The sequence below is a fragment of the Peromyscus maniculatus genome, chromosome 1 (assembly GCF_049852395.1).
Source record: "Peromyscus maniculatus bairdii isolate BWxNUB_F1_BW_parent chromosome 1, HU_Pman_BW_mat_3.1, whole genome shotgun sequence".
Classification (NCBI taxonomy): domain Eukaryota; kingdom Metazoa; phylum Chordata; class Mammalia; order Rodentia; family Cricetidae; genus Peromyscus; species Peromyscus maniculatus.
In genome coordinates this window covers 96,959,012-97,031,100 of record NC_134852.1, presented here as the reverse complement: position 1 = coordinate 97,031,100, position 72,089 = coordinate 96,959,012, and the positions used below count along the sequence as shown (strand labels likewise).

Below are 72,089 nucleotides of genomic sequence, written 5' to 3'. Positions count from 1 at the left end.
CCCATGGCTAAGGCAGCTCTGGAAAAGATTCAGAAGGCTATGATGAAGGCTCAATTGCGCAGGTTTGACCCTGCTCAGCCTTTGCTTCTGTGTATATTACAGACAAAAAATTATACTACAAATGTGCTGTGGCAAGATGGCCCTTTATGGTGGTTACATGGTAATTCCTTGGGTGCAAAAACTATCCAGCATTATCCTACCTTGGTTGCTTCTCAGGCATTGACTGGTCTGAAATATAGCTTAACACATTTTTCCAAAATGCCTGATAAATTAGTTATTCCTTATACAAAGGATCAAGTGGAAATTTTGGCTGGTACAGTAGATGATTGGGCAATACTTACTTGTGCCTTCCCTAATGTTATTGATAATCATTTCCCAAAACATGAGTTGATTACTTTTATTAATGACAATGTGGTTTATTTTCCAAAGATCACCTCCAAGGTGCCAATAATTTCTGCATTAACAATATTTACTGATGGATCTAAGACTTGTAAAGGTGCTTTTGTCCTTCAAGGGAGCCACCATTCTAAGATGGTGCTGACTTCCTGGTAGCCTAGCTGTAAACAACTCCATATTTGGCTATGCTCCTAGGACTATGTGTCCTAAGGTCCATGCATGCGCGAGTATGGTAATTGACTTTATGTCCTCAGCCTATCCCGTGGCTCCCCGTGTTCACATTCTGGCGGGATCCAATCATGGACTGACCCGTTTGCTTGAATCCTCATATAAGCAGCTTCAATTTAGTTCTCGGGGCCCCTCACCTTCAGCTCTCCCTTAATCAAGAGGCGTTCCAATAAAGTGTGATCTGAGAAAAATCCTCGAGTAGTGGTCATTCTTCCTCACTGGCCGAGGAGCTTGCCGCATTGCATAACTTCTTTGTTTACTTATAATGGCTGTTCCCATTCGTCTGATCTCCAGGCAAGCTTTATTTATTAAAGCACAAATAAAATATCTCACATTTCAGGATAACTGAAATACCACCACAATATATTACAAAAGCAACAAAGCTGATCTAATCAGAAAACAAGGTCAATGTTGTGAGATCCAGGTAAGTGAATAAGCTGAAATGCATTAGTTTCAATCCAAGTATCATGTGAAGAGACAAATACACATTGTTATAATCAATCACATATTACCTAAGATTATATAGTGTTGTAGGTAGCCATTCCAACCTTGATCTGGAAGTTCCAACCCTCATTGAGGCCTCAGTACAAGACTACAAGGCAGGGCCAAGAGAGGACCTTGAAGACCTGAGATCAGCATGCGCCCTCTCTCTTGATTCATGGACCCTGGATGCTAGAGGTAGACTGAGCAGAGTTCTCCAGACAATATGGCCAGACTGTTCCATGTCTTTCCCAGATCCTGCAACCTACCTATCCCTTCACTTGTAAGTTACGCCACTAAATAAATCTCCCTTTTAACTACGTGGAGTGGCCTTAATAATTTCACCAATATCATAGTGACTTGTGGATAAAGTACCTTATAATTCAGAGTGGAATGAAAGAGAAAAAGTAATATTCATTATGACATGTGCATTTCCTATTAAACCATTTGCTTTTCCAGAACTGCTAACAAAGATAAATGTATATGAATTCCAACTCATCATACATGTAACATAGGCATGGCTTTGGCCCATGATGGCTCTGCAGAAAATATTATCATACCTTCAGTAACAGGGATAGCACATTCATTTTTTTTTTAAATTTTATTACAATAGTATTCAGTTCTACATAACAGCTACAGATCCCTTGTTCTCCCCCTTCCTGCCCCCTCTCCTTCCCCCCAGCCCACCCCCCATTCCCACCACCTCCAGATCAAGGCCACCCCCGAGGACTGAGATCGACCTGATAGAGACAGTCCAGGCAGGTCCAGTCCCCTCCTCCCAGATAGAGCCAAGCATCCCTACATAAGTCCCAGGTTTCAAACAGCTATCTCATGCAGCGAGCCCAGGACCTGGTACCACAGCCTAGATGCCTCCCAAACAGATCAAGCCAATCAACTGTCTCACCTATTCAGAGGGCCTGATCCAGTTGGGGGCCCCTCAGCCTTTGGTTCATAGTTCATGTGTTTCCATTCATTTGGCTATTTGTCCCTGTGCTTTTTACAACCTTGGTTTCAACAATTCTCATTCATATAAATCCTCCTCTTTCTCGCTAATTAGACTCCCAGCACTCCACCCGGGGCCTAGCCGTGGATGTCTGCATCCAGAATCCTCAGTACTTATATGGGGTTTCTGGCACAACTATTAGGGTGTTTGGCCATCCCATCACCAGAGTAGGTCAGTCCCGGCTGTCTCTTGGCCATGGCCAGCAGTCTTTTGTGGGGGTATCTTTGTGGATTTCTGTGGGCCCCTTTAGCACTTTGTTTCTTCCTTTTATCCAACAACCCTTCATGATAAAAGTCTTGGAGCGATCAGGAACACAGGGAGCATACCTAAACATAATAAAGGCATTTTACAGCAAGCCAACAGCCAACATCCAATTAAATGGAGAGAAACTCAAAGCAATTCCACTAAAATCAGGAACGAGGCAAGGCTGTCCACTCTCCCCATACTTATTCAGTATAGTACTTGAAGTTCTAGCCAGAGCAATAAGACAACATAAGGAGATTAAGGGGATACAAATTGGAAAGGAAGAAGTCAAGCTTTCCCTATTTGCAGATGACATGATAGTATACTTGAGTGACCCCAAAGATTCCACCCAGGAACTGATAAAGCTTATAAACACCTTCAGCAACATAGCAGGATACAAGATCAACTCAAAAAAAAAATCAGTAGCCCTCCTATATACAATGGACAAAGAAGCTGAGAAGGAAATCAGAGATATGTCACCCTTTACAATACCCACAAATGACATAAAATACCTTGGGGTAACACTAACCAAGCAAGTGAAGGACCTGTATGACAAGAACTTTATGTCCCTGAAAAAAGAAATTGAAGAAGATGTCAGAAAATGGAAAGATCTCCCATGCTCATGGATAGGCAGGACCAACATAGTAAAAATGGCAATTTTACCAAAAGCAATCTACAGATTCAATGCAATCCCCATCAAAATACCAACACAATTCTTCACAGACCTGGAAAGAATAATACTCAACTTCATATGGAAAAACAAAAAACCCAGGATAGCCAAAAGAAACCTGTACAATAAAACAACCTCTGGAGGCATCACAATCCCGGACTTCAAGCTCTACTATAGAGCTACAGTAATAAAAACAGCTTGGTATTGGCATAAAAAACAACATGTGGACCAATGGAATCGAATTGAAGACACTGACATTAACCCACACACCTATGAACATATAATTTTTGACAAAGAAGCCAAAAGTGTACAATGGAAAAAGAAAGCATCTTCAACAAATGGTGCTGGCATAACTGGATATCAACATGTAGAAGGCTGCAAATAGATCCATATCTGTCACCATGCACAAAACTTAAGTCCAAGTGGATCAAGGACCTCAACATAAATCCAGCTACTCTGAACCTGCTAGAAGAGAAAGTAGGATGTAGTCTTGAATGCATTGGCATAGGAGATCATTTCCTAAATATAACACCAGTAGCACAGGCACTGAGAGAAACAATCAATCAATGGGACCTCTTGAAACTGAGAAGCTATTGTAGAGCAAAGGATGCAGTCAACAAAGCAAAGCGACAGCCTACAGAATGGAAAAAGATCTTCACCAACCCCACATCTGACAGAGGACTGATATCCAGAATATATAACGAACTCAAGAAATTAGACATCAAAATGCCCAACAGTCCAATTAAGAAATGGGCTTTAGAACTAAACAGAGAATTCTCAACAGAGGAAACTCAAATGGCTGAAAGACATTTAAGGAATTGCTCAACATCCCTAGTCATCAGGAAAATGTGAATCAAAACAACTCTGAGATACCACCTTACTCCTATCAGAATGGCTAAGATCAAAAACACTGAGGACACTGTATGTTGGAGAGGATATGGAACTTGGGGAACTCCCCTCCACTGCTGGTGGGAATGCAAGCTTGTACAACCACTTTGGAAATCAATATGGTGCTTTCTTAGAAAATTGGGAATCAATCTCCCCCAAGATCCAGCTATACCACTCTTGGGCATATTCTCAAGAAATGCTCAATCATACCACAAGAGCACTTGCTCAGCTATTTTTATATCAGCATTGTTTGTAATTGCCAAAACCTGGAAACAACCTAGATGCCCTTCAACTGAAGAATGGATAAATAAATTGTGGCACATATACACAATGGAATACCACTCAGCAGAGAAAAACAATGACTTCATGAGGTTTGCAGGCAAATGGATGGATCTAGAAAAAAATCATCCTGAGTGAGGTAACCCAGACTCAGAAAGACAAATATGGTATGTACTCACTCATAGGAGGATACTAGATGTGGAACAAGGATGACTGGACTGCTACTCACATCACCAGTGAGGCTACCTGTAAAACAGGACCCCAAGAAAGACACGGGGATCACCCAATGACGGAGAAATGGATGAGATCTACATGAACAGCCTGGACATGAGTGGGAGCAATGAACGGTGAGGGTCAAGGGAAAGAGAGCGGGAGATCCCACCTGGATCAAGAACAGAGAGGGAGAACAAGGAATAGGAGACCCTGGTAAATGAAGACCACATGATCACATTCATTTTTGACATACTATATTAAGTATGAGAATTCTAGGATTCTGAGATAAGGTCCAGAACATATTACTTTTCATTGATCTATATTCTTGACTATGAACTATAATCAGGATAGTCAAAAGCTCCATATTTACAGAATCCCAATTAGTGAATTCATTCCACAATACTCAAAAAATCCTTATATTCTTCCACAGTTTTCACATTCTTATTCACCACAGAGAAATAATGATAGGTCAAAAAACAAGCATTTAGCCCAAACCCACATTGAGTGTGATTTGGCATTGTCCTGTTTGGACCCTAACATCTAATCAACACTGTTTCTTTTCAGAGTGACACCTAAGAATACCAAATTGATTTTCATTCTGTATTTTTCTATTGACGAAATCAAAAGAAATTCTTCTATTTTGCTCAAACATTCCCAGGCTAGTTTAGGTCAAATGTAAGCTGATTGCTCACTTGATTAAAACAGTTTACCTTCAAAAAAGAGGTGAATATTTTTCTAACTTCACTGTACAATGAGAGAATATATTTAACTATACATGTGCTCAACATCATCCACGTTTAGTTTAATTCTGTACATCTCCAGAACTCCAGAGATGAGGTAGTGTGATTTGGTTGAATGAAATACTTGTCTCCTCATGATGACTTTCTGAGTGACAAATCAGATTGAAAGGCAGAGTCTATTTTGTCTGTTCTGATCTAGAGTCCAAAATACAAACACTTTACAGGGCATTATTTTTTATTTCTTGAAGCTTTCTTATGGTTCACTTTGTCCTCTCGAACGTGATCGTGAATGCTTTCTTAATTTGTACCAGATAGCTCTGAATGAGATATCTATAGCCATTGCCATGGTGCCTTTTTTGGTTCATTTCAAATGCAACAGGGAGGGAGTGACCATGTCAAATGATGACCTGGGATTTCAATTTCTCCCCAAATTTGGAGGAGAATTTCAAACACATGCCATATGTTGAGCTTCTGTGAGTATTATTGTAAATGGCTTATCATTCTTTTAGAGAACTGAAATACATTATGATCAGATAATGATGTCACTGTTACTATTTATAGGAACAAATTTGCTCAAATACAACTGAACATTAGACTATGGCAGTTTGTAAACATTCAGAGAATCTGGGTCACTAGTTCACAATATGATGTAATTACAAATTTAGGATGAATTTCTCAACAACACCTTCCATGGGACTGTTACTTTTCTACACTATAATTCTGAGCTCTCAAGATTCAAACAATTTGGGCAGGCAATGCACTCTTTAATCAGCAGTAACTTTACTTCCCTTGCCAGATTGTGATGCATTTAAATTTTTGTCAACATTTAATTGTACAAAATTTATGACTTCTTCTAGTAAGAATCCACTGGAGTGGTTAGCCATCAGATGAGTCCTGAGTGATGTAAGTTACAATTTATAAAATTCATTGTATGCTGTGACCCACGAACTCCATGAGATGCTTCTGCAACAAGTAGACACAACTCTGGGAAAGGACTAGTATTTTCTGACAGGCACTTAACTTCCATTGAATTCATGCATATCATAAACATGATTTTCTTAAAGGGTACTGCAAGTTTCAAAACAATTGTTTGAGAAACCTTAATACCAATTGCATGGATACGTGTATCCTTTCCTTGTATATGACAAAATCTGTTAAATTTTGTGATTATGTTCAAGGCAACCCTGTCATATAGGTTAGCATTTCAGAGACTAAGCCAATAATATTGCACAGACTTTAGCCCTCATATACATCTTGTGTTTTAATATTGGAAATTAAACTTGTTTTTTCATCATAAATTTCTTTAAATAAATATTTTCATACACTGTATTTTTGTTTTGATTCACACAAAATTCTTGTGACAGCAAGACAAATCTGTTGTTTAATGGCTGGTGATCAATGTTATAAAGAGATCCCAAATAAAAATATTATTCTGCCATTATGGACATGTCAAAGATCTCAAATAACTAGCTGATAATTTGGTAACACCGAAGGAAGAAAGCAAGAAATGGGCAGAAATTTTCTCACTAATCTCCAGACAACACATTCTGGTGTACATGTCTTAGATCATAAACTCCAGTTCTAAAGCATAGTGATATGTTCCCTCCACACGTACTGTCTTTTTTTCAGAAAGACTGAGTGCCTCTAACTAAGCTACACTTGGAGACAGATTAATGTAATCAGAGAAAAACACAATCTTCCTTTTTCTACGTTAATGTGAAGGAATATTTCAAACAAAAATGACAAATATATTTTAGGCGGACCCTATTCTGAATGACACACAACTTATAAACCCTGGTAATGACCAAGTAACAGTAAATCAGAAAGAAACTCTGGATAAAGTATGATATTCAGTACATTATGGTTTTATTTTTTTACTTTTGAATTTCAGATGAAAATAGGAAAGTTTTCTCAGTATTTCCTACATGATCAACAATTGTATATATCTGAAAAAATAATATGAGGGCCACAGACCTTCAACAGGTTTGTTGTACTTAACTCAAACACTCTTTATACAAACATTGTAAGTACACCTTGGGATTGGATTGTCTTTTCTCATGTGAAAGGGCATTTCCACATTTACTCATTTATTAATTTCCTTTTCACCTTTCTAGATTTTATTCATAGAAATACTTATCTTCTCACGGTGTTTCATAATAAATAAGTGTGTGTGTCTATATACACACATATATGTTTTGCAATACATAAATCATAATCCATTCATGCTATATATCAAATGATACAATGAAATGTTAGTTTTTCATTTCATGCATGTGCATAAAAATAGGTTTTGCAGTGTTCTAATTCTCTGTAACTGTTGGCAGATAGGTAAATATTTTGTTACTAATACATGTGTGATAGTCCTCAGACTGCAACTTCAGTATGCAATATACATTACAGATCTGGTTTCAGAAAATCTCCACAGGAGGGAAAAGATGCCTGTTTTTGTTGTTGTTGTTTGTTTGTTTCTTTGTTTTGTCTTTTTTTGCACTCCCTGCACAGTGTATGAAATTTACAATATACCATGTAAGATTATGTTTGCAAAAGTTTTTCTGGTTAACTAATTTCTCCCATTTTAAATGGTTCTCAAAGACATGTTTTGGAGAACTGAAAAGTTAAATCTCATCATGAATTTAATGGAATCAATAATACTGTCCCATGAAGTAAGACACTGATGTATCTTGCACTATGTTTTTGACATGTTTTTCTAGATTCATAGCACATAACAATGTCCTAGAGTACAAATATAACTCTAGTGTATACATTCAGCCTAGAATTCAGCACTTTCTACATTTCAGCTTTCCAAACAGAAGGGAGATTCACATTCTTATTTTCCCAGTGTCCTATGAGCTTTGTGACATTATAAATGCTCAGTGATACTGCATCCAGTTTGAAAATCATGTGTTTTACTTTGTGTTCAGTCATGGATCATGCTGTAACTTGGTAGGTTTACTTTTCAGTTGTACTGCAATTAACATTGAATGTGGAAGCCAACACACAGAGCTCTGAATTACAGTTTTGTTGTATATAATGTTGGAAAAAAAGTATCTGCAGAGACCTTGGAAATTCAATATCTGCTGTTATCTTCATTGTATACCAAGGGTTAAATGAAACCTGTGAATGTGAAGTAGGTGCTATTGAATCAAACTACCAAAAGACAGAAAGATATGTTCTTGGAATAAGGAGAGTGAAAATTAAAAACTCATAGTTGCATGTAATCTCCAGATCAGCAAGTAACTGTGTACTTAAGACTTGAAAGTGAAGAATGTGGAGATGGGATGGATGAGTTCAGATACAGAAAGTTTTCATTGCAATTCCAATTATTTCTGATTAGGAAACATAGTGAATATTGTAAGTGCATATCCCATTTTGAAGGAGTGTTGTATAGCATGTTGTAATAAAAGTTGAGGATCTTTAGATGATGCTATGACAGGATTATTAAATGCAAATTAAGAGTTTGCTTCTATTGTCTTTTGTAGAGTATCAGTTTTATATACTGGAAGATTTTAGGCTATACTGGGTCCCTTCTTTGCTTTCCAAAAAGCTTGAAAATATAACTTGTTCATAATGTCTAACAATTATCAAATGGTTAGAAAAATATTAAATGTCTTTAATTCCAGTTTAGATAATACTTCATCATTTTGCAGTCTCTAATATTAACACACAATTTTAAAAAACTATTTCTATTATGGTGAAAATAACCATTTTTACATGTGAAAAGAAGTTCCTTTCCCCATCAAGTGTTAGGTGTAATATATATATATATATATATATATATATATATATATATATATATATATATATATATATATATATATGCTTGAAAAATGAAAAATTATCATGTGCATGATGTTTTCTCAACAAATCCTACTGCCTAAAAATTAGTGTTCTCCTTGCTCTACATCCTCCCTGGAACACTTATGTTTCTGATCTTAGCCTTTCTGACAAGTTTGAGATAGAATCTTGGTGTTTTGTTAGTATTTCTCTGATGCCTAAAGGTACTGAACATATTTTGAAGGGTTTCTCAACCATTTTAAAAAATTTGAAAAAAAAAGTATCTACAGAGACTTTAGAAATTCTTACCTACAAACTCCTCAGCCTAAAAGCATTCAGCCAATAGGCCTCCAGTCAAATGGGCTTCCTTAGCCAAAAAGACGTCTAGCCAAAAGAAAAACTTCTGCTGAAAAGCCTTTAGTTTCTATCTCCTTATGCCTTATATATATTTCTCTATCTAGCCATCACTTCCTGGAATTAAAGGCCTGTGTGCTTCCCAGTACTGGCATTAAAGGTGTGTGCCATCACTGCCTGGCTCTGTGTTCTCTATAAGACTGAGTCAATCTCATGTAGTGCAAGGAGACTTTGAACTCACAGAGATCCAGATGAATCTCTGCCTCCCAAGTGCAAGGATTGAAGTTGTGTCACCACTGTCTGTCCTCTGTGTTTAATCTAGGGGCATGGTCTGTCCTCTGATCTTAGGCTAAGTTTATTAGGGTACACAATATATCACCACATTTCTCCTATTTTGTCTAACAAAAGAAGGTGATAACTAATATAAGAAACACTTAAACATATACAATATATATAGTCAAGAATTACATTAATAATGTCCACTCCGCTAACATTTGACAGATTAAGAAAAACACTCCATTGTCTATCTTATTTTGTTAAGTCCAAAGTGTTATTGAGAACAAGCAACTTCAAAGAAATGTGAGAAATAACAGAAACAGCTGGCTGCCTGGAAAGTCACATAAGATTCCTCTGCAATGTTAATGTATCTGTCTTTGTCCTACAGGCCTGGCATATAAGACAGACTTATCTGTAAAGCAGGATTTTCTGAAGGACCTTCTTGACTTATGTGGGCAAGGATTAGAAGTTATTTGTGTGTGTGTGTGTGTGTGTGTGTGTATTGCTTGTCTGTTTTGAAGAGCATACCATTAGCAGTTGAGGCAAGGGCATTTTCTTTTTTCTTTTTTTTATTATTATTAAGAAATTTTCTATTTTCCAGGTAGCCTCCCTGGTGATGTGAGTAGCAGTCCAATCATCCTTGTTCCACATCTAGTATCCTCCTATGAGTTAGGGCATACCATGTTTGTCTTTCTGAGTCTGGGTTACCTAACTCAGGATGATTTTTTTCTAGATCCATCCATTGGCCTGCAAACCTCATGATGTCATTGTTTTTCTCTGCTGAGTAGTATTCCATTGTGTATATGTTCCATAATATATTTATCCATTCTTCAGTTGAAGGGCATCTAGGTTGTTTCCGGGTTTTGGCTATTACAAACAATGCTGATATGAACATAACTGAGCAAGTGCTCATGTGGTATGATTGAGCATTACTTGGGTATATGCCCAAGAGTGGTATAGCTGGATCTTGGCAGAGATTGATTCCCAATTTTCTAAGAAAGTGCCATATTGATTTCCAAAGTGGTTGTACAAGCTTGCATTCCCACCAGCAGTGGAGTAGAGTTCCCCTAGTTCCACATCCTCTCCAGCATAAAGTGTCTTCAGTGTTTTTGCTCTTAGCCATTCTGACAGGACCCCAAGAAAGACACGGGGATCACCCAATAATGGAGAAATGGATGAGATCTACATGAACAGCCTGGACATGAGTTGGGGTAATGACGGGTGAGGTTCGAGGGAAAGAGAGCTTGGGGGAGTGGGAGATCCCAACTGGGTCAAGAACAGAGATGGAGAACAAGAAATAGGAGACCATGGTAAATGAAGAGCACATGAGAATAGGAAGAAGCAAGTGCTAGAGAGGCCCACAGAAATCCACATGGATACCTCCACAATAGACAACTGGCATTGGTCGAGAGACAGCCCGAACTGACCTACTCTGGTGATGGGATGGCCAAACACCCTAATTGTCGTGCTAGAAACCTCATCATTTGAATGAGGGATCTGAATGCAGAGATGTATGGCTAGGCCCTGGGTGGAGCTCTGGGAGTCTAATTAGCAAGAAAGAGGAGGGTTTATATGAGTGAGAATTGTTGAAACCAAGGTTGGATAAAGCACAGGGACAAATAGCCAAATGAATGGAAACACATCAACTATGAACCAATGGCTGAGGGGCCCTCAACTGAATCAGGCCCTCTGAATGGGTGAGACAGTTGATTTGCTTGATCTGTTTGGGAGGCATCCAGGCAGTGGGAGTGGGTCCTGTGCTCAGTGCAGGAGTTGGCTGTTTGAAAACTGGGGCTTATGTCGGGTCGCTAGGCTCAGCCTGGGAGGAGGAGACTGGACTTTGCCTGGACTGTGTCTACAAGGTTGATCTCAGTCCTTGGGGGAGGCTTTGCCCTGGAGAAGGTGGGAATGGGGGTGGGGGGGGAATGTGAGGGGGGGTAGGAGGGGGAAAACAAGGGAATCCGTGACTGATATGTAGAAATGAATTGTATTGTAAAATTAAAGAAAAGAATAAAAGAAAAAATATACAAGACAAAAAAAGAAATTTTCTATTCATTTTATATACCAATCCCAGATTCTCTCTCTTCCCTCCTCCCTCCCTTCACCCTTCCCTTCCAACCCATCCTCCATTTCTACCTCCTTCACGGTGAGGCTTCCCATGAGTTGTCAGCAGAGCATGGTACATTCAGTTAGGCAGGTCCAAGCTTCTCTCCCTTAATCAAGGCTGTGTAAGCTATCCCACCATAGATACTGGACTCCACGAATCCCAAAAATGTGCCAGGGACAAATCCTGATCCCACTGCCAGGGGGCCCCTTTAAGCAAGTAAAGCTATACAATTGTCTTGCCTATGCAGAGGCTCTAGTCTAGTCCCATGGAGGCTCCACAGCTATTAGTTCACAGTTCATGGGTTCCCAATAGTTTGGTTTGGTTGTCTCTGTACATTTCCCCATTGTGATCTTAATGCCCCTTGCTCATTGAATCTCTCTTTTATCTCTTCAACTGGACTTCTGGAGCTAGGCCTGTTGCTTGGCTGTGGATCTCTGAATCTGCTTTCATCAGTTAAGATGAAGGCTCTATGATGACAGTTAACTTATTCATCAATCTGATTACCATGGTAAGCCAGTACAGGCACCCTCTCCACTATTGCTAGTAGTCTAAGCTGGGGTCATCCTTGAGAAATCCTAGAATCTTCCCTAGCACCCAGTTTCTCCCTATCTCCATTATGTCTCCTGTAGATGTAAGCAACCGTCTTATTAAATAAGAAACACAGAACCAATGTAAAAGAGAAAGCCAGGAGGTCAGAGTTCAGAGCTAAAATCTCACCCTTCCTCCTGTGGTGGTCCTAGCTCTCCAAAAGAGAGCTACTTCCTGTGTGTATGTCTTTTCATAGTCTTTTTGTTCTGCCTTCTCATTGGTTGTAAACCCAAACAAGTGACTGCCTCGGCACTGTCTGTATGTACAGCCCTCTAGGTCTTAAAGGCGTATGTCTCCAATCCTGGCTGTATCCCTGAACACACAGAGATCTATGGGATTAAAGTCGTGTGGTACCACCACCACGCTCTGTCTATGGCTCTAATAGCTCTGACCCCCGGGCAACTTTATTTATTAACATAGAATTAAAATCACATTTCAGTACAATTAGAATACAACCACATTTCCCCTTTTCTATTTTAATAAAAAGAAAAAAAAGCAAAAGGTTATAACTAACAGAGAAACCCTGTCTCGAAAAACCAAACAAAAAAAAAGAAAAACTATATACAAAATTACAATAACTATATACAATATATACAAGTAACAAATACCTAAACTATGACTAGTCCATTTGTATTTGACAAATCAGAGAAAATAATTCCATTATCTATCCTATTTTGGTAAATCCAAAATGTATCTAATTCACTTCCTATCCTAGTTAATCTTCAACTATAACTAACTAATCTTCAACTCCCTCAGAGACCCAAGAAGGAAATAATATTAGCTAACAAAAATAAAAACAGGAAGTGCATGCAAGCAACTTCCAAAAAAATTGTGAGTTGACAGAAACAGCCAGCTGCCTGGACAGTCACCTGAGGTTTTTCTGCAGTGTTGGGGCATCATCTTCAGCCTATAGGCTTAGTGTATCTGACAGACTCACTTGTGAAGTAGGATGTAGACAAGGTCAACAGTTCAACCTCACATTGGGTGAGAGCAGTCCATGTACCAGAAACACCTGAATTCCACTAGTGTCCTGTCATGATTCAGGATTTTAAATTCTGGAAATTGTTGATGGTTTTTGAATTCAGCTGTCCATTCTTCTTGGCAGTGTATATATTGCTTCATCTCAACATCCCCTTCTTCTCCACATCCCCCTATTAAATGCCAGTCTACTATTGAGAGGCGTGAGCTTTCAGCTGCTGTTCCATTGTACAACAGAAGCCATCAGCCCACTGCCTATTCAGGTGCCTTCAAAGAAAAGGGCACTGTACCTTTTCTGGATTGCGAAGGCCATTTCAGGGATGGGGCCATATTGTCCTGTCCTTAGAAGATGCCTTTTGATAAAGCCATAACCACACTTGTTTGGCAACAATCAGTAGTCCTTTGTTTCATGTCTGTCCATTTTGTCCTGTGGAATCGAGGATATTTTGTTGTCCAGTGGCTACATTTTGCCACCATGAAAGTTGACTCCATATGCAGTTCCTTCAATGTCCATATTTTCTCTGAAGTAGATTGGTACAGCCAGGAGCCGACATGTCTCAAAAAAGAAACATTTCTAAATTATTAAAACATTTTAAATGCCATATTCTGTAGATCTCTGAAGGGTTTGAAGATGACCTGTCTAAAATATATCTGCTCAATTTTTAAAACATATTTAATATGACTACAGGTTCTATTGAAATGTCTAACTATAAACTTTCATTTCTTCATATCCTAATAGTTGGTAATAATAACATTCAAGGATCAGAAAATTGTATTACATTGTTAAATGAATGGTATGAGTACAAATAGAAATATACATATAGCATTTTTAACAATATCAATTTCAAATTTGTATACAATATAAAACAATCTAATCCAATGTAAAGTATTTAAAACTAGTAATTGTCTTTTTCTTTTCTTTCTTTCATTCTTTTTCAGAGCAAGAACCTTAAATCTAATCTCCTTTGCTTAGGCTTTGTCCTAACACTTGACAACAACTTATAACCAACCCCCCTAAACAATGAAAATTATCCCAGACCCCAAACCCATTAAAAAGACCAAAAAACCCACCTGTCCCACACCACCTCTTTGGGAATGTGGGCATCGTATTCTTAAAATTGCTTCCTGCTGGGTATGGGTGAAGTTATCTTTATCCTGAAAGAAAATTTTAGGTTAGTTGTCAAATTCTAGGAAAGGTAACTATATCCTTCATTATCCAGTCTGTGTATAATGCCAAAGTTCAGGGTTTAACTCAAGTCCTTATTCAAGTAGTCTTTGAGACTGGATCATCTCAGTTAGTCATCTCAAAATTGCTCTGAGCACCTTGTAGTTCAAAGTTGATCTGTAGATAATGTTTGTCAGCTTAGTGATATTATTACTGTCCCCATGGAATTGTTGTTGTTGTGGGGCCCCATCTTCTTTCTGGAGACTTCAGTTGAAGTTAGGCCTGGCCATGAGTTCCTGCAGAAAACTGATAAGAGACTCGAACACAAAGACATATATATGCAGCTAATTGAAGCCTTTTTTTCTAGAATTAGTTAGTACTCAATATGACCATTCACATCTTAACAAACTTTAAAATGTATATATATATATATATATATATATATATTAATCTTGTAAATTTTGATATAAAATTTATACTTTAAGAAAAGTTAAAAGAATTAGAATAAAATCAAAGAGTTGAGATTAGTAATAGAATAGTCCCTTAATTAATTGGCTTTTCTCCTGTCCCATAGCAGAAGATGGCTCTTTTATTCTGGCATGATACAGGGAGTTTGCATTTTCCTTTTAACAACATGCTTGAGTTTAAAGAAGGAGAGAGCCATTCTCCAACTCCAAAGTCAGCTTTAAATTTTAATTGAACTGGGACTGTTAGAAGACCAATAGTGTTAAATCGTTAGAGAAAAGCAGAAACAAACATTTAGGAAGACATAAATTTTTTTTAGATAATATATACCCATACACCGTTTCACTATGTTTCTTGGGATAGATGATTTGTCACTTTTCTTCAGTTGTCTCATTTGTCCAGTGTCCTTCAGATTCCTTAACCTTCATTCTCCTAAAAGACAAAAACAAAAACCTTTCCCCAAGACTAATTTTGGGGATGTTCCTTTTTGGCAAGTTATTATCTGATTAAATGAAAAGGCATGTGTTACTGGTACAAGTTAGTTTAAATTGGATGTTCATGCTGGTTGATGAACTATCACCTCCTCTAATTAAGAGGTTTCTCTTGTTCAAATCGAACCTTTATCAATTTTGATGGTACCCAAAGATTATCTTCTCCTGTAGAAACAAAAGCAAAACCTCGTCCCCAATGTAACACATACCCTGGTTTCCATTCTGAGGTCAGCACATGCTTAAAGTATATAGGCTGATATAATTCTCTAGTTTTTTTTTCCAATGTCTCTCTGCAGCTCTTGTTCCTTTCTTATTGGCATTCAGAAAATTCAAAGTTAATAGAGCATTATGCAGTCTATTTCTGGGGATTTTTGTTACCCCTTTCTGTTTATTTAGCATATCCTTTAGAGTTCTGTTTGATCTTTCTATAACTGCTTGACCTGTAGGATTATGTGGTATTCCTGTAATATGCTTTATATTATAATAAGCAAAAAACTGTTTCATTTTAACAGAGACATATGATGGAGCATTGTCAGTTTTGATTTGTGCAGGTATACCCATGATGGCCATAACTTCTAGAAAATGAGTGATTACAGAATCAGCTTTTTCAGAACTCAAAGCAGTTACCCATTGAAATCCTGAATAACTATCGATGGTGTGGTGTACATATTTCAATTTTCCAAATTCTGCAAAGTGAAACACGTCCTTCAGCCAGATTTTATTCCTCTGAGTACCCTTTGAGTTACATCCTGCTGGTAATGGCATTTGATTGTAGAAGGAACAAGTAGGACATTTCTTTACTATTTCTTTGGCTTGTTGCCAGGTTATGGAAAAAATCCTTTTTTAAACCTTTACTATTGACATGATTTTTTTTTATGAAATTCTGAGGCCTCCAGCACATTTCCTATCAATAATTTATCAATCTCATCATTGCCTTGTGCTAGAGGGCCTGGCAGACCAGTATGGGATCAGGTGTGCATTATATATAAAGGATGACTCCTTTTCCTGATTGTATCTTGTAATTGAATAAATATTGAAGTTAATTCTGAAGCATCAGGGATAAATTTGCCAGTCTCAATATGTAATACCACTCTTTCAGCATACTGAGAGTCAATTACTATGTTGAGAGGTTCTGAAAAATCCATTAATACCAACAGAATAGCATGCAATTCTGATTTTTGCACTGAATTATAAGGCCTTTAACCACTTTACTTAAATTTTCTAATTTGTAACCTGCCTTTCCTTGTTTGTTGGCATCTGTATAAAATGTATGAACTCCAGATATCGGTTTTTACCGTACAATTTGAGGCAAGATCCAATCAGCTCTCTTTAGAAGATCAATTCTATCGCTTATATTTGATGTTATGTTCTCCCAAAATATTACTGCAAGCTCTTTGTCAAGTTTCACTTTCTGTCCTTAATTTTTCAATGCCCTCCTTAATTAATGGTATGACAATTTCTCCTGGGTCTATTCCTGCTAATTGACAAAGTCTCAATTTTCCTTTCCAAATCAAGTCAGAGATGTTTTTCCCCATAAGTTTTTAGTTTTTTATTTGGATTATTTCTAAAAATATCCATTCCAATATAATATCTTCCCTCTGCATTAATATTCCAGTAGGAGAATGCCTAGAAGGTAAAATAACCAAAATGCAATCCAGCTTTGGATCAATAGTATCCACGTGCCCTTCATGTACTTTCTTTTCTACCAAGGCCAATTCTTTCTCAGCTTCAGGTGATAATTCTCTTGGACTATTTAAGTCCTTGTCATATTCTAAGGTTTTGAACAAATTAGTCAGTTCATCATTTTTTACCCCAACAATAGTTCATAGATGAGAAATATCTCTAAATAATCTTTGAAAGTCATTAAGAGTCTATAGTCTATCTCTCCTAATTTGCACATTTTGGGGTCTAATTTTTTGTAGACCTATTTCGTATCCTAAATAATTAATATGATCTCCTCTTTTTATCGTTTCAGGAGCAATTTGTAATCCCCAGCAAGGCAAAATTTTCTTTACTTCTTCTAACATTCTTTCTAAAGTATCTGCATTTGAGTCAGCTAATAAAATATCATCCATATAATGATAAATTATAGATTTAGGAAATTTTTTACATATCACTTCCAATGGCTGTTGTACAAAATATTGACACAGAGTTGGGCTATTCAACATTCCCTGTGGGAGGACCCTCCATTGAAATCTTTTAACCAGTTGACAATTATTATAAGTAGGCACCGTGAAAGCAAATCTTTCTCTGTCTTTTTCTTTTAAGGGTATTGAAAAGAAACAATCTTTTAAATCATTAACTATGAGAGGCCACCATTTTGGTAACAGAGTAGGCAAAGGCATCCCAGATTGTAGAGAGCACATTGGCTGAATTACTTTGTTAATTGCTCTAATGTCTGTTACCATTCTCCATTTACCAGATTTCTTTTTAATAACAAATACAGGAGAATTCCAAGGGCTGGTTGATTCTTCAATATGCTGAGCATTTAACTGTTCTTCTACCAGCTCTTCTAAAGCCTGGAGTTTCTCTGTTGTTAAAGACCATTGCTGGACCCACACAGGCTTGTCTGCTAACCACTTTAAAGGTAGAGCTGTTGGTGGCTTTGGAAGATCATCAGTTGTTGTGCCCTTTTCTTGTATAATATGGGTGGCTGGTGACCACTCATTAGAACAATATCTTCTAATATTTCTCTCAGAAACATGTGCTAGCTTATGATTTGTTTCTGAGATTGGAGGGATGTTAATCTGAATATTCCATTGTTGCAACAAGTCTCGACCCCACAGGTTCATAGCTATGTTATCCACATATGGTTTTAATTTTCCTCTCTGTCCTTATGGACCTATACATTCGAGCCATCTTGCACTCTGTTTCACTGAGATAATGTCCCAATTCCTAACAGTTGAACGTTTACCTCCTGAAGAGGCCAAGTTGGATGCCAAAGTTCTGGTGCAATTATGGTAACGTCTGTACCTGTGTCTACCAGACCAGACAACAAAACACCATTTATTTTTATTGTTAATTTTGGTCTCTGTTCATTAATACAAGTTTGCCAAAAAAATTTCTTTATGTTTTCTCCTGAATTTTCTATTCTCTCTGTTTCATCATCCTGACCAGCATGATTTATTCCAATAGGCATTTCGTTATTTAATCACTATGAGCAGGGGTTTCCTCTATGGCTGCAGGAAAGGTTTGAACTGGATTTGCTATGGGGGCCTGCATGAGGCCCCTTTGGGAGTTTCCCAAAGACTGAGGCAAAGGAATACCCTGTCTGTCCTTAATTGATCTACATTCATTTGTATACTCCAGAAAGAAGGGGCATTCTGTTGCCATTGTTCCTTGAAGAAACATTGTTTCTAGGAATGACCTGTTTACAGTCCCTTTTCAGATGTCTTTGCTTTCCACATCCAAAACATCTAACATTCCTCAAACCTTTTGAAATTGCTTCTCCTACCCACATATCATCATGCTCATGAGCCTCAACATTAACTGTGTCTCTAATCCAATCTTTCAAAGGTGCAGATCTTGCCTTTATGGCTTGATTATTCTTTTGCATGCTGCATTCGCATTCTCAAAGGCCAAAGCTTCAATTATTACCTTAGTAGCTTTTGAATCTGAGACCATTCTCTTTACTGATGAAGCCAATCCTTATAAAAAATCTGTGAGGGATTCTTTTGGGTCCTGTATAACCTTTGTAAATGACTCAGATTTTTTTTCTTGGTTCCTCAACTCTGTCCCATGCATTCAAGGCTGCCATTTGACATAAAATTAGGGTTTGGACACCATATAAACATTGTGTTTGTACTGAAGCATATTGGCCTTCTCCAATAAGCTGATCCTGGCAAACTTGTATTCCTTTTTGCCTCCATTGTTTTTCTATGTTTTTAGCTTCATCCTTGAACCAAGTTAGAAATTGAAGCCTCTGGCTGGGTTCAAGAACAGCTTGTGCCAGCTCCCACCAGTCCTGTGGTACTATCCTATTATATGTTGACCAAGAGTTGAACATTTGCTTTACATATGGGGAATGCATGCCATAAGATACGATTGCCTCCTTAAAACTTTTTAAATCCAACATTTCAATTGGAGCCCAAATATTTTGTGTAGTCATTTGATCAGGCAACTGCTGTATGGTTACAGGATAAATTAAGGGTGACTTGTGAAAACAGGCTTTCTTTCTGTAACCTTATGATCCAAACTTGAAACAACTTCACTGTTAATTTCTTCTGTCTGAATTTTTACAGGTTTAACAAGTTTTTCTAAAGCTGTCATCCTGGCACTTAAATCCACTATCTTTTTAAATAGTAAAATGAGGATAAGCATAGTGATAAACTGCATAATTCCAACAATACTAATCTTCTCATATAGTTGTTCCATTGTCAGACTGCCTAAAATTTCAAACAAAATCCAATTTTCTTGCAATGTACACATGAAACCCATTTTCTTTTTAATATGGAAGAAATTCTCTTTTAAATAGTTTCCTTTGAAATATCTGATATGTTGTGACTTATCAAATCTGCATAGAACAGTAGAAATCTGAGGAGATTTTCAAAACAGCCACCAAGTGTCCGAGGTGTGAATCCAGAGAGAGAGAGAGAGAGAGAGAGAGAGAGAGAGAGAGAGAGAGAGAGAGAGAGAGAGAGAGAGAGAGAACATGTAGCTGGCTAAAGCTTAAATGCAGCCATGTGTTCCCTCTTGAGCCAAGTCAAGGCTTGGTTCTGGCTTCGTTCAGGTGGGGCCCTGTTCAGCAGGGCAGGCCTGAGTTGTTTGTAGCATCCACTTTAAGCAAGCAGTTCATGGTTAGTCCGGCCTGAGGCCAGGCAGACCTGGGCCTGGCCTAGGGAGCCAGCTGCTTGGACTAGGGAGCTGCCCAGGCTAGGGAGCCTGCCACCCTTGCAGGAAACAGGACCTGCAGCCAAGCCAAGCAGTTTTTTAAAGGATTCTTGTCACATTGGGTGCCAGATGTAGATGTAACCAACCGTCTTATTGAATAAGAAATACAGAACCAATGTAAAGAGAAAGCCAAGGGGTCAGAGCTCAGAGCTGAAATCTCACCCTTCCTCCTGTGGTGGTCCTAGCTCTCCAAAAGAGAGCTACTTCCTGTGTGTATGTCTTTTCATAGTCTTTTTGTTCTGCCTTCTCATTGGCTGTAAGCCCAAACAAGTGACTGCCTCATCACTGTCTGTATGTACAGCCCTCTAGGTCTTAAAGGCGTATGTCTCCAATCCTGGCTGTATCCCTGAACACACAGAGATCTATGGGATTAAAGGCATGAGCCACCACTGCCACACTCTGTCTATGGCTCTAATAGCTCTGACCCCTGGGCAACTTTATTTATTAACATACAATTAAAATCACATTTCAGTACAATTAGAATACCACCACAGTCTCCCTCTATCATGGTATCTCTTCTCTTGCTCTCCCACTCTGTCCTTGTTCCAGCTAGACCACCTCTTTGTCTTATGTTCTCATCCTCCATCACCTACCCTATGTTTCTCATTCTCCAGTTTTCTTATGGAAATCTCATCCTTTTCCCCTTCCCAGGGTAATCCATGTGACCCTTTTAGGGTTCTCCTTGTTAGCTTCCCTGGAGCTGTTGGTTGTAGTCTGGTTATCCTTTGATTTCCATCTAGGATCCACTTATTAGTAAGTACATACTATTTTTGTCCTTCTGAATCTGGGTTACCTCACTCAGGATGATATTTTCTAGTTCCATCTGTTTGCCTGCAAACTTCATGATGTCATTGTTCTTTACTTTAAAGCAGTACTCCATTGTATATATGTACCCCATTTTCTTAATACATTATTTCTTTGAGAGGCATCTAGGCTGCTTCCAGGTTCTGGCTATTATGAATAATTCTGCTAACATCATAGTTGAGCATGTGTCCTTTTTTATGATTGAGCCTTCCTTAGGCATACACGCAAGAGTGATATAGCTGTGTCTTGAGCTACATTGATTCCTAATTTTCTGAGAGAGACATACTGATTTCCAAAGTGGCTATACAAGTTGTAACTCCCACCAACAGTGGAGGAGTGTTCCAATCAAGGGCATTTTCTTGCTAAGTGGCTAATTTTGGCCACAAGGAAGTAAAATTCATATTCTTGATGAGTGGCTAACTTTTGCCCCAAAGAAAGTAAACTCCATAATGAGTTTTTTCACTGCCAATCATCCTCTCTAAAGTAGCTTGGTGCTGCCAGGAGTAGACATGCCTTATTGTCATAAAAAAAGAATCTATGTCATTAAAACATCTTAAATGCCATATTCTGTAAATCTCTGAAGTGTTTGAAGATGATCTGTCTAATAGAATATATTTCTGTTTGACTTTGAAAACATACCTAATATATGTTTATATTATATTATATCATACAAGTTTGATTGTAATGACAAGTAACTTGTATTTCTTATATCCTAATTAGTTGGTAATAATAACTTTCAAAAACTAGCAATTTGTATAACATTATTAAATTGTACTGTCTAGATATAATACCTTCAACAAGATTAGAAATATATGTACAATATTTTCTAACACAATCAATCTCAAATTTGTATCAATATATATAATTTTATACAATATACAAAAATCCAATGTAAATTACAATGTCCAATGCAAAATATTTAAAAGTAGTAGTTGCTTTTCAAAAGTAGATTAAAAAATCCTCCTTTTGTAGCAGGCATTTTAGAAGTTCTTATTAATAAAATCAAACCTGAGGCCAGTTATTGGGGTCAATGCTGGTAGATCAGAGAGACATAACAAGCCACAGCTATCTCACCTTGCCATTTCCTCAGCTGGTCCTGTTTCCTCAGACTGGAAGCCTCTGAGTCCTTATCCAGAATGAATCTCAGCTGAACTGTGTTGATCCAAAGCCTGAAAGCTTAACCAGCCAAATGCTTAACCAGCCAAAAGCTTCTAGTTTCTGGTCCTCATGCCTTATATATCTTTCTGCTTTCTACCACCACTCCCTGGGATTAAAGACTGGCTTTCTGGGATTAAAGGTGTGTGTCACCATGCTTGGCTATTTCCAATGTGGCCTTGAACTCACAGAGATCCAGAGGGATTTCTATCTCTGGAATGCTAGGATTAAAGGTGTGAGTGCCACCATTTTCTAGCCTTTGTATCTAGTGACTGTCTGTTCTCTGACCCCAAATAAGTTTATTAGAGTACACAATATTTTGGGGAACACAATACCACCACATCCTTTTTATCTTATCATATCCAGAGTCTCTTGTTTTTCTTTTCAGAATGGATTCAATAATCTACCCTTTTATCCTATTAGTTCTATGTTTTTTTCAGAGTAGATTCAATAATCTTCCCTTTTATCCTATCATAACTATATCCCTTTTTTATTCCAAACCAAGAACCCTGAATCTAATCTCCTTTGTTTAACCTTTTTCCTGATCAATAACAATAATCATAACCAACCATCACAACTATGTCAATTATTCATAACCCTTTGAAAGACCAAAAACTACCCAACCCACCTCTTGGGAATGTGGGCATCTGGGGGCTGCTCTCTGGGTGTGAAGGCATCTTTAGGGGATCCTGAAGAGAATAATTTTGGGTTAATTGTCAAGTCCTGGGTGAGGTAGCTATGTTATTAGTTGTCCAGGGTCTGCACAATGCAAATGTACAGGGCTCATTTCCTGGCTAGAGTAGTCTGTGAGTCTAGATTATCTCAGATTGCCATCTTGAAACTGTCCTGAGCAGTTATTAGTTCAAAACCAATCTTTATGTGGTGTTTGTCAGCTTGGTGGTATTATCATCATCCTGATAGATTAGTCATTGTGGGGTCCCCTCATCTTTTTGGAGACAGCAAAGATCTCATTAGATCATATTATTCCTTTTCTTGGTAACTTTTTCTGGGTAGTTCTCTCCTCTTCTTTGGATGCTTATTTGTCCAAAGGTTTTTAAATTCTTCAAGATGGTTGTTTCTATTTTCTTGGAATGACAAAAAGCAAAATCCTTTCCCAACACTAACTTTGGGGACTCTCCAAATCTAATCTTTATCGATTTTGATTTATAGTTTCTCTTTAAATTTTTGTTTTATTTTCTAAACCTGTTCTATCATCCAGTGCAGTCAGTTTTTTTACAACAGGCATTGGGTCCTTTAATTGCTCTGGGAAGGAGTTTCCTCCATCATAACTGGAAAGGTCTAAATGGAATTTGACCTGGGGGCCTTCGAGAGGCACCCTCAGGGAGTTTTCCAATGGCAAAAGCAAAGAATTACCTAGTCTGTCCCTTGTTGACATACATTCGTTAGTTCAATATCTGTCTTTGCCACACCTTCTGCATAATCCAAAAGGGAGGGCTGTTCTGATGGGATTATACCTTGAAAAAACATTTCTGGGAATGCCTAGTTTATAGTCCCTTTTTAGGTGACTTTGAAACATTTAACATTTTGATTTTTCCTTAAACCTCTACAAATCAACTCTCCTATCCAAGCATTATCATGAACATGAGATTCAATATTAACTATGTCTGGAATCCATTCTTCCAGGGGTGCTGATCTTACTTTTAAAGGCCTAATCACACTTTTGAATTGTGCATTAGCACTTTCAAAAGCCAGAGATTCAATTATTATCCATCTAGCTTCTGAATTTGGTATCATTCTATTTACTGCTGAAGTCAGTCTTTGTAGGAAAACAGTGAAAGTTTATTTTGGGTTCTGTATATCTTTTGTAAATGATTCAATTTTCTTTCCTACTTCTTTAATTCTGTCCCAAGTATTCAAGGCTGCCATACACCAAAAATCTAAATGGTGGTTGCTGTGGAAATCTATATGCTGTGAATGTGTTCCTCTGATTGGTTAATAAATAAAGTGCTGATTGACCAGTAGTCAGACAAGAAGAATAGGCAGGACGAAGAGGGACAAGAATTCTGGGAATTGGAAGGCTGAGTGAGGAGACACCACCAGCTGCTGCCATGAGAAGCAACAGTAAAAGATACCAGTAAGCCACAAACCACATTGCAAGGTATAGATCTATAGAAATGGGTTAATTTAAGATGTAAGAACTAGATAGCAAGAAGCCTGCCACAGCCATACAGTTTATAAGTAATATGAGTCTCTTTGTGTTTAATTGGGTCTGAGTGGCTATAGGCTGAAGGGGATTGGAGATAACTTCAGCTACATGTGGTCATCATATGAAGATTCTCTTTGTATATCAGCATAATCACCTTCTCCAACAAGTTGATCTTGGGAGATTTCAAGACCTCTATCCCTACTCTATTGTTTAAAGTTTTTAGCCTCATCCTTCCAGAAAGTCCTCCATTATAATTGGGTACTAGCTTCTAAGATTGCTTTATTCAAATCTCTTCAGTCTTGAGGGGTAATTCTATTACAAGTTGATTCAGAGATTAACATTTGCTTCATGAAAGATGAGCGGATACCATATGATACTATTGCTTCTTTGAATCTCCTCAAATCTAATATTTGCCGAGGAGTCTAGTCAGCTCTTACATAGCCTTGAGGATATCTATCACTGGGTAGTTCCCATAAGTTTACTCAGTAGATTAAGGTTGGCTGTTTGAAAGCTTTAGGCTGTTTCTCTGAAACGGTATAATGCAATGTTGAGACTGGTTCCTCTTTAAATTCTTCTGTCTGGGTCTGAATATCTCTATGATCTATTTTAACAATTTTTTTCTAGAACTTTTATCTTCTCACTCAAATTTAAAAGCTTTTTAATGACAAAACAAAAATGATCAAACAAATAATATTTATGAATGACAATACAACTATTCCATCAACATTAATTATCCTCTCATTTAATTTTTCCTTTTTTGACTAATGTATTATCAAACAGAGACCAAAGACCTCCATTTTTAAAAAGGTTTACATTTTTTAATGTGGAGAAACTAATTTCTCCTATTAAGAAACCTTAATTGACTGACCAAGTCTGACAATTCAGATGATGGTGTGGCAGCAGCCTGAGGAGGGGTTCAGAGAAAACCAAAACCCACAGGAAAAGGAAAGGAGTGAAAGATCCAGCTGTCTGCATGGGGAAGTGTGTGAAAAAGTGGCCAACTCCAGCTCCCAAAAACCTATGGAGTCTGCTGTAGTGGAGCTGCAACAAAAACTTATCCAGCAGGCTAGGGACACCCTCCCAAATGGGTTAGAGATTCCAGCCTTGTGCAGCTCAGGCCTGAGCTGGAGACTGCAAGGCCATAGGCAAGTGGCTTTTTCATGAATTTGTGTACCACCACAAATTGGATGCCAGATGTTGTTAGAATTTTAAACAATCTTATTAATAAAAAAAAATCCTGACAGATATTGGGGTGACAGCTGAATGATCACAGAAGCAAAGCAAACCACAGCCACCACCTCTCACCTTAACTCAGCCTGAAAGATCTCATGCAATGGGCCTGTAGTCAAATGATCCTCTTCAGCCAAAAAGGCTTCTAGCCGAAAGGGACACTTGCAGAAAATACTTTAGTTCATATTTCCTTACACCTTATAGACCTTCTCTGCCCAGCCATCACTTCCTGGGATTAAAGGCATGTGTGCTTATCAGTACTGCAATTAAAGAAAGGTGTGTGCCATCACTGCCTGGCTCTGTTATCTCTCCTAGACTGAGTCATCTCGTGTAGTTCAGGGTGGTTTCAAACTCACAGAGATCCAGACAGATCTCTGCCTCCCCAGTGCTAGGATTGAAGGTGTGTGGCACCACTGTCTGGTCTCTATGTTTAATCTAATGGCTTGTTCTGTCCTCAGAACTTCAGGCTAAGTTTATTAGAGTTCACAATAAATCACCAAAGAATGAGGTAACACAGGCACAGAGAAATGTGGTATGTACTCACTTATAAGTGGATATGAACTAAAAAGTAAAGGATAAAATGGTATGATCCGATCCTGCCCTGAACCTCCCATCTGGAAAAGAGGTGAGTGCCTGGGCTCATACCCAGAGAGGCTTGCCTCTAGGTCCCATCCCTGGGCACTAACCATTCCAGGGAAGACCTGCGAACTTGGGCCCAGGTTCTGGCCATTGGACAGAACCACCCTAGATGCCCTTCAACTGAAGAATGGATAAATAAAATGTGGTACATATATACAATGGAATACTACTCAGCAGAGAAAAACAATGACTTCATGAGGTTTGCAGGCAAATGGATGGATCTAGAAAAAATCATCCTGAGTGAGGTAACCCAGACTCAGAAAGACAAATATGGTATGTACTCACTCATAGGAGGATACTAGATGTGGAACAAGGATGACTGGACTGCTACTCACAACTCCAGGGAGGCTACCTAGAAAACAGGACCCCAAGAAAGACACAGGAATCACCCAATGGCAGAGAAATGGATGAGATCTACGTGAACAACCTGGACGTGAGTAGGGGCATTGAAGAACAAGGGTCGAGGTAAAGAGAGCTTCGGGGAGCAGGAGATCCCAGCTGGAATTAGAACAGAGAGGGAGAACAAGGAATAAAAGACCATGATAAATGAAGACCACATGAGAATAAGAAGAAGCAAAATTCTAGAGAGGCCCACAGAAACGCACAAAGATACCCCCACAATAGACTACTGGCAATGGTTGAGAGACAGCCCTAACTGACCTACTCTGGTGATAGGATGGCCAAACACCCTAATTGTCATGCTAGAAACCCCATCCAATGACTGAGGGAACCGGATGCAGAGATCCATGGCCAGGCCACAGGTGGAGCTCCAGGATTCCAATTGGCAAGAAAGAGGAGGGTTTGCATGAGCAAGAATTGTTGAGACCAATATTGGATAAAGCACAGGGACAAATAGCCAAATGAATGGAAACCCATGAACTATGAACCAATAGCTGAGGAGCCCCCAACTGAATCAGGCCCTCTGTATAAGTGAGACAGTTGATTGGCTTGATCTGTTTGGGAGGCATCCAGGCAGTGGGAATGGGTCCTGTACTCAGTGCATGGGAGTTGGCTGTTTGAAACCTGGGGCTAATACAGGAACACTTGGCTCAGCCTGGTAGGAGGGCACTGGAGCTCCCTGGACAGAATCTACCAGGTTGAACTCAATCTTCAGGGCAGTCTTTTCCTGGAGGACATGGGAATAGGGGATGGGCTGCAGGGGAAAAGGGGGGGGGGGAGGGAGAACAAGGGAATCCGTGGCTGATATGTAAAATTAAATTAAATTATAAAATAAAAAATTGAGGATATTCAGATGACACTATGATAAATATATTAAATGCAAATTAAGAGTTTGCTTCTATTGTCTATTGTTGAATTTGATTTTTATACCCTGGAATGTTTTAGGTTATGCTGGCTTCTTTCTGTGTTTTCAAAAATGTTTGAAAATGTAAATTATTCATAGTGCCTAATCATTAGCAAGTGGTTAGAGAAGATGTTAAATATTTTTAATACCACTAACCAAGAGTTTAGGTAATACTTATTTCATCACTTGCAGTTTCTTCTACTGACACAATAACATTTAGAAAACTGTGTATTATAGTAAAAATAACCATTTCACAGGTAGAAGAAAATTTTTCCCCATCAAGTGTTAGGTGTGATATATGTAGCCTTGAGAAATGAAAATCTGTCATGTGCATGCTGTTTTCTCAACAAATCCTACTGCCTAAAAATTAGTGTTCTCCTTGCTACACATCCTCTCCAGTGTTATGTGTCACTTGTGTTTTTGATCCTAGCCATTCTAACAGGTATAAGGTGGAATCTCAGTGTTGTTTTGATTTGCATTTCTATGATGAATAAAGATGTTGAACATATCTTTCAGATTTTCTCAATCATTTGAGATTCTTCTGTTGGGAATTCCCTGTTTAGATCCATACCACATTTTTATTTTTATTTTTTTTATTTTTATTTATTTTTTTATTTTTTATTATTTTGGTTTTCCAAGACAGGGTTTCTCTGTGTAGCTTTGCACCTTTCCTGGAACTCACTTGGCAGTCCAGGCTGGCCTCGAACTCACAGAAATCCACCTGGCTCTGCCTCCCAAGTGCTGGGATTAAAGGCGTGCTCCGCTGCCGCTGCCGCCGCCGCCGCCGCCGCCGCCACCACCACCACCCGGCTTATACCCCATTTTTAATTGGATCATTTTGTTTTATGATATCTAGCTTCTTGTGTATTTTGGAAATCAACTCTCTGTCAGATGTGGGGTTGGTAAAGATCTTTTCCCACTCTGTAGAATGTCATTTTGTCCTGTTGATGGTGTTCTTTGACTTAACAGAAACTTATCAGTTCCCTGAGGTCCCATTTTTTTTTTAAATTTCTGCACTCTTAGTTCTATTCAAAAAGTTGTTTCCTATTCCAATGTATTCAAGGCTATTCCACATTTTCTCTCCTATCATGTCTAGTGTATCTGGATTTATATTGAGGTCTTTAATCCACTTTGAATTGAGTTTTGTGCAGAGTGAAGAATATGGATCTATTTGCATTCTCCTACATGCCAATATCCAGTTATACTAGCACCATCTGTTGAAGATGCTTTCTTTTCTCAATTGCATAATTCAGTCTTTTATGTAGAAAATCAGGTGTCCATGGTGTGTGCATTTACATCTGGGGCTTTGATTCACTTTCACTCACCGACCCTGTCTATTTTTACATCAATACTCTGATGGTTTCATTACTAGCTTTATAGTAAACCTTGCAATCAGGGGTTGTGACACTTTTAAATACACCTTTATTGATTTTAGGAGTGTAAATTTGTACAGCCACTTCAGAAATCAAAATGGCAGTTTCTCAGAAAATTGGAAAAAAAATCTACCTCAAGACTCAGGTACCACTGTTGGGCATGTATCAAAAGGATAATCAATCACACCAAAAGGCCATTTGCTGTTCAACTATATTCATAGCAGTTTTGTTCTTAATAGCCAGAACCTGGAAATAACCTAGATGTCCCTCAACTAAAGAATGGATAAAGATAGTGGCACATTTACAAATTAGAGTGTTACTCAGCTGTTAAAAAATGACATCATGAAATTTATGGGCTAATAGCTGGAAGTAGACACAATCATCCTAAGTGAGGTAACTAAAACACTTTCTGACAAATATGGTATGTACTCACTCATAAGTGGATATTAACTTCAAAGGAAATAATAGCAATGCTATAATCCACAGATCCAGAAAGACTAGGTAACAAAGAGGGCTCAAAGGGGGGATGCTACGATCACCCTGGGAAGGGGAATTAGAAGAGATTTTGTGGGTAGATGAGTCAGGTGGGGATGAAAATGTGAGGCATCAGGTGAGGTGGGTGGAGGGGAGTGTACTGAAAGATGACTGGAAGGGGGACATTTAATGGTCAGGTATAAACCTGGTACAAGGGAAACTCCCAGGGATCTACATGCATGACCCAAACTAACATGCCTATCAGGTGATCATACATAGCCTGAATTGAACATCTCTTGTGACCAGGCAAAGTTTCCAGTGGAAGGAATGTGACATCAACACAGCCTCATAATTTTAGACTTACAGTCTGTCCTCGCTACAGGATTTGCTAGGGTATGGAAGGTAGAGATACTGTGGGAGTGGCCAACCATTTACTGTTCCAGTTTGAGACCTTTGAGACCCATGTCACATGAGTGAGCCCATCCCTGACACTACCTAGAACACATAGACCCAGAGGCTGGATTGCTCAGAGACCCAGAATAGAACCAAACATAATTGGGGAAAAAAGTCAATTTAATGATGCCTATTGATATTTTGCTACACTCATACATTGTTGCTTATGCCAATTGTCATCAGAGAGGATTCATCCAGCAACTGATGGAACCAGATGAAGAGACCCACAGCCAAATATTAGGCCATGTTTGGGGAATCCTGCTTAAGAGAGGGAAGAAGAATTATAGGAGCAGAAGATTCAAGGACATCACAAGAAAACCCATGGGATCCACTAAGCTGAGCTTACAGGAGTTCACAGAGACTGAACTGACAACCAAGGAGCCTGCATGGAACTGACTTAGGCCCTTGGCATATATGTGACAGCTGTTTAGTTTGATTTTGTGGGAGTCCTAATAGTGGAAACAGATGTTATTTATAACTATTTTTCTGGCTTTTATGACCTATTCCTCATGCAAGGTAATCTTGCTAAACCTTAATAAAAGATGAGATGCTTAGTCTTACAATAACTTAATATGCTATATTTTGTTGATATCCATGGGAAGCCTCTATTTTCTGCATAGAAATGAAGGAGGAGTGAATGGAGGGGAGGTTTGGGGGAAAGACTAAGATGAGGGGAAGGAGGGGAAACTGAATTCTGTGGTAATATTGTGTTCCCCAAAATATTGTACACTCTAATAAACTTATCTGAGGTCAGAGAACAGAACAGCCACTAGAGATAGAGGCCTGAAAATGGTGGCACACACGCCTTTAATCCTAGAATTCCAGAGGCAGAGATCCATCTGGATCTCTGTGAGTTCAAAACCACACTGGAAACAGCCAGGCATGGAGACTCATGCCTTTAATCCCAAGGCAGTGATGGCAGGAAGCAGAAAGGTATATAAGGCATGAAGCTGATATCCATTTGGATGAGGACTCGTCTGAGGAAACAGGATCAGCTGAGGAATTGGTGAGGTGAGTAAGCGGTGGCTTGTTCTGCTTCTCTGATCTTCCAGCATTCACCCCAATACCCAGCCCGGATTTGTTTTTATTAATAAGACCTGTTAAGATTCATGCTACAGAATTCCATACCAAAAATAAAAACATTTTTTTTTAAAAAAATTAGTGTCCTCCAATGGAATGTCAATGGGTATAGCAACCACATTTCAAGGTAGGCCCTATGCCCGTGAGTCATTTGTCAACACAAAATCAAAGTCATGCTTTATTTTGTAGATTTCTTGTTTCATTTTGGCACTTGTTTTTATCTTGTTCTTTTGTTTCTTTGATAAAGCAGCTCAGAAGGCCTGGTTCCAGAACTGTTCCAGGGTTGTGAATAGAAGACCTGAGAAGAGTGGGACTTTAGAAAACTTTTTTATTTGAGGGTCTTTAGAAATAAGTTTCTATCTATCTGAGGGGTAAACAAAGAAACACAGTTTCTGACGGTAACATTTTTTTAACTTCAACTTAGAAAAGCTTTTCTCTATAAATCACAGTCTGCATACATACATCTCTCTCCTACCTGTTCATTCATCTCTACACAAAATTACATCTATTTTCACATGGCTACACATCTTTCTTTTACATACATTTCTCTTCTACATCTCCCTTCTATACAGCTTCTCCTTCTTTGTCACCACACAGTTACAAATCTCCACATAGCCATTTTCATAACTCTCTCACCATACAGCAATTTACAAAGTTCCTTCATAGTCTCTCAATCAATTCTTTAAACAGTTCTTTCATATAGCTCCTCTACATATCAGCTGCTCTTTCACATTGCTCTCTCACATACATCCACACAGATTTCTACATCATTCCCTCACTCTCTACTCATTCATTCTCTCACTTATTCTTTCACATTTCTCTCAAACTTCTTCTTCATCATCTCTCACACTCCTTTCTCTGTCCATTCAGCTGCATCACTCATTCAGCACACACAAACACACTTCAACAGTCAATGCTGGGCAATTATATGTTACATTTTCAGAGTCTGGCCCATTCTTATTACATATGATAAGTTATACAGTTTTTCTCATGCTGGGGAGGTCACAGTTTTTATTATTTAAAACAATGGTTTAAATTTCCATATATTTCATCATATTCTGCTCTACCCTCAAGTCTTTCCTGAATCTTTTCCTATCCATACTGTCTAACTTGCAGATCTTTCTAAAAACAAACACACAATATAGCCACAAGCTACCTCAAAACCTAAAGAACAAAATAAAAACCAAAATACCAAAACAAACAAAAAAATCAAATCAAGACAAACAAAAAACATCAAATTATAATCAAATAAAAGCCATATTTATCTTTCTGTTTCTACATTATTGCACTTAGTATGATTTTTTTCTCCTTCAATCCATTTGCCTGTAAATTTCATGATATCACTATTTTATTAGCTGAACAATACTCCATTGCACAAATGTACCACATTTACTTTATGCATTCTTCTGTTGAGGGGAATCTATGTTGTTTGTTAAATTTGACTATTATGAATGGAGTAACAAGGAACATAAATAAGCAAGTGTCTAAGTGGTAGGATAAACCATTCTTTGGATATATTCAGAAGCATGATTTAGCTAGGTCCTGATGTAGATTGATTGCCATCTTCCAGACAAACTGCCACACTGATTTTCATAGTGGCTCTATGATTTTTCACTCCTATCTGCAATGTACGAGTGTTCTTACTTCACATTCTCACCATCTTTGCTTTCAATTGTGTTGTGGATCTTTGCCATTTTGACAGGTGAAAGATGAAATATCAATGTAGACTGGTTTGTATTTACATGGTTGCTAATTATGTTGAATGTTTCTTTAAGTGATTCTCAGCTATTTGAATTTCCTCTGTTGGAATTTTTGTATCTGTAGCCCATTTTTTTACTTACTTGTTTTATTGAGATGTATTGCCTTGAGATCTTTATAACTTTTGGATATTATTCTTCTATCTGATATGTAATTGATGAAAATATTTTCTCATTCTGAAGGCTACTGCATTGTCTGAATGACATTGTCCTTTGACATGCAGAAGCTTGGTAGACTGGCAGATTGATAAAACCAGCATTCAAGCAGGCACAGAACATACACATACAACAGACAGTAAAGATACTACTTCCTATAATGAACATTATAGGTCATATTTTCTGTGGGTCTATATTAAGCTCTGTCTATGAAGAACTGTTTTTGACACAAAACTCATTTGGAATGTCTGATGTAATCCAAGTCAACTACTACAAATGGTGATCAGAGAACTGATTTGGTAAACTAGGCTTGTTAGAAAATTTGCCCAAGAGGAATTGTGTCTGCTAACTTCATGTCCAATAACATGGATCTAATCATAAGGGATATGGAGCAGAAGAATTATCATAAATGAAATTATTATCCCTTAATTGTCCCCTGGACTTAGGAACTCATATGCAGAGCCCCAGGCCAGAGAGTGACTATACAACCCACAGAGACAAACAGTATACTCAAAAGAAATGTACTGAGATTACTGAAAATTACTGTATTCCTTCATAGTAACTATAATAATAAAAAGAGACACATGGATGGGTTCATGCATAATTGATACACGGGCTGCTCCATGACTCTTCATGCTGCACTTTGCTCAGGCTCTCTTCTCAGCTACATTACAAAGATGTTGTCTTTGATCTTTGTCTTCCTTCTCCTGAAGCCTGTCTTACTTCTCTGCAGTTTGACTGACCCTGTGTGCTTTTTCAGAGTGAAAGACAAGGAAAACCCAGAAGGAGATAAAGACATTGATTGCTCCTTTTTCATTTATACAGAGCATGGAAACATGAAGAATGATTATTTCAGTGGAAATCTAGATAAACTGTAAGTGCCTCTTTCACTTAATAATTTTTGTTTATCATGGTAGATGATATATTCTAGGCCTGTGGGGAGGTGTGTCTTCTTTATGTCTTTTCCTCCCCCCATTAGGACATTACCCAAATTTATTTCATGTTTACTGATGTTTATTGTCCTGTTTCTGATGGTTTAGAGGTTAGCTTGTTTGTATTTTTTAAGTCACAGATTCCAGGCTGAAAGCTGAATGAATGATCCATGCTGTCAACTTTGCTTTTAGAGACAATCTTTTAATATGACAGTTCCCAAGTGGTGTTATGTGATGCCCCTCACAAACAAAGTATTAAACACTGCTTTTAGTTTATTTCATAGAGGCTACAATAAAGTGATCTTTCTTTCATCTGCTACTGTTTTTTATTGTTTTTTCATCAGCACACGATGACCAATTCCTACAAAGTGGACCTTGGTGTGTTTGCCCTGAATATGTTTGGTGCAGAGTTTTTTTCAAATAATCTATTTCAAATAATCTATTTGTCATAATTTTACAACTATTGTGTTCTTAGATTCCTGCAGCTGAAATCAGGTGTGGAAAATCAATATCTGTTCCCTATGATAGTTTTATGCTGTCCTTTCCTTTACATTCCATTACGTATGCATAGCCACATTTTTGATGAATAAGCAATATCAGATCTTTTTTCAAAGTTCTAAGTTAGAAACACATGAAGCATCCATTAAGTGTGCTCCAGTAGTCAATTTGTTCACTTGCTAGAATAGAGGATGCCCCTGCAAGCAATGAAAGTGCTAGAATAAAAGGTGTTGTCTGTGGTAATTGCTAATATTTGACAGAGAAGTACTAAAGTAGCAATTTCATCCAAATTTCTCCAGGCTGAATCCAATTTATTGATTACAAATTGTCATGTTTCATTTTGCTGCATATGCATTCATTTATTAAATTTATTCCACATTTAAATCTTTCTCTTCTTTCCCTAATTACATATTTTATTACATATTATATATTTATTATACATATTATGAGGATAAGTACACTATACAATGTTTGATTTATATTTTTGACCAGAATTTTCCTTCATCAATGAAGTTACTGGTTGAGATTTCAGCTGAGGAAATTGTTACAATGTCACTTGGAGTTTGATAGGAAAATTGTCAAAAACAACATTCTAAATTTGAGTAAAAACATATTTCTAGGTATAGCATTGTATATGTTTGAGAATCATCACAGTTTTCAGTTGTAGATAAAGGTTATGTTCAGTTTTTGATAGCTTATTTTAGTAGGACATTCAAAAGAGAGGAGAAAGTGTCTGACTGTATTACAAAATAGAAAAATATCAGAACAAATTAAAAATCACAGTAAAAGTGAAACAATATCCTATGTGTTGATCATACATCTGTTTATCAAAAAATATCATTAGGTTTGAAGGAGAATGTAGAGCAATGAGCAAGGGATCATATAATAGTTATAAAAGTAATATTCATGGTAATATGGAACATGAAGAAGATGACACAGACATGCAAATGAGGAAGAGTGAAGGGCATTTTGAGTAGAATTTGAACAAAAATGTTCATCATTACCTATATCATGTCTTCCATAAGCCTATGATTATCTCCACATTGCAGGCAGGCTGTGCCTTGAAAGTAATAGAGAGAATGTTTTTAATTCATATCATTCACTTTCAAATTTCATCAGCTAATGAATTAATATGCCTCAGTGATGTGACCTCCTATTTTAAGATGGTGAGGAATTTTACATCTAAAATTCTGGCACTTGAAATCGCAGGGTCATTCTACATCTATTCTTATATATTTATATGACACAAGATGAGAGAAGTCCAGAGAAATATTCTGATTTCTGCTAACTGATGAGTAAGAAAGAAAATGGCAAAGCAAATGTTTTCTTCCTAGACTCATTTGTTTGGATTTTTACTATTAAAAAATAATCAATTAGTATAGAAACTTTCTCATGGAGGCATAAATGCCTCACATATAAAACAATGGCCCTGATCATATCCTGAATTTTCTTCATATACTTCTATGCTCATTACAGACTGGATATTTTGTATCTAAATTCCTATTCAGTATTTTTTATTATGTAGCAAACATGTGTCCAGATTACTGTATGTTTCTCTTCCTGTATTGTGAATAAACAGCAGTTTTTATTTTATAGCTATTTAATATTATTTTCTAAGCAATATTTGGATAGTTCTACCTTGACTAGAAACAAGATATCACATTTGATGGAAAAAATAAATTTAGAGAAGAAAATATGAGAGTATTAATGCACTTACATGGTGTGTTATCTAAATAAATAAATATATAATATAGATCATTATGAATAAAATATGATGTTCTGAAACATTCCCAGGCTGAATGAGATTAAGCAAAATTAAACACATATTCATCATCTCAAATAAGACTCTTCTGTGGAAATATAAGTTGGTATTATAAAGAAACATTCTGCCTATGTATGTATTAGTAAAATCTTTAAGGTATTGTCTAGCTATATGTGAATAGCATGGTTAAGGAAACCACAACATGAATTTTAAGGGAAAATATAATAGCATACATATTTTGTCAGACTATTTCTACTAGTGTCCAATGTCATCACAGTGAAAATAGAAGAGAAGCGACGGTCCAGCCATTATATTCATATGCTTTGTAGAACATCAGAAATTTACTTTGTGGCAAGTTAGAGAATTTAATATAAATTTATTTTAAGGATAGAATGTTCTGTAGATATCAATTAAGCCCATTTGAGTCATAACATTAGTTAATCCCCTTATTTCTCTGTTAAGTTTCAATTTTGTAGATCTGTCCAGTAGTGAGAATGGGATTTTGAAGTCTCCAACTGTTAATGTGTAGGGTTTGATATGTGATTTAAGCTTTAGTAATGCTTCTTTTACATATGTGGGTGCCCTTGTATTTGGGGCATAAAAGTTCATAATTGAAACTTCCACTTGGTAGATCTTTCTGGTGATGAGTATGTAATGTCCTTCTTGATCTCTTTCTATTGATTTTAGTTTGAAGTCTATTTTGCTGAATATTAGCATGGCTATAACAGCTTCCTTCTTAAGACCATTTGATTGGAAATTCTTTTCCTAGCCTTTTATTGTGAGGCAGTGTGTATATTTGAAATTGAGGTGTGTTTCTTGTATACAGCAGAAAGATGGGTCCTGTTTTCATATCCATTCTATTAGCTGTGATTTTTATAGGCGAAATAAGTCTATTGATATTAAGAGATATTAGTGACCAGTGTTAGTTAGTTCCTGTTATCTTTTGATGGTAGTGTGTGTGTACTTCCCTTCTTTGGGGTTTACTGCTATGGGGTTATCTATTGCCTGTGTTTTCATGGGTGTATCTGATTTCCTTAGGTTGAAATTTTCCTTCTAGTTCCTTCTGAAGTGCTGGATTTGTGGCTAAGTATTGTTTAAACCTTGCTTTGTCTTGGAATGTCTTGTTCACTCCATCTATGATGATTGGAAGTTTTGCTGGGTATATTAGTCTAGGTGTCTAAGACATCCATGGTGTCTTAGTTTCTGCACTACATCTGTCCAGGTCCTCTGCCTTTCAAAATATCCATTTTGATTGTTATTGTTTTGGGTGTTATTCAGATGGGTTTGCCTTTGTAAGTCACTTGGCCTTTTTCCTTTGCTGCTCTTAATATTCTTTCTTTATTCTGTATGTTTCGTTGTTTAATTATTATGTGGTGAGGGGATTTTGGCAGGGGGTCTACTCTGTTTGGTGTTCTATAAGCTTCTTTTATCTTCATAGGTATTTCCTTCTTTAAGTTGGAAAAGTTTTCTTCTGTGTTCTTGTTGAATATGTTTTCTGTGTCTTTGAGTTGATGTTCTTCTCCTTCTTCTATTCCTACTATTCTTAGGTTTGGTCTTTTCATGGTGTCCCAGAATTCTAGGACATTTTGTGTTATGACTTTTTGGCTTTAGTATTTTCTTTGACTGATGAATCCATTTCCTCTATTGTATCCTCTACACCAGAGACCCTCTCTCCTATCTCTTGTATTCTGTTAGTTATGCTTACATCTGTGTTTCCTGTTCGTTTACTCAGATTTTCTATTTCCAGCATTTCCTCTGTTTGTGTTTTCTTCATTGTTTCTATTTCCTTTTTCTGGTCTTGAACTGTTTCCCTCACCTGTTTTGTTGCTTTTCATGGTTTTCTTTAAGGGATTTATTTCTTTCTTCCAATTTATTTGTATTTTCCTCTATTTCTTCCAATTTTTTGTTTGTCTTTTTTTCAATTTCTTTATTGATTTGTTCCACTTTTTTGTTTATCTTTCCTCCATTTCATTTTTCATTTTTTCTTGAAAGGCCTCCAGCATGTTCATGATGCTATTATTAAGGTCACTTTCTTCTGCTTCTACTACCTTGAGATATTATGTCTTGCTGTTGGAGGAGTGCTAGGTTTTTGATGATGTGGTATTGCTCTTTAGGTTGCTGTATGTACTTCTGCCTTAATGTCTGCCCATCTCCTCCTTTAATGGGTATAAGAGGTGCCTGTGTCTGAGAGAGTTGCTGTTGGTCCATTCTGTGCTTGTTGTGTCTGTGTCTCAGGGGGCCCTTCTGGGTCTAATCTTAGCTCTTGGTCTAATTGGAGCAGGTAGATTCTGTGTCTCAGGGAGCTTCTCTAGGGTCAACACAATCTAGTTGATTTTGTGAGTCACAGATGCTTTCTAGGTCTTCTCATGACTCTTGGTCCAGTTAGAGCTGACTTATTCTGTGTTTCTGGAAGCTACTCTTGGTCCTATGAGAGGTAGAAGATTCTACTTCTCAGAAAGCCACTCTTGGTCTAATGAGGGTTGATAAACTCCCTGTCTCCTGAGGTTACTCTTGGTCCAATGACAGCCCTTTCTCCAATGACAAATCTCTCACTAGGCCCAATGAGAGCTCTTTAGATCCGAATAGCTCTGGGGGCTGGTTTCCAAGCCTTAGGAAGTAGCTGGGGTCTCAGGCAGATGGGAATCAGGGCAGGGAATGTAGATTGCAGGGTCTGCTGCTGAGCAGAAGTGGTGAACTGGTACAGTCACTTTGGAAATCAGTATGACATTTTCTTAGAAAACTGAGAATCAACCTCCCTCAAGACCCAGCTATACCGCTCTTGGGCATATACCCAAAGAATGCTCAATCAAACCACAAGAACACATGCTCAACTGTGTTCATGGCAGCATTATTTGCAATAGCCAGAACCTGGAAATAACCTAGATGCCCTTCAAATGAAGAATGGATAAAGAAAACAATGTACGTATACACAATGGAGTACTATTCAGCAGAGAAAAACAATGACATTCAGTTTGCAGGCAAATGGATGGAACTAGAAAAAAATCATCCTGAGTGAGGTAACCCAGACTCAGAAAGACAAACATGGTATATACTCACTCATAAATGGATATTAGATGTAAAGCAAAGGATAACCAGATTGCAACTCAGAACTCCAGAGAGGCTACCTAGTAAAGAGAACCTGAAAAAGACACAGGGATTGGCCATCGACAGAGAAATGGATGAGATCTACATGAGCAAACTGGGGGTAGGGGAGTAATGGAGGGCAAGGATCAGGGGAAAGAGAGCTTAGGGGAGTCATAGGTCCCGCTCGATCAGGTGCAGAGTGGGAGAATGGGGAGGGAGATACCATGATGAATGAAGACCCTATGGGAAGAGAAAGAAACAGAGTGTTAGAGAGGTCCCCAGAAATCCACAAAGATACCTCCACTATAGACTACTGGCAATGGTCGAGAGAGTGCCTGAGCTGACATGTTCTAGTGATCTAATGGCTGAACACCCTGGCTGTCATAATAGAACTTTCATCTAGTGTCTGATGAAAGCAGATACAGAGAATCATGGCTGAGCCAGAGAGGAGGGATAGTATGAATGAAAGATATTGAGACCATGATTGGAAAAAGCACAGGGACAAAATAGCCGAACTAGTGGAAACGCATGAACTGTGAACTGTGAGCCCCCATGGAACTGGACCAGGCCCTCTGGATAAATGGGACAGTTGATTAGCTTGAACTATTTGCAAGGTCCCCAGGCAATGGAGCCAGGCCCTGTACTTGGTGCATGGTCTGGTTTTTAGAGCCTGCGACCTATGCTGGGACACTTTGCTCAGACTTGGTGTAGGGAGGAGGGAACTGGAACAGCCTGAGCTTCCTCTACCAGGCTGGCCTGACTCCCAGGGGAGACCTTGCCTTAGAGGAGGTGGGAATGGGGGGGTGGGTTGGGGCGGAGGGGCTGGGTGGTGAGAGGAAGAAGGACGGGGAATCTGTAACTAATATGTGAAATTAAGTTCATTATAAAATAAAAATATGTTTAAAAATTTATTGTATATGTATTCATTTTAACTTAAAAAGTGAATAATATGTTCCATTAATTTGGTAAATTCTTTGGATCTTCATAGCTATCATCAGATGCAATTTATCAGAAGGATTGTTTGTTTATACATTTCCTGGCCCTTTTTACAACATTTCTGATTTGAATGAGCACTTAGGTGTGTCATTTAACAAATAAAATTTCAATTATTCCAATTCCTTTGTTGACATTCATAATCAGAATTTCTCTGTGACTAAGAAAAGGATTCTTCTTGAGGCATCCATTATTCTTTATAAATTAGAATTTTATTGACATAAGAAATAAAAGTAAGGATAATATTAAATATATATTATTCTCTATATTTCCAATGCTGTTGGAGATTAGATATGAGGGATACATAAATGTTTGTACTGCATATCATGGATCTTCTGGTCAGCAGCATTGTTTGTATACAACAGGCAATTAAGTTATTGGTATGTGTACTCTCCACTGGAATTAGGATCACAATTTGGCCTATAATTTTCTTCTGTTTGTCCAAACCATGTTGAAAATATTCTAGTCATACATATTTCCCATATGGATGTATCATGACGAGAGGGAACCAATGCAATCAATCAATCTCCATAGAGATTGAGTCAAATCACCAAACTGTGAGCCTACCTGAACAATGCAGGAAACATTCACTTATTTTCTCACATAACTATACCAGCTTGTATTGTCTATTTAAAATTTTATTGCTCATTTGAAGATTTCACGGAATGCATTATGATCATATTCATGCCCTTCCAATAACTTCTTCCCATCCATGCCTCTTTCCAAACCATCACACTTTGTCTCATTTTTCAATGCATCACAAGTCTAATTTGTACTGTCCAATTTCTCTTGAAAAAAAAATGGCTTTCCATTTGAAAATGTTTAACCATCAAAGTGCTATATTCTTTTTTAAAAAACTAAAAACTGGCCTTCATATTTCAGTTATCTATCAATTGGCAATATTGTTCTAGTTTCTAGTCATATTCTATGTGGAGAAAACGGAGTAAATTTCTTTCTCCTTTCTAAATATAGTGATTTTTTTAACAGAAAGATAAATGACATGTGACTAAATAGAACATCCAAGTTAAAAAGTTCACAATGGTAATTCACTTCCATAGATAATGTGCTGCATCCCAGAGAAAAATCTCATCTGATAAACTCCAGATTTTCCACAGATTAAAAAGAAAAACAACAACTGATGAATAGAGGCTTCCCAAGCAGATAAGAAAATGTAGTATCATTGATGATGGCACAAGGTAGCAGTGGATACTTTTTGAAATGTAAAGCAGTAAACCTTTGAAGATTTTATGTAGAAAACTCTCAATATAAAATTGTTGAATAATATAATTGTTAATTTAAATTGAACTATGATTCCAAAGGGGGAAAAGCACAATTCTCAAATAGCTAATTTGTTTTGGGCTTTTGTTTTTGTGTCTGTTAAGATATATTTTATGGTCTACTTGTTTAAAATAATGAATGAAACATACAAAGAAGTGTGCATCTATCACGATAGTAAAGTTCAAAATATAGAACATTTTGCTAGGAATCATGAATAATGTATGGTTCAGATGCCATCAGTTTATCCCCTCATTCCTACCTATTGCTGAGTCTACATTCTATCCCATAGAGTTCCATTTGGTCTTATATTTTGAATGAGATAATCTGCTTTTTGCTCTTTTATGCTTTTTTAACCTAATATAATATTTTCACAGGGCTATCTGCATTACAGCACAGATCAAACTTAAATCACTGCATTTGTATTTCATACATTATATTCTGATTATACTTTTCACTCCCCCAACTCCTCTGAGAGCCTCTGCACTGCCCCTCCTATCTGAACCCATACCCTTTCTTTCTCTTGATGGAAAACAAAAAGTCTTCTAATTAATTGTTAGAAAAAAAGATAAAACAAAAACAAATAACTCAGAATATGTAACACAATCAGACAAACAGAAGAAATAAAATGAATGAGACACACATATAGATAATAAGAGAAACACATTCTTACGCACAGGAATCCCATAAAACACAAAACTGGAAGACATAACACAAATCCAAAGGACTTTAAAGTTAAAATAACTTTTAAAGCCCTGAAAAATAAATCACTATACAATGAACTTTCACAGATACCATTGAGTTTAGACTTTTTTTGCCATATAATACTGAATCTTGGGTCAGCCCCAAATGGAAGTTTCTGTCCCCAGGGAGACAGTGTTGGAGAGAACTAAATTTTTGTTTTTAAGCACATATTGATAGGACATATCTCCTGAGCTTAGGATAGGAGCTTTTGTCCAATTTTCCACTGAGCAAATGGACTCCATTTGGCACTTATGTGTGCAGATTTTGTTCATACTGCCTCAGCTTCTGTGAGGTCATGTGCATCAGTCCTATGATTAGTATGCCATATTTATTTTGTGATCTCAATCCACTCTAGCTCTTACAAATCTTTCTACCTCTTCTTCCATGGAGTTCCTTGAGCCCTGTGGGGTATGGTGGTACATTTGATGGAGACACCACATGTAAAAGTGGTGTAAGGTCTCTCACTCTCTGTACATTGACCAGCTGTGGGTCTCAGTATTTATCTATATATGCTGGAAGAAAAAAACTTTTCTGACAATGTCTGAGTAAAGAACAGATCAATAACTATAGGAGAATGAAATTAGGAGTCATTTTTATGGCTCTGTTCCTGTTTCAGAGCAGTAGTCTTTGGTTTTCCCCTAGGTTCCAGTCTTATCTGTTGTCAGGTTCTTGGCCAACATTGCAGTGTCATACATGTATTTCATCACTTGGAATGGACCTAAACCATATCATTGATTATTTGGTTACTCCCACCAGCTTTGTGCCACTGTTTCATTAGCACATCTTGCAGGCACTCAACATTAGGTTTAGGTTTGTGTTTACTTTGCTTGTTTTTTCAGAGAACTTTGAGTACTATTGGCAGTAGTTAGAAGGCATAAATGCTCTTGTTAGGCACCAGCTTGATTTCTTATTCTTCACTCAGCTGTATAGGTATCATCTTCAGCCATAGGGCCTTATCCTCAGTTTATAGACAGGAGCCAAGAGCCTTGGTAATAAATACCCTGTGCTTTTGGAGGGTCCCTTTGGGGCAGATTTGGCTACCTAGTCAATAAAATATAACCCATTCTTGGTGCTGTAAGCTTCCTTTGTTTACAAGACCTGTCTGTACAGTTGGGGCTTGATCTCAACTGTTATATCTCAATTTCATTTAGGTTGCCTTTATGGATTCATTTATTTTAGGAATATTGTACTATTTTAGATTTCTATCCTATAAACATGGGGCAAAAAATGTCTTTATAGTATGATGTAGAGTCCTTTGCGTGCATGAACAAGAGTAGTATGCAAAACATTTATGTCAACTAGACATAAGCTAAAGTCATCTGAGATGAGGTACACTCAGTTAACATAGTATCTCCATGATATTGGTTGTGGGCATGTCTGTGGAACATTTTCTTAATTAGGGATTGATGGGAGAGGGCCCAGCCCATTGCGGGTTGTGCCATCTCTTGGCTTGTGATCCTAGAGTCTATAAGAAAGCAAGCTGAATAAACCATGAGAAGAAAGTCAATAAGTAGCACCCCTCTATGGCTTCTTTAACAGCTCCTTTCTCTAGTTTCTTACTCTGTTGGAGTTCCTGTCCTGACTTTCTTCTTTCATGAACATGGATATGAAAGTATATAGTAAATATATTCTTTCCCTATTAGCTTCCTTTTTGGTCATGGTGTTTCACTGCAGCATTAGAAATCCTGACTAAGACAGGTCAGATATCTGGATCTTGAAGTAGATCTATACCAAGCATCCCAAGGAACTATTGCACTGATCTTCATAATGCTCTACAAGTTTGCAATCCCACAACCAATGGATGAGTCTTCTTATTACTATTCATTCTTACAGCACAAACTAGCATTTGTTTGATTGATGTTGGCCATATTAAATATAATTTGATAAAATTTCAAACTACATTTGACTTAGGGTACCCTGATGAGTAAGGATCTCTTCTCACTTTCCAGTCTGCAACTCTGCCCTCATGCAGGTGGAGCATTTTTGCCATACAAAAGCTTTTCAGTTTTATGAGGTCTCATTTACATATTGCTATTTCAGAACCTTTGCTATCAGTGTTCTGTTCAGAAAAAAAATTTACTGTAACCATGAGTTCAAGACTATTCCCCAATTTTCTCTTTTAAGAGATCTAGCATATCTGGTCTTATACTGAGGTCTTTGATCCACTTGGAGTTGAGTTTTTGCTAGGTGATAAGTATGGATAAATTTATGTTCTTCTCCATGTATCCATTCATTTTGGCCAGCACTATATGTTAAAGATGTTTAGATTTTTCACAGTGTATTTCTGGCCTCTTTATCATAAAATAGATGTTCATAGGTGTGTAGACTTAGTCTGAGACTTCATTTCCATTCTATTCATCAACATGGCTGTTTCTTTATGAAAGTTTAATTTTGTTTTTATTATTACAGCTATGTAGTACATCGTCAGGCCATAATGATATTCCCAGGAGTTATTTCATTATTTAGTCTTATTTTAGCTGTCCTAGGTATTACATATGAAAATAAAAACTGGCCTTTCAATTTCTAAAATACATTATTTTTAAATTATTGTCTAGTTTATATTATTTGGCATAATAGTGTTTCATAGATAAGTAACTGTAGTGAATGAGTGGGAGAATTCAATATTAAAAAGGCATATTCATCTCCAATATAGCACAGCAAGGACCTAGACAATGTGATATAACTTCATTTCTTTATGATAGAGATAATTGTAAGATATACAATAATAAGACACTGCCAAAAAACTGATTCAAACATGAGCATTAAAATATTATGGTAAAATAATCATTCGATCAGTTCCATACTAGCTTCACAGCCACATGTTTGTCTAGTTATTTGAATATGTATTTAGTCACAAAGCAATGCAGAAAATATGGATGAGGTTAACACAATCTGGGTGTCCAGCTCCTTGAATTGCTCCAGAGATGTAAATAGAATGCCTTGAGAATAGCAGGATCTTAAGAAACTTTTTTTTATCTGAGAGTCTATAGATAGAATAAGTTTCTGTCTATCTGAGGGAATCAGACTCACTTACAGGATATGAGTGTCATGCTCTTTATTTCTCTACAGCTTCAATTCTCTCTCAGGTTCCAATTCTCTCTCAGGTTCCAATTCTCTTCCTCCCTTTGTCCTACACAGGTATATACACATTTAACAAGAGGCTCTTTGCAATAAAAATAAAAAATACAAAAGCATATCTGATGGTTACAGCACATGAGTTAATGAGTAGAAGCAGAACCATTTACCATGGCAATGCATAGGTCACAAATGTAAAAATATATGTTCTTATCCTATTTGTAACCCCTGATCATTAGGAAGTGACTTGTAAATATATATTCAAGGCTTTGAAGCCAGACAATCTTCTGTAGCCCTGGCTCATTGTGAAAAATTTCCCATGTAAAGCTGTTTCTCTCTTGACTTGGTTAATTGATTACTTATTATTTAGGACCTAAACAATAAACAGGTAGTTAGCTGAACCTTAAATTTTATTCATAAATTGAGGTTAGAAGTTAGTACAAAGTGTTAATTACCAATGAATTTAGTAGGGAGTGAATGCTGGACTCTGTTGTCAATGAGGTGTGGCTAGAGAAAGTAGCATAGTATTTTAGTATGCTTTGTGATTAATATTCAAGGTTAGACATCTGCAGCTCTATCTTTGTGCATATCTGTAATGCTTAACATATGGTCCATTTCCAGAAACATTCAGTCTAGTATGAATTTGCTCTGAGGCCCAAAATCAGCCAATAACAGTATGTAGCTCCTCTTCGAACTGAGAAGAAATTGCTGCTTTCTTTATGCCAGTCTGCGCTAGTGATTAAGAAAAAAAGAAAAAAACAGGGCCTAAGTGTCTTATAATTGCTGTGGGATGGTCTGTATGTCAAATGTGTTGCTCTTATTGGTCAATAAATAAAACACTGTTTGGTCAGTAGCCAGGCAGGAAGTATAGGCATGACTAACAGAGAGGAGAACTGAGAGAACAGGAAGGCAGGGGGAGACACTGCCAGCTGCCACCATGACAAGCAGCATGTGAAGATGCCAGTAAGCCATGAGCCACGTTGCAAGGTATAGATTTATAGAAGTGAATTAATTTAATATGTAAGAACTAGATAGCTAGAAGCCTGAGCCATTAGGCCAAACAGTTTAAATAATATAAGGGTCTGTGTGTTTATTTTATAAGTGGGCTGTCGGACTTCCAGGGGTTGGCGGGACTAGGAAAGAAAATTCTCCATCTACATATAATCCTGGTAGAATAATGAGAATTATACAACTTAATGAGAAGCCAATTTCCTGACCATCCATAGATATATGTGCCCATAATATTGAGATGTAATCAGGATATTACATATACACATCAGATGAGATTATCCATTATGTAGCATGAATCTTAGTAATAAAAACAAACCTGGGCATTTGGCTGGTTAAGCATTTGGCTGGTTAAGCTTCAGGCTTTTGAGCAGCAATTCAGCTGAGACCCATTCTGGATGAGGACTCAGAGGCCTCCAGTCTGAGGAAGCAATACCAGTTAAGGTCCGGTGAGTCAAAGAAGTTTGGCAGAGATCATAGAACTTACACACACTGATCTCCTCATGCATCGTGGGATAGTAAATTTGAGTGAATTACAATCTTCAATGGACCACTGAAAGACATGAAGTTTGGAAACAAAATAGCTATCCTGAGTGGAGACTTTCTAGCAAATTCCTGTAATGGACTAGCTCTTCTCCAGAATACCAAGTGTCTACTTGAGATATAGGCCCGGTGGCGGCCCACAGAGGTAGACAGGCACAGCGGTGGCTACAGGCAGAGGCAGGCAGGCCCAGCAGGCAGCGGCAGAAACACAGTCACAATAAAGACCAGAAACAGAGCTATTACCCAATGAAGAGCTAGTGAAAACATGCTCTTAATCAAGATCTTGAAACAGAGATGCCTTTAACTCCAACACCCGGGGAAGAAGCTATCTCCATGGGATGGAACCAGAATGAATCTGAACACTCTGTCTGAGGCCAACCCAGGGCCCAGATGCTGATCCTGCAAAACCCAACAACTTGGAGGTGTTGGCAAGACTACCTCGCTCAGCTGAAATCCATCTGGGAGAGGATTCAGATCCCTACAGTTTGAAGTCTGAAGAAACAAGATCAGCTGAGGAGTTGATGAATGAATAAAACGTGACCTGGGAACACAGAAGAAGGAGCTGCCCAGCCACCAAACCAGATCACCAAAATCATAAGTACATACTTCACCGACTGAGATTAGCTGCTCCTGAAGAAACAGCCCAATAGTACCAAATTAAACAAGAATTCCTAGTGAACCAAGACTAAAAATTAGAACAAGAGAAGCACTCTCAGACACAGACACCACCTGCACCGAGCAGAGGAAGAGATGAGTAGACTCCAGTGCAAAAATACAGGCAACAACATAAGGACCTATATGGCAACATCAGAACCTAGTGATTCTACACCTGAAAGACCTGAACATACCAGGACAGAAGAAACAGAAGAAATCAAACCTAAAAATGGCTTTAAGAAGATGATAGAGGCCCTTAAAGAAGAAATAAAAATTTCCCTTAAAGAGGAAATAAAAAATTCCCTTAAAGAGTAAATGAAAAGCTCCATTAAAGAGGAAATAAAAAACTCCCTTAAAGAAATGGAAGAAAAAAAGGAACAAAAAATGGGAAGAAATCAAAGAAAGCCAAGAAAAAGCAATTAAACAGATGAAAGAAACATTCCAAGATCTGAAAAATGAATTTGAGACAATAAAGAAAACACATGCTGAGGGAATGCTGGAAGTAGAAATCCTGACTAAACGAACAGGAACTACAGAAACAAGCATAACCATCCGATTGCAAGAGATGGAACAGAGAATCTCTGACACTGAAGACACAATAGAGAAAATAGATTCGTCAGTCAAAGAAAACACTAAAGACAAAAAAGTCATAACACAAAACATCCAGGAAATTTGGGACACCATGAAAAGACCAAACCTAAGAATAATAGGGATAGAAGAAGGAGAAGAATACCAACTCAAAGGCACAGAAAATATATTCAACAAAATCATAGGAGAAAACTTTCCTAACCTAAAGAAAGAAATACCTATGAAGATACAAGAAGCTTACAGAAAACCAAATAGCCTGAATCAAAAAAAATAGTCCTCTCACCACATAATAAACAAAACACTAAACACACACAACAAAGAAATAATATTAAGAGCCACAAAGTAAAAAGACCAAGTAACATATAAAGGCAAACCCATCAGAATAACACCAGACTTCTCAATAAAGACTATGAAAGCTAGAAGATCATGGACAAATCTTATGCAGACACTAAGAGACCACAGATGCCAATCCAGACTATTTTACCCAGCAAAACTCTCAATCACTATAGGCAGAGTAAACAAAATATTTCAGGATAAAACCAGATTTAATCAATACCTGTCCATAAACCCAGCCCTACAGAAAGCACTAGAAGGGAAAATCCAACCCAAAGAAGCTAAACACATCCATGAAAAATCAAGGAATAGATAATCCCACACCAACATACACCAAAGAAGGACAACACAACACAACACAACCACAAAAAATAATAGGAATTAACAATCACTGGTCATTAAGATCCATCAATATCAATGGTCTCAACTCACCTATAAAAAGACACAGGCTAACAGAATGGATAAGAAAACAGGACCCATCCATCTGCTGCATACAAGAAACATACCTTAACTTCAAAGACAGACATTACCTCCGAGTAAAGGGCTGGGAAAAGGCTTTCCAAGCAAATGGACCTAAGAAACAAGCTGGTGTAGCTATCCTAATATCTAATAAAATAGACTTCAAAATAAAATCAATCAAAAGAGATCAGGATGGACATTACATATTTATCACAGGAAAAATCCACCAAGATGAAGTCTCGATTCTAAACATTTATGCTCCAAATACAAAAGCACCCACATTCATAAAAGAAACGCTACTAAAGTTTAAAATGCACATCAAAACCCACACATTAGTAATGGGAGATTTTAACACACCACTCTCACGAAAAGACAGATCTACCAGACTGATACTTAACAAAGATATAAAGGCATTAACAGATGTTATGACTCAAATGGACTTAAGATATCTACAGAAAATTCCATCCTAACACAAAAGAATATACCTTCTTTTCAGCACCCCATGGAACCTTCCCAAAAATTGACCACATGCTTGGCCACAAAACAAATCTCAACAGATACAAAAAAATTGGAATAACTTCCTGTATCTTATCAGACCACCATGCCTTAAAGTTAGACCTCAACAACAAAAATTATAGAAAACCCACAAACTCATGGAAACTGAATAATGCCCACCTGAAACATCAATGGGTCAAGGAAGAAATAAAGAAAGAAATCAAAGATTTCCTAGAATTCAATGAAAATGAAAGTACAACATACCCAAACTTATGGGACACTATGAAAGCAGTGCTAGGAGGAAAATTCATAGCTCGAAATGCACACATAAAGAAGATGGAGCAATCCCATACCAAGGAATTAACAGCACAACTGAAAACTCTAGAACAAAAAGAAACAAACTCACCCAGGAGAAATAGACACCAGGAAATAATCAAATTGAGGGCTGAAATCAACGAAATAGAAAACAAGAGAACAATACAAAAAGTCAATGAAACAAAGAGTTGGTTCTTTGAAAAAATCAACAAGATAGACAAACCCCTAGCCAAATTAACCAACAGGCAAAGAGAGAGCACCCAAATTAACAAAACCAGAAATGAAAAGGGAGACATAACAACAGACAATGAGGAAATCCAGAGAATCATCAGATCATACTTCAAAAACCTGTACTCCACAAAAATGGAAAACCAGGAATAAATGGACAATTTTCTGGATAAATACCACATACCAAAATTAAATCAAGACCAGATAAACCATTTAAATAGACCAATAACCCCTAAAGAAATAGAAACAGTCATCAAAAGTCTCCCAACCAAAAAAAGCTCAGGACCAGATGGTTTCAGTGCAGAATTCTACCAGACTTTCAAATAAGAACTAATACCAATACTCTTCAAAGTGTTCCACACAATAGAAACAGAAGGAACACTACCAAACTCTTTTTTGAGGCTACAATTACCCTAATGCCCAAACCACACAAAGATGCAACAATGAAAGAGAACTACAGACCAATCTCCCTCATGAACGTTGATGCAAAAATACTCAACAAAATATTGGCAAACCGAATCCAAGAATACATCAAAACAATTATCCATCATGACCAAGTAGGATTCATCCCAGGGCTGCAAGGATGGTTCATCATATGAAAATCACTCAATGTAATACACCATATAAACAAACTGAAAGAAAAAAAACACATGATCATTTCATTAGATGCTAAAAAAGCCTTTGACAAAATCCAATACTCCTTCATGATAAAGGTCTTAGAAAGATCAGGAATACATGGAACATTTCTAAACATAATAAAGACAATTTATAGCAAGCCAACAGCAAACATCAAATTAAACGGAGAAAAACTCAAAGCGATACCACTAAATTCAGGAACAAGACAAGGCTGTCCACTCTCCCCATATTTATTCAATATAGTACTAGAAGTTCTAACTAGAGCAATAAGACAAAAAAAGAGATCAAAGGGATACAAATTGGCAAGGAAGAAGTCAAACTTTCACTATATGCAGATGATATGATAGTATACATGAGTGATCCCAAAAACTCTACCAGAGAACTCCTACAACTGATAAACTCCTTCAGTAAAGTGGCAGGATACAAGATAAACTAATAATAATAATAATAAATAAAAACTAATAATAAAAGGGCTTAAAAAGAAGTCAGAGAAACATCACCCTTTACAATAGCCACAAATAATATAAAATACTCTTGCTGGAGGGCTTCTCTCCAGGTTCCACCAAGCCCCTTAGTCCCACAATCCACATATAAAATAATCACTCAGATACTTATATTACTTATAAACTCTATGGCCATGGCAGGCTTCTTGCTAACTGTACTAATATCTTAAATTAACCCATTTCTATAAATCTATATCTTGCCACGTGGCTGGTGGCTTACTGGCGTCTTTACATGCTGCTTATCCTGGTGGTGGCTGCAGTGTCTCCCTCTCCTTCTTCCTGTTCCCCCAATTCTCCTCTCTCCTTGTCCTGCCTATACTTCCTGTCTGGTCACTGGCCATCAGTGTTTTATTTATATAGAGATATATACACAGCACATCCCCTTTTCTTCTTTTTTTAAAAATGAAGGTTTTAACTTTAACATGGTAAAATTACATATAACAAAACAATTATCGAGCAAGAATTACAGTTACAATATTAAAGATGTCCTATCTATCTTATATTTGTGAGTTGAATGTTTTATATCTAACTTATCTTTTATCATAACTGAGGAAATTACAACTATCTAGTCTTTAACCACATCAAAGACCTGAGAAGGAACATAATGGTACCTGAGAAATGGTAGATGGATGCAAGCAACTTTCGGGAATCTTGCAAGAGTAGACCAAGACAGGTGGCAGCCTGCACAGTCACCTAATGTTTCTCAGCATTGTTGGTGAATTCAAATTGGCTATAGGCCTAGAGTATCTGACAGACCATTTTCAGAAGCAGGAATTCTGAAAGACTATCTTTCCCTGTCTTGGCAGAATACCGTGGTCACTTTACTTGTGTCCCACTTGTCCAGAAAGAACAGCTTTTGCATTTGTACTGTCAGCTGTCAAGGCAAGGGCATTTCTTTGCCCAGTAGGGCATTTTTTGCCAAAAAGTCAAACTTCCAAATGGAAATGTCTTAGAAGCCCAACATTCTCTTGGGATCAAATTGGTGCATCCAGGAGCAATTGTGTCTCATGTCAGCAGAATTCTAAGTTATTTAAATGCCATATTCTCTAGGTCTATGAAGTGTTTGAAGATTACCTGTCCATCTGACCTATGTATCTGTAAATCTGGATAACCTAACTAATGTAACTATAGAGATGACAGGCATAGGTGACTATAAATCTATGTCTTATCTGCTGAAATAACCTAAGGACGAAGGCTTCACGTAAACAGTCTATTAGCAAATGTATGGTGAAGAACGATGACTTCAAAATTGTGACAAATACACAAGATATTTATAACAGAGGAAGGAATATATAGTGCGATATGCAATATGACAATAATCTTAAATATATATCAATATACCGAATATCCTAAACAGAAGTAGAACATAAGTATGACAGATATAAATTTACATTTGTATCAATATAAAAATATTTCAAATAAGAGTAGAGATATATGTACATTATAACAAATATTGCTTTGTATTTGTATCAATATACAAATTATCTTAAACAGGAATATAAAAATAGTTTACATTTGTATCAACATATAAGAATCCATAACAGTTATAGTTACAACTTAGTATATATAATATCTTAGATAGAACATATTAAGTATTAGATTCAGGTTCTTTAGGATAGGACACCTTTTGGAATGATCTTTATAACATGCCATTTACCTATGCTCTATACTTCTCTGGATTTTAGTATGTGTTTCTTGCATTGGTTGTAGTTCCATCTTATCTAGGTCATTATCCCTCATTATTCCTGGACAATATTTGATAACCATTCCTTTGTATATAGTCTTGTACTAGTTTAGAACCTTCTTATTTAGACAAAAAGGGGGAGATGTAGTGGGTAGCCATTCCAGCTTGGATCTGGAAGTTCCAACCCCCATTGAGACTCTGGCAACTGTCATGCCTATGAGGCAAGGCCAGGGGAGGCATCTGGAGACCTGAGACTTGGATGGGCTAGTGCTCTCTCTGTTCCTGGACCCTAGATGGTGGAGGTTGACTGAGCAGAGCTCCAAAGAACACTGCTGGACTGTGATACACCTTCCCCACACCCCAAGACCTACCTATCCCTTCATTTGTAAGTTACCCACTAAATAAATCTTCCTTTTAACTACATGGAGTGGCCTTAATAATTTCACCAATAAAATAACTTGGGATAACACTAACTAAACAAGTGAAGGACCTTTTTGATAAGAACTTTAAATCTCTAAAGAAAGAAATTGAAGAAGATATCAGAAAATGGAAGGATCTCTCATGCTCATGGATAGGTAGGATTAACATAGTAAAAATGGCAAACATACCAAAAGCAATCTACAGATTCAATGCGATCCCCATCAAAATCCCAACACAATTCTTCACAGACTTGGAAATAAAAATGCTCAACTTCATATGGAAAAACAAAAGACCCAGGGTAGCTAAAAGAATCCTATATGATAAAGCAACCTTTGGAGGCATCACCATCCCTGACCTCAAACTCTACTATAGAGCTATTGTAATAAAAACAGCTTGGTGCTGCTATAAAAACCAACATGTGGACCAATGGAATCGAATTGAAGACCCTGACATTAATCCATGCACATATGAACACCAGGTTTTTGACAAAGGAGCCAAAACTATACAATGGAAAAAAGAAAGCATCTTCAACAAATGGTGCTGGCATAACTGGATGTCAATATGTAAAAGATTACAAATAGATCCATATCTGTCACCATGCACAAAACTCATGTCCAAGTGGATCAAAGACCTGAACATAAATCCAGTTACACTAAACTTAATAGAAAAGAAAGTAGGAAGCAATCTTGAATGCATTGGCACCGGAGACCATTTCCTAAATAAAACACCAACAGCTTAGACCCTGAGCACAACAATTAATAAATGGGACCTCTTGAAATTGAGAAGCTTTTGCAGGGCAAAAGACACAGTCAATAAGACAAAAATACAGCCAACAGAATAGGAAAAGATCTTCACCAACCCCACATCTGACAGAGAATTGATCTCCACAGTATATAAAGAACTCAAGAAACTAGACATCAAAATACTAAACATTCCAATTAAAAAATGGGCTAAAAAGCTAAACAAAGAATTCACAAGAATCACAAATGGCTGAAAGACATTTAAAGAAATGCTCAACATCCTTAATCATCAGAGAAATGCAAATCAAAACGACTCTGAGATACCACCTTACACCTGTCAGAATGACTACAATCCAACACACCAATGACAGTCAATGTTGGAGAGGATGTGGAGCAAAGGGAACACTCCTCTACTGTTGGTGGGAATGTAAGCTTTTACAACCACTGTGGAAATCAGTATGGCAGTTTCTCAGAAAATAAGGAATCGAACTACCTCAAGACCCAGCCATCCCACTCTTGGGCATATACTCAAGGAATGCTGATTCATACCATAACGATGCATGCTCAGCTATGTTCATAGCAGCACTATTTGTAGTAGCCAGAACCTGGAAACAACCTAGATGCCCATCAACAGAAGAATGGATGGAAAAAAATGTGGTACATATACACAATGGAGTACTACGCAGCAGAGAAAAACAATGAAAGCATGAAATTTGTAGGGAAATGGATGGAACTAGAAAAATCATCCTGAGTGAGGTAACCCAAACCCAGAAAGACAGTCATGGTATGTACTCACTCATAAGTGGATTCTAGATATAAAATAAAGAACAATCAGACCACAACCCATAGAACCATGGAGGATATATATATATATCATGGAGGTCCCTAGGATGAGGGGCTTATAATAAATTTCGGTTTTACTCAATTACTGAAAGAAAAATAGCCAAATGAATGTAAACACATGAACTATGAACCAAAGGCTGAGGGGCCCCCAGCTGGATCAGGCCCTCTGAATAGGTGAGAGAGTTGATTGGCTTGATCTGTTTGGGGGCATTTAGGCAGTGAGACTGGGTCCTGTGCTCATTGCATGAGTTGGCTGTTTGAAACCTGGGGCTTATGCAGGGATGCTTGTCTCAGTCTGGGAGGAGGGGACTGGACCTGCCTGGACTGAGTCTACCAGGTTGATCTCAGTCCTCCGGGGAGGCTTTGCCCTGGAGGAGGTGGGAATAGGGGGAGGGCTGGGGGGGAAGGGGAGGGGGGTTGAAGGGGGGAACAGGGGAATCTATGGCTGATATGTAGAAATGAATGGTATTGTAAAATAAAATAAAACAAAAACAAAAAAAAACAAAAAAACAAAAAACATGGAGCCAGGTACTGGAATGAACACTGAAATATCAGAGAGACAGAACAGGGCACAGCTAACCTCACCCCTCCAATTTCTCATCTGAATTTGTTTCCTCAAACTACTAGCCTCTTTGTCTTCATCCAAATGGATCTCATCTGAACAACCTGAAAGCTTCACAGGACTCTAGTTCCTGGTCCTCATGCCTTAAATAACTTTCTGCTTCCTGCCATCACTTCCTGGAATTAAAGGCATGTGTCACCAAGCCTGGCTGTTTCCAGTGTGGCTTTGAACTCATGGGGACACAATATCACCAAACATTTAAGTTCAGGTATTGGTGAAATATAGTGATATTTTGTTCCCCAATATACTGTACACCCAATTAAACTTATCTGGGTTCAGAAAACAGAACTGCCACTAAATATAGAGGCCAGAAAATAGTGGCACACATACACACACTTTTAATCCTAGCATTCCACAGACAGAGATCTATCTGGATCTCTGAGTTCAAAGCCACACTGTAAACAACCAGGCATGGTAGCACACGCCTTTAATCCCAGGAAGTGATAGAGAAGCAGAAAGTTATATAAGGTGTGAAAAGCCAGGAACTAGAGCCTGGTTTATCTTTTAGGCTTTGGCAGCAGTTCAGTCTAGAATCATTCAGGTAAGGACTCAGAGGCTTCCAGTTCGAGGATATAGCATCAGCTGAGAAGTTGGCAAGGTGAGGTCAGCTGTGGTTTGTGTTCTGCCCCTCTGATCATCCAGTATTCACCCCAATACCTGGCCTTGGGTTTGTTTATATTAATAAACCTTTTAAGATTCATGTTACAGGGAGATACCATAACTGTTTATGCATATGTGAAATTACAGACACAAGCAACAGTGTCCAGGGGCTGTGGTTCTTTAAGCTGTTTATGAAGAGGTTCTGCATTAGAGAATTATTTACTTGGTGAGATGACACATGAACTATCAATTGCCTACTGCTGTATACTCTTGGGCCTCTAGTAAAACCATTGCTACCAGCAGCTCTCAGCATGAGGCAATATCTAAAATACTCATAAACACACTGAAATGAGATGTTATTGTTAAATAAGATCAAACTCTATATGAAATATATCAAAACATTTACATTCAATCAAAATATCTTAAGTGATAGAGAGAAGCTAAAGTAAGTCTATTACAAGGACATATCAGGACAAGTCTAAAACAACTCAACACAGGACCTGCTCTGTAATACCAAGCTGAGTATATAGGTTGAAAGGCAGGATAAGGGTACATGTAAAGAGAAGGTAATTCATTCCGCACTGGAAGCAGGTATACTTATATCCAGTCTCGTATCACTGAACATTGCACATCCTCAAATACAAAATGAAAATAAGAAAGTATGAAAAAGGGAAGAGGGGGTATAAGAATTATTATGCTATTTTGCATTACCTATAAATCACTCAGCCTTTTCAGAGCTCTTGACTCAGGCAGGTTTGGCTGCTTAGTCTTCAAATCCCTACCAAAGAAATATCTTTGTCCAGTGCTGACTGTGTATAAAAGTATAGCATTCCAGATAGCAGATAATATCCATTTATTTCCACATGTGTTAAATGTTAGAAGTATAAGATGATGGCATGAGCAGATTCAATGGTAGCCAGTACAATCTTTTCTAGTCCCTGAATGGCATGCATACATTTTATGAAGTTTACAGAAAATAGAATGGAACATTAAGAAAATTCAAAAAGAACCAATCTCATTGGTATGAAATCCACTTCCCACGCCCCCCAAAAAAGCCTTTAAGAATTCTAATTTTCACCCATAGGTCTCTGAACACCAAAGAAATAGTACTTGTGTCACTTACTAATGAGACAAAAAAAAACCACAAGAATTTATTCTCACATTGAGTGTGATTTAAAATTGTCATGTTTGGAACCTAATCTCTCATGAATAATATGCTCTGTTTTCAGGTTGACACCGAAGAATGTCCACTTGATTTTCTCTCTTTATTTTGCCATGGAAGAAATCAATAGGAACCCTCATATTTTACCAAACATTTCTCTGCTAGTTAACATCAAATGTAACCTGCTGCAGGATAGGACGAATCATGGTCTATCTCCAAAAAGAAGTGAAAACTTTCCTAACTACTACTGCAAAAATCAGAGAAAATATTTAATTGTACTTACAGGACCCACATGGGGAGTTTCTGCAAATTTTGGACCATTCCAGTACATGTCTAGAACTCCAGAGGTGAGTTGAGGTGGGATAATTTTAATGAAATACTTTCTCCTTCAAGTTGACTTTCTGAGTACCAAAATGGTTAAAAGGCAGAGACTGGGTTTGTATCTATTCAGTTCTATCAAAAATAAAAGCTCAGATACTTTCAGCAGAAAACATAACAACTTTATCACAAAAAGACAGCAGAAGTCTGAAATATTTAACCAGAAAATTTAGTGTATTTGTAGTTTTTAGACAATCACAAGAAATGAGATTTTAATAATGAGGATAAGAATTCACATTTTCTAATACCCCTAGCATTTGCTTAGTACATGTAGGTCTTAGACCAAACATTTTTCATTACATCTTCCTCATTTATGCTTATGTTCTATGTCCTTCAGCTCTACTATGGTTATTTTCAATCTCTTCTGAATGTCCATGAAGAATTTCCTCATCTCTACCAGATGTCTCCCAAGGACACATCTCTGCCACTAGCCATGGTGTCCCTATTGGTTCACTTCAGATGGAACTGGGTGGGAGTGATCATTTCAGATGATGACCATGGAATTCAATTTCTTTCTGAACTGAGAGAGAAGATGCAAAGAAACATTGTCTGTTTAGCATTTGTGAGTATTATTGCTCACGGGAATTTACCATTCGTTAAAATGGCTGAGAAGTACTTTACCCAGATCATGATGTCTTCAGCAAGAGTTGTGATTGTTTATGGAGACAAAGACTCTACTATACAATTGAACTTTATACTATGGAAATCTGTAACATTTAACAGAATCTGGGTCAGTATGTCACAATTTGATAGAATCACAATTAAAGGAGATTTCTTGCTTAACTCTCCCTATGGGACTCTCATTTATTCACATCAGAATTCTGAGATATCTGGTTTTAAACAATTTATGCAGAGAGTACACCCTTCAAATTACAGTAATAAAATTTCATTTGTTAGACTATGGTGGATTTATTTTAATTGTTCTTTGTCATCATGTAATTGTAAGAAACTGAAAAATTGTTCAACCACAAATATATTCAAGTGGTTGTCTAGGCACCAGTTTGGAATGTCCATGAGTGACTCAAGTTATAACTTATACAATGCTGTATATGCTGTGGCCCACTCACTCCATGAAATGCTTCTGAAACAAGTAGACATATGGTCAGCAAATGCTGGAAAAGGACTGGAATTGGACTCCTGGAAGGTATTATTTTTGCATTGAACAGCCTGTATGTCATAGAGAAGATTTCTTGAAGGGAACCACAGTTTTCTAAATCTAGGCAAACTACAAACTTTTCTTCCAGATTCATATATATCTAGACTCTTTCACTGCATGTGATGAAAATCCTGTTAGTATCTTAAATTATGTTACACATGATACTGGCACAAGACTGCACTTTACAATCTTTTTGTTTTGTTTTGTTTTGTTTTGTTTTATTTTTTGAGGCAGGGTTTTTCTGTGTAGTTTTGCACCTTTCCTGGGACTCACTTTGTAGCCCACGCTGGCCTTGAACTCACAAAGATCCGCCTGGCTCTGCCTCCTGAGTGCTGGGATTAAAAGCATGTGCCACAATCACCTGGCTGCATTTTATATTATAAGTGAAGAAAATTTTCCAGAATATTTCAAACACAAACATTAATCTTATGTTTTTAAAATTTGGAAGAAAATTTTTTTTCATGAATTTCTTAAATGGCAACAAGAAAATGAATGTTTACATGATTAAAAAAAGTTGTCCATCATTGTAATACATAGATTCCTGATAATCCAATAGCACTGCCAGTTTTGAACTGTTATGGAACACAGTTCTCTAGGTTATGACCAAATAACAATATTTCCAGCAAGAAATAAAGAATGCATCTCTAATCTATAAGCATATAACTTAGGGTGTGTGTGTGTGTCTGTGTGTGTGTGTGTGTGTGTGTCTGTGTGTGTGTTAGAGTATCAACCCCAGTGAGAAATTTTTAACTTAAAAATGCAGGGAAATGGAAACTTTATGATTGCATGTAATTTCTTTTATTTATTACTGAGTACTTCTAATAAAGTTACATTTTAGGGAAGACAAATGAAAATTACTGGCATAATATACTTCACATTTTCTGTCCTACTATAAAGACATAGTTAAAAGTAAAATAACAAATGTGTTTTAGATGTTCTCTTTTCTGAAGAACATACAATTTATAAATCCTTCTGGAGATCTGGTGAATATGAACCAAAGGACAAAACAGGATACAGAGTATGACATTTTCTATATCACAGATTTTGAGCACTTTGGACTTAAAGTGAAAATAGGAAAGTTTTCTGCACAGTTTCCAAATGATCCACAATTGTACATATCTGATGAAATGATAGAGTGGGCCACAGATTTTAGACAGGTAATTTGGTCTTAATTCAAATGATTTACGTGTAGCATAAATACTCTAGGACAGCGTGCTTCATCTTTGAGATGAGTTTTGATTTTATTCATTTATTGACTCACTTCCACTCCTCTAATTTCTTTCTGTCTCTGTCTCTGTCTCTGTCTCTGTCTCTCCCTCCCTTCCTCCCTCTGTGTGAATATCTCCCTCTCTTGTGTGTGTTTCACAGTACATAAATCTCCATACATTTGTAATGATTGTCATAAAATGGATTTTTACTTTATATCATATGTGTTTAAAAAGAGAATTTTTAGTGGCTCCTTGTTGTGAATCACTGCAGCTTTTGCAAGTTACATTAAACTCTTTGTGTCTGATTTTCCTCAGATTCGACCTTCTGTATGCAGTAGGCCTTGCAATCCAGGACACAGAAAATCCCCTCAAGAAGGGAAGGCTGTCTGTTGTTTTGATTGTGATCCATGTCCAGAAAATAAAATTTCCAACATGACAAGTAAGAAAATTATTTATCAAAATGATCAACAGATTTATTTTCTCTCATATATTCATAGGTCTCACAAAGTCCTTTGGGAAAATGGAATAGATGAATCTTACTATGAAGTTGAAAGCATCAGTAACACTGCTATTTGAAATAATATACTCTGTCTTTTAAACTGCATTTTTGTGTCATTATTCTAGACATATATTCTATATTGTTGAACATAATATATCCTGTTGGACGTTACTTTAGAGCACTAACAGTTACTATTTAAACTAACCTCTAACCTAATAGTCAGCATTTTGTAATAAGTTGTATCTATATTTCATTTTTTAAGTTTATTTAAGACATATGTACTGTGCATACATATGTTCCTAGTTCCCAATGTACCCAGTGTTTCTAATAATGAGTATATGTTCAATGACATTGCACCATGTTTTAGAAATACTCTTTTGTACTGTGTGCAAATATAGATCATGCTATGTATAAATATAAGATGTAGAAATAGAAACATTATCATTGGTAGTTTTTTTTTCAGTTTTACTGTACTTCATAGATGAGTTTGGATGCCATTATATTGACCTCTGAAATAAAGTTTATTATAATATTCATATCTAATAAATCAAAAAGACTTTTTTAATTAAAGAGGTGGTTTAATCTAATTTAAGGTACGGAAACTGAAAACATCGTTTTGATAGTGTATCAGGTAACAGAAAGGTAGAATTAATAAGTGTAGTAGTGATAAGAAGTAGCTAAATACTTAACTGACAGTTTCACTTAGAGCCAGAACACCATGTAAATGATTCTATATGAGTTAAACCTGAGGATTATAAAATTATAGTGCAGGTTTTAAAAAAATTACACTAAAATAATAAACATATTTGAATACAAAACCCAGTGTATAATGTGAGAAAGCAAACTACTTGAATAGAATAATACATAAAAAGAAAATAAAAATTGTTTAATTCAAATTATATATACACACACACATATATATATATATATATATATATATATATATATATATATATATTCCAAATTAACTGATCAAATATTGACTTTTGTGTTGGTTAAAGACAAGATACTATACTCAAATTTTTTAACTCCCCTTCACCTACTTAGAAAAGCACAAGATGAGTGGAGGAAGGGGAAACTATGGTAAAGGTGTATTATATACAAGTATAATATATTTTCCATACAAAGAAATAAATGTAACATATTATAATTAATTTTAAAAGATTATTAAAAATTAATGTATTATAATGCTCCTAATCAACAGTTTTGATGACATTATTTAGCAATATCAGCGAGGATTGAAAAACTGAAGCCAAATAGAAACTTTTGAAGAATAGACTCAGTGCTAAAATGGAATCATCACTTTTCAGTTTGGTCTGTTATATCAATGCAATTGGAAGGAAAAGAAATATGTTGTGTTATAAATCAAAACTTATCAACATCATCTAGTTCCATCTTTCAAAATTATGCCCTTGAGTTATAGAATATTATCTAGATTTTGTTGTTTTCTCAATAAATACTGTAACCTTGGGAGCATTGCCTGTCAAATCTTATAGAAATTTATAAAATTTTCAGATAATGTGCCCAACTAAATTTCAAACACTGAAGCCCAAAACTAAATGGGATGTTTTTGACATGTACAGAATTCAGATGGTAATTTGTTCATGTTGGTTTCTGCATTCCTTGATAGTGCTGGATATTTTTTCTCTTTCTTTTCCTTTTTATTTTTGATATTATAATACAATTATATCACTCTCCATTCCCTATCCTTCTTCAAACAACTCCAATAAAGTGCTTCAGAATCTCTTTCAAATCTATGGCCTCTTTTCTCATTAATTGAAGGTATGTGTATTTGTCTTGTGTGTAGGACAATGTAGATACATTTCTAAATACAAACTCTTCAGTCTTTACAATACTACTTGTATGTTTCCATGACTGACCTTTTTGATTTCCAAAAATAATCAGTAGGTGTGCTTTACTCTGGGAAAGACAATTTCTTCCACTCTCAATATCCATTAGATGCCTGTAGCTCTCTTTCTAGTGTTGTGGCCTGATAGTCTTTCCACAATCCACTTTGCCATGTCTATTGTTTTTGTACTTGTTAACTCTAATTTAAGCAATCATGTTGGTGAGAATTTATGGTTGTAGCTTGTGACATTTCTAGGAGACACTGACTGACATCCAATTCCCTGATCCCCTAGCTCTTACAATCTTTCCATCCCACGCTTCAGCAAATTTCCTGAACAATTAAGTGACAGAGTATTATAATAGAGGTAAATATTGTACTTGGTGGCACAAGTCTACATTTTAAGGGGCTATTATTTTTCCCTTGTAGCCTCTGCCTCAATGATAAGAGTCCTTGATGAGGGGAGAAGAATTTACTAATATGTGTGTAAGCACAAATATTTTGAACATTGTTAGGTATAATATTGTAATCATAATGTAGTACATGTGGGTTCTAATATATGGATTGGGTAGAGTTTGATTTCCAAAGTGCCCCATAAGGTCATTTATGTGTGGGATCTAATTTGTTGCTGATCGATGAATTATAAGATACAGTGAACTAGCTCATTAACAGTTCTTGTTTTGTATAGTACACAAAACTGAATAACAAATGTGTTTTTTCATGAATGATTCAATCCAAGGTAGGTTACTGTGGCTACCTGAACATTATTTAAAACTATATTATTGTTTTTTAATATTCATGCGTAAGTAAGCTAAATATAAAAAAACCCTTTGCATTAAGATGAAAGGCAACAGAAAATAGAATTAAATCCTATGAATAAAAATATTTAGTTTTCATATAACACAAGATGTAAATAAAATTTAGCTATGACTTCCTAATGTATTAATGTGTCATGTTTAATGAGTACTAGGGAAAACCTAAAACTGAAAATACTTCCTTCCTATACTAGACATGGACGACTGTGTGAAGTGTCAAGATGATCAGTACAGCAATGCAAAACGAACTCACTGCCTCAAAAAAGTTGTGACCTTTCTGGCTTATGAAGACCCCTTGGGAATGTGTCTGGCTGGTTTGGCTCTGTGTTTCTCTTTTCTTACAGCTATTGTACTAGCTATCTTTTTGAAACATCAAAATACACCTATAGTTAAGGCCAATAACCAAGTTCTCAGCTATGTCCTACTCATCTCCCTCATATTTTGTTTTCTCTGTCCCTTGCTCTATATTGGCCATCCCCATATGGCCACCTGTATCTTGCAGCAGACCTCATTTGCAATTGTCTTCACTGTGGCTACCTCCTCTATCTTGGCTAAGACAATTACTGTGGTATTAGCATTCAAGGTCACTGTTCCAGATAGAAGAATGAGGTGGCTGCTGGCATCAGGTGCACCTAACTTCATTATTCCCATCTGCCTTGTGATCCAACTGATTATCTGTGGAATCTGGATGGGAACTTCTCCTCCATTTGTTGATGAGGATGTACATGCTGAACATGGCCATATTTTGATTGTCTGCAACAAAGGTTCAGTAATTGCCTTCCACTGTGTCCTGGGATATTTGGGCTCCCTTGCCCTGGCAAGCTTCACTGTAGCTTTTATGGTCAGAAATTTGCCTGACACATTCAATGAAGCCAAGTTCCTGACATTCAGCATGCTGGTGTTCTGTAGTGTCTGGATCACCTTCCTCCCTGTCTACCAAAGCACCAAGGGTAAAGCTACAATATCTGTGGAGATTTTCTGTATCTTGGCCTCAAGTGCAGGGCTACTTTCTTGCATCTTTGCCCCAAAGTGCTACATTATTTTGTTCAAACCACAGATAAATTCTTTTCATAAGTTCAGGAAAAAAACATTCTAAAACTAAAAATATCCATTAAATATAAGGAACTTATTTCCTACACCAGACATTCTTATAATATCACAAACATACTTTCTGCAAACCAAATATTATGTCAAAGTAAGAGGATGGATCTTATGAAAAATGTAGAAAATAAACTGGATAATAAAGTTTGAACACCAAATCTGGATTTTACTTCTCTTGGATGAAACATTATAATAAGTCATTTCTTCATATGTAATTCTGCTTTTTGTTATTTTTGTTATTGAATTGTGTAGTATATGGGTATTGGCATGTAAACTTCACATTATTTCATTTGACTATATTTTTTCAGAACAAATTATGTGTTATTTTTACATTCCAAAAATATTGGCATGTAGAGTGTATATACAAGTAAGATTTAATTATGAAACCCTTCATATTGATCTAGGAATATAAAGAAAGCTACAAAAAAAGCAATTAAATTACATTCTGTATAAGGGTAAAGACCAGAACATGAGATAATACAAGAAATGATGCTAGAAGATGTATAATGCTAAATGCTTTCTGATTTAATTTGAAGCTTGAACAATAGAAAGGTATTTCATGTCTTAATTTGTAAGGCTGTTGAATATCTCATGGCTGGAAATGGAAAAGAGCTCACAGTATAACACTCTATTGTTAGTTTGCTAAGTGATCACAGTATCAAATGCCTTTTTTAATATTTATGCATATATCTAGAGACATAGGCTTCTCTCAACCTTGGTCATAAAAGCTTGTTTATGTAATAGAAGTCAAGGGAGAAGTGCATAATAGTTTAAAGTCCTGAGAAGAACAGACTAAGTGCCCTGACCTAAGTAGGACATCTAACCAAATCCTCTCATCATCATGGTTTAGGGGACATCTAGAAATAGGTGGCAGAAGGATTTAAGAGACAACAGGTAAGTACTTCTGGAAATGCCTTCTTTTTAGCAAGATGTTTCTGTTGTATTTCTGGTACTTGACAAAATCTCCACAAGAACAAACAAGTGAAAATACTGGCAAAGACTCAGTAGATCTTCTTTAGGACCCCACCCCAGCACACTGATGAGCTATAGGCAGTTGATAGTGCCTATCAGAGGAAAACATTTCTGAGGTTGTGTTTTCTGTTTGGATTCTAATAAATGACCCTAAACTCATGCACATGTTACCATCACTAATTGAACTTACTGTGTTATGAAGATCAACATCCAAACATTTGAAAGAAGGGTCTCTTTTGATGAGTGGAATGTTGTTTGGAGAAGCAAGGAGTAGATATGATTATGTTACATTGATTAATGGCATTCTCAAAATGAAATAAATTTCAAAAATTTCTCTATAAGTAGGTGCCTGGACTGCTCTACTCTGGTGGCTGCTCTAGGAAATAACCTAACTGTCATCATAGAGCCTTTGTCCAGAGACTGATGGAGGCAGATGCAGAGATCCATGGCCAGGCACCAGGCTGACCTCCAGGAATCCAATTGATGAGAGAGAGGAAGGATTCCTCAGGTGGGGGCCATTGAGATCATGATGGAAGAATGTGCAGAGATGACAGGCCTCACTAGTAGAAGCCCATGAACTGTGGACTGGTGTCTGTGGAGCCCCTGTGAGACTGGACAAGGCTCTCTAGATATGGAAGAGCTTCATTTGGCTCGAACTATTTGGGAAGGGGGCACCCAGGCATGGGGATTGGGATCTATCTTTGGTGCTGGGCAGGCTTCTGGGAATCTGGTGCCTGTGGTGTGATGCCTTCCATAGCCTTGGTGCAGTGCAAAGGGGGTTGGACCTGCCTAGGCACAGTGTGCCAGGCTTTGCTGACTCCCCATGGGAAACCTGGATTTGGCAGATGTGGAGATGTGGGGTGGCTTGAGAGAGAGGGCTGGGTTGGGAGGAGGGAGAAGGTTGGATCTGAGGGTGGTATGTGGAGTGAGTAGAAAATTTCTTAGTAAAGAAAAATGAAAATCAAAATTGTTCATCATTCATCTATGAATTGAAGGTGACTGTTCCCAGTAATAAACTTAAGGGCCCATGGGACTGAAATTCACCTGTGCCCTAAAATGTTCTTAGGCTTTATAGGAATTCCTAAGGTCAGATATCCTATGGCCTAGATGATCTAGTAAATGAACTAAATAGAGAGTTTCTACTACTTGAATATTAACAGAACCTGGAAATAGACATAGAGAACAGGCAAAGGAATGCTGATTACAACTTGAAAATCGGTAGTGCTTTTTGTCATCTTTAAAAACCTAACGTTCCTAGAACTACAGTATAGACTGGGACCACATATCATTTATAACTCTCTAGCTCTGGATTGTTCTGTAAGATTTTTGTGACATTTTCATGGGCTAGAAATGTCTTGGTTATAACGTGGTCTATGTGTGTAGTGGCTATTAGCCAATAATTTAGAAACTTGTTGCTAATCTTTCTTTAATTCATGATTTTAAAGTTATTGCCACTTTCAGGAAAGTCATTGGTTTCTTTAAAGGACATTGAGGCAGGAATATATCCTAGGGAAATTCAGATCTGTGACATCCCTTTGAAAATAACACTTTGAGATTACATGTTGTACAAGGTATGTCTATATTAGAAGTTATAAGAAATACTCATGTGTCTCTTCTGTGCTCTCGCCCAGTAGAAGGTATAATGATAAGAATTTGAATGGGAATTGAAGTCTCAAAAAATTTCACATATCCTGAGTTTTGTTCTGTGACATGGATCTGGTCTGGTCTCAGAGTCTTCTTTCCAGCTTTGATCCTCTGAGAGACTTCTTTACAGCTTGGCTTAATTTTATCTGAGAAAGACTCTCATCTTTCATGGCTCACAGTGTCCTTCTTAGGAGCTCTGAGTGTGTTGGAAATTTTAATTGCAGATGAACCTGTTACACAGCACTCCACTCCCTGCTATGTCTCTTATACTCTTTCTGTACTCTCTTCTGCAGTGATCCATGAGCTTTGAATCAGTGCCTACAGATGTCCACAAATAATTCATAGCCTACCATGTCCCAATAACAGGCGATTGCTCTCAGGAGATTCCTCCATAGTTATGAGTTGAGACTGACAATAACAGTTATCTATGGGTAAAAGCACACCTTTTCAGAAGGCAGTTTGACAGGCCCATAATGTCTATCAAATACAACTATAAAAATTGCTTCTTCAACCACAGACTTTTGCTCTAACTTACAACAATGGACTTGAACTCTCTCTTGTCTAGTGGGCATTGCATCTTATTGGAAGACTTGTTTTTACCCCTGATAACTGAGCACCTATGCAGAAGAATTCATATTTTTCCTGGAATGTTGTTGGTGTCGCTTGCAGGGTCCATAGACAAACAGGAATGTTGGTGACAATTCTCCACTGGCAGCTTCACATCGCCCCTCTGACACCCATAAGGCAGCTAACATAGTGATAGGTTCCATTCTAGCCCCAGGTTAATTTCTCGGTGTCCTGCCTTCAAAGTGTGTACATTCAGTGTCTTTAGCCATAGATAATACCATCCAGTCCTGCCAAAAATTCAAGAGCATAAGCAATTACTTTTATAATTTGTGGGCCTTGGAGTCTTTCCAAGACTAAAACACATACACACTAATACTATTACTAATAAAGTTTTCATTTAATAATTTTATGGCTTCTTGCAGTTTCCCTTTACATTTTATAATATCAAAAACTTGTTCATGATTGAAACAAATAGATTCTAGATAATACTAGTAATATTGCCACTTTTTGAAGTATTAATAAACCAAAATTGCTGAGGTTATGATCAAAACATAATGTTGCCAAGAAGAAATACAGCATGTGTCTCTACTCTATATGCATATAATTTAGGTGTGTGTTTTTTAGAGTATCAACTCCAGTGATACAATTTTAAATTTAAGCGTGGTGACATATTATGCCTGTATATAATTTCTTTTTTACTATTGAGCACTTCTAATAAAGTTACATTTTAGGCCAGGCTAGCGAAAATTATATGCACTACATAATTTATATTTTCTGTCCTACTGTGTAGTAATTTTTAAACTTAAAATGACAACTGTGTTTTAGATGTTCCTTTTCTGAAGAATATACAACTTGCAAATCCCGCTGGAAACCTAGTGATTATGAACCAGAAGCCAAAACATGATACAGAATGTGACATTTTCTACATCACAGATTTTAAGCAACACTTTCAACTCAAAGTGAAAATAAGAATGTTTTCTGGACATTTCCCAAATGATCCACAATTGTACATATCAGATGAAATGATAGAGTGGGCCACAGATTTTAGACAGGTAATTTGGTCTTAACTCAAATGATTTACATGTAGCACAAATACTCTAAAATAGCATGCTTCATCTTTGGGATAAAAGGTTTTGACATTTTGACAATTACTCATTTATTGACTCATTTCCAGTCTTCTATATGCTCCCTCTCCCTCTCTTTCTCCCTCCCCCTCTATCTCCCTCCATTCCTCTCTTCCTCCTTCTCTCTCTCTCTCTCTCTCTCTCTCTCTCTCTCTCTCTCTCTCTCTCTCTCGTAAGATCCCCATAAATTCATAATATTTATCTTAAAAACAATGAAATTTTAAGTTTTAATATGCTACATGAGTTTAATAAGAGGATTTTCACTGGCTCCATGCTGTGAATCACTGCAGCTTTTGCAACTTACATTAAACCCTTTGTGTCTAAAATGTATCATTTTCCTCAGAGTCCACCCTCCATATACAGTATGCCCTGCAAACCTGGACACAGAAAATACCCTCAGGAGGGAAAGTCTACTGTTTTGACTGTAATCCCTGTCCAGAAAATGAAGTTTCCAACATGATGAGTAAAGATGTGATTTGCCAAAATAATCAACAGATTATTTTCTCCCATATTTACATAGTTCACAAAGAGTCTTTGGGGAAAAGAAAAGTTTCATTAAGAGTTTGAAAGCATCAGTAACAGTGCTATTTGAAATACTACACTCTTTTCTTATCAATTTTTATTAAGAAAATTTTTTCATTCATTTCACACACCAAAGATCCCCTTCTTCCCTCCTCCCACCCACCAGCCACCCTTCCCATCCCTCCACACCACCCACAAAAAGGCAAGGCATCACATGGAGAGGCACATCCAGTAGAGGCAATTTTAAGCCCTTCCCCCATCCTCAAGGATGCACGAGTTGTCTGATCATAGGTAGTAGGCTCCAAAAATCCTGCTCATTCATGAAAGATGGATCCTGATTCTACTGCCAGAGGACCCCACAAACAGACCAAGGTACACAGTTGTCTCAACATGCAGAGGGCCTAGTTTAGTCCCAGGTAGGCTCCACAGCCATTCATCCAACTTTCATGAGTTCCTACTAGTTTGGTTTGGTCATCTCTGCAGGTTTCCCCATCATGATCCTGATGTACTTGCTCATAGAATCACACTTCCCTCTCTCCAACTAGACTCCTGGAGCTCTGCCTGGTGTTTGGCTGTGGATCTCTGCTTCTACTTCCATCAGTCACTGGAGAAAAGCTCTGTGATGACAGTTAAGGTATTCACCTATCTGATGACTGGGGCAAGCCAGTTAATTTCAGGCACCCTTTCCACTATTTCTAGTAGTCCAAGCTGGAGTCCTCCTTGAGGATTCCTGGCAAATTCCCTAGCAATGGGTTTCTCTCTATCCCCTTGAAATTTCCCTCTATCATTGTATCTCTTTCATTGTTTTCCCATTCTATCCCTGATCCAGCTCAACCATCCCATTCCCTTATGTTCTCATTCCCTATCACCTACCTTCCATTGCCCACACTTCATCCTGTATATTCATAGAGATCTCATGCATTTCCCCTTCACAGGGTGATATATACATCCCTCTTTGGTACTCCTTGTTAGTTAGCTTCTCTGGAACTGTGGGTTGTAGTTTGGTTATCCTTTCCTTTACATCTAGTATCCACTTATGAGTGAATACATACCATGTTTATCCTTCTGAGTCTGGGTTACCTCACTCAGGATGATATTTTCTAGTTCCATCCATTTGCCTGAAAATTCATCATATCATGTTTTTCTCTACTAAGTAGTACTCCATTGTGTATATGTACCATACAGCTAAACCACTCTTGGGCATATACCCAAGAAATGCTCAATCATACCACAAGGGCCCATGCTCAACTATGTTCTGAGCAGCATTATTCATACTAGCCAGAACCTGGAAACAACCTAGATGTCCCTCTACTGAAGAATGTATTAAGAAAATGTTGTATACTCTTTGACTTTTTAACTACATATTGAAGGAAGATTCTAGACCCATGAAAGTAATATTTCTCCTGGATATTATATGAAAGTACTAAACATTTCTACTGCAACTCATCTTCATCATAACATTCAGCATGTTCAATAAGTTGTATCTACTTTGCAGTTTGCTTAATACTTATATGCCATACATCCTAATGTACCCTGTACCACACAAGTTCTCTAACAGGAAGAGAGTAGTCAGTTATGTTCTACCATTTTTTAGAAATGCTCATTTTTGTACTTTGTGCTATGGTAGATCAATGCTATCATTGGTAAATTGTATTTTCAGTCCTGCTCAATTTCACAGGTTAGTTTAGATGCCATCATATTAAAATGTGAATTAAAGATTTTCTTATAATGTTGATAACAAGTAATTCACAGAGGGATTTTTTCATAAGTAGGAGGTAGAATCAATATCGATGAACAGAAATTTTGAAAACTGTATTTTATATAGTATACCAGGTTCTGAAGAATGGAATTAATTACTGTTGCAGTGAAGAGAAATAGCCAAATAATATACTGGCAGTTTCATTTAGAACCATACAAGCACATAAATATAAATCTATTTTAATTGTATATAAGGAATGTGAAGTGATAGCTCAGGTATTTAAAAAGTTACACTAAAATTATAAACATATTTGACTATAAAACCCAGTGACTAATGCAAGAAAATGAAACACTTGAAAAGACTAATGTATAAAATTATATTGATTCAAATGATACTATCACACATATAACAAATCCAAAATTCAAATATATTTACTTTTGTGTTGGTTGAACACAAAATTACTGTACTAAAGTTTACTTAATTCCCCTTGTTCCTACTTAAAAAAGCTTGGGTGGAGTGGAGGAAATGGGAAGCTGTGGTCAGAGTATATTGTACCAGAGAAGAATATATTTTCAATAAAAATGAATAAATATAACATTCTTCTACTTAATTTTAAATACATAGTAAAATTGAAGCATTTGAATATTTCCCAATCATCAGTTTTAATTGATTTCAGATTGAACAACTGAAATGGAATGTAAGCATTCTGATGGATAGACTCAGTATTGGAATGGCATCTTTTCCATTTGATCTGTTGGGTCAATGCAATTCAAAGAAAAGTGAATATTTTTATATATATACTACAAAGATATAAATGGAAGGAAATTCTCAGCTTCATCCAGTACTATCCTTCAAAATTGTGCTCTTGAGGATTGGAATGCTATCTCCATATTGATGTTTTTACAATAAGTACTGCAACCTTGGGAGCATTGAACTATGAAAACTTACAGAAATTAGTAAAATTAGCAGATAGTGTGCCCAACCAAAGATCAAAGAGTGAAACATAAAAATAGATGTGATATTTTCAACATGTAGAGAATTTGGGTGATAATTTGTTCATGTTGTCTCTGCTTTCCTTGGAATTATCAATGCAGGGTTTTATTTTATTTTATTTTATTTTATTTGCTTCTTATCTTTTTTCTTATTTTTAGATCATAATACCATTACATCGTTTCCCCTTTTCCCACCATTCCTGCAATTCCTCATACATATCCCATCTTGCTTTCTTTCAAATTTATTGCCACTTTTCTCATTAAGTGTTGGCATGAGCATATAATTTGTGTACATACATATATGTTTCTAAATATAAGCTCTTCAGACTGTATAATATTATTTGTCTGTTTTCAGGACTGGCCATTTTATTATCCAAAGATAATCAGTTGGTGTGCCATACTCTGGAAAAGACAGTTTCTCAATATTCCTATTGTTCTCTGTGTACGGTTGAGGCCTGATTGTCTTTTCCCCCATCCAATTTACCACATCTATTATTTGTGTCCTTTTTCAACTCATGTTGAAGCAGTCATGTTTATGAGACTTTATGTTT

At 37.1% G+C, this 72,089-nt stretch overlaps 1 protein-coding gene across 1 annotated transcript; it reads left to right on the top strand.

The window, feature by feature from the left end:
* The first annotated feature begins 33,496 nt into the window (after positions 1 to 33,496).
* LOC102916757 (vomeronasal type-2 receptor 116-like) lies at positions 33,497 to 64,013 on the top strand. The gene is made up of 6 exons (XM_016009042.1): positions 33,497 to 33,693; positions 57,083 to 57,362; positions 57,731 to 58,537; positions 59,482 to 59,706; positions 60,073 to 60,196; positions 63,112 to 64,013. Exons 1-6 carry the CDS (start codon positions 33,497 to 33,499, stop codon positions 64,011 to 64,013), a joined length of 2,535 nt encoding a protein of 844 aa, XP_015864528.1.
* The last annotated feature ends 8,076 nt before the right edge of the window (positions 64,014 to 72,089 follow it).

Bases quoted from the DNA above. Each gene is read 5' to 3' on its own strand.
- LOC102916757 (XM_016009042.1), top strand. From the start codon at position 33,497: ATGTTGTCTTTGATCTTTGTCTTCCTTCTCCTGAAGCCTGTCTTACTT. The intron at 57,363-57,730 runs GTGAGTTGAGGT...TATGTCCTTCAG, and splicing joins ACATGTCTAGAACTCCAGAG to CTCTACTATGGTTATTTTCA. The intron at 60,197-63,111 runs GTAAGAAAATTA...TTCCTATACTAG, and splicing joins TAAAATTTCCAACATGACAA to ACATGGACGACTGTGTGAAG.